We start from the raw sequence: 72,089 nt of genomic DNA on the forward strand, positions 1-72,089 counted from the left end.
GTGAGTTAAGTTGGCAGGCAACCAACAGAGGAAAATTGATGTCTGTTAGTGTCACAGGTGTGATGTGCAAGATCTCTTTTGGAAAGCATCCAAGATGTCACTGTTGTGAAGCCTGGTTTCCCCTTGGGAAAAAATTAAATGTATCCTACACTATTGTCATAACAATCTGTAAAACTACAAGGTCTAAAAGCCACTTGAGAAATAAACACAAATGATAAAAGATTAATTCTTTTGGCATTATTTATAGAAAAACCATATTTTTCTCTAAAGAGAAAACTGAAAATTGTCATTTGTGGGTTCATTAGAAGGCCCTCTCTGTGGAAAGAGTAGCCAAATGATTTGATTTGTGTGGGTGGTCTGACAGCAACATTTGTCACTCATTGGCCTCAGATATGCCACAGCTGATTTTGCTGCCTACTGTAGTGTTACCTTCGTTCTTCATTGCTCCACTTATGTCCCTCTTAAAGATGTGCCAAATTATTGGAGATTTTAAAAACAGCTTCTTATCTCCCATGTTTTGATTGAAGATCTGTAAACTATATATCTGGGAATTCAACCACATTAGGTCAATAAGTAATTTTGGGAGGTGAAATAGCTAGAACTTTATTCTAGAAACAAAGAAATTGAAAAGTACCTTATAACCACCCATTGTTTCTTCAATGAAGTTCCATCTTTGCATATATTCTGAAAGACCTTGTGAACTATTGAAACTAGTACATATGGATTTGTGCCTTGTAAACAAAAGGAACAAGTCAATTCTCTTTACTACCAATGAGCTTTTCTCACAGTGCTTAATTGGATGGATAAATATTTGTGAAACAGAAGTTAAAGAAATGCCAAGGTTTTTTGATGTAGGAGCACTACCAATTTGTATTTTGTTCCCATGTATAGTGTGTATTTTTGAGCATGCAGTGGGTTTGTTTGTTCAGTGTTTGCCCATGAAACCTATTCCTCCAAGAGACTTGCTCTTCCTGTCTATGGATATTCTGGAATATGAATAGCTGTTAACAAAATCTTTTGTCAGTATTGCTGTTGTGGAACACTCCACAGAGTGAATTAGTTTTGTTATTTTTTCCTAGTGGCTAGAACTTCCTCTACTCATTGTAACATCCTGTTCTCAGTTTAACAAGCTGTGATGCAACCAGCAAAATTCTGCATACTCTTTATTTTCGGTCATTTTGTGAAGGCAGTTTACTAATGTTTAGATAAATAATATAAAATAGCACTGCCCTTAAGGAACATTCTTTTCTTGAGTCTCCTTTCAGGGTCTTCACATAACTAGAATTAAGGAAGTCTAAATTATTATATCTAGAGAAAAACCTGGATCCCTAGTTTGGTAGGCATAGTGACTCCCCTGTCCAAATTTTGGGTTTTTGAGACAGGGTTTCTCTGTGTGACCTTGGCTGTGTGGCCTTGGCTGTCCTAGACTCCCTTTGTAGACCAGGCAGGCCTCAAACTCATAGAGATCAACCTACTTCTACCTCCTTGAGTGCTGTGATTACAGGGATGCACCACTGAGTCTAGTGTGACTCAACCTTTTATTCTAACTGAAATAGTAAAATCCCCTTCGGCTCTGAGTTTCTAGATTATTTATTCATTCAACAAATATTTAGTGGGTGATTTGCACTCTTTTGGGCATTTGGGATACAGTTGTTAGCAAAAATTTCCAGGCTTATATGGCATGCTGCTTAGGTTTTGTCTGGGTTTTTGGTTTTTGTTTTGTTTTGTTTTGTTTTTGTCAATCTGACACATCTAGGGTCATATTGGAAGAGGAAACTTCATTTGACAAAATATTTCCATTAGATTTGCCTGTAGACAAGCTTATGGCTCATTTTCTTGGTTAATGATTGATGTGTGTTTGTGTGTGTGTGTGTGTGTGTGTGTGTGTGTGTGTGTGTGTGTGTGTAAGGGGTGTGTTCTAATTCTTAACAGGCAATCCTGATTTGTATAAAAAAAAAGCAAGCTGAAGAAGTCTTCAGGAGGCTGGTGGTAGGCACTCCAGTGAGCAGTATTTCTCCCTGGCCTCCAGGTTCTTGTTTTGACTTATTGCCTTGACTTTCCTACATGGTATAATGTAAACTGTAAGATAAATAACCCCTTTACTTCTCATTATTTTTGACTATGATGTTTATCATAAGAATAGAAAGCACACTGAATAGAAGAGAAATAAGCAAATATAATCATGGGTTAAATGGAATATTTACAGACTATATCACTGGTATGGAAAAACTAAAATAAGGTGGCAAGTATAGGGTAGCTAAGAGTAGTGAGGGTTCTTATAGAAGAATTTAAATTTAGAACATGGCTACTCTGGCAAGAGATAATATCTGTGTGATCCAATTGCAGTATAGACATGGCTTTTATCCCAGGAGAGAGAGGCAAATAATCTCTGAGTTCAGGGCCAGCCTGGTATAGAGCAAGTTTTAGGTAAAGAAAAGTCTGGATCCAGGCATGGTGGTACACCTCTTCAATGCCAGCACTCAGGAGACAGAGGCATCCTCTATCTGAATACTCTTCAGCAGTTCAGTTAAGTCAGTGAATTAAGAGCAATGCAGAGAGGGGGTACAGAGACAGAGACACACACAGAGAGAGACAGAGACACAGAGACAGAGAGGAAGGAGGAAGGAGGAAGGAGGAGAATGATGATGAAGTTTTACCTGGAGAGTTTTACAAAACAAGTTGAAGGGAGAAAAAGGGAGAAAGCTAGACACAGGTAAAGACAGAATGAGCCAGAAAATAAGAAACATCCAGAAGATTAGAACAGATTGCTAGAGTTAGTTTGAAGCCAAGCAGAGGCATTCAGTCAGAAGCTGAGAGAAGCCAGTTGAATCAAGTCTTCTTGGAGAGGTGTTTGAGCCAGAACAGCTGAATTGAACCAGCCATCCAGAGTTCAAAGAGCGATAGAAAGGGTGAGCTTATTCATCAGTAGTCTCAGAGGTTGGAAACATTCTATGTTTAGATGAGATTGTATAGAGGCTAGAAGGTTCCAGGATTAGGTCTAGGTTAGCAGACAAGGCAGTAGGCCTAGGAGATGACAATTAAATCAGGTGAATAAAAGACACATTTACAGGTTCTTAATATAAAATAGTATGATTTATAACTTCTCTTAGTTATTGCTGTGATGAAGCACTATGACCAAATGCAAGTTGGGGAGAAAAGGATTTATTTGGCTTATACTTCCACATTATAGTCCATCACCAAATGTAGTCAGGGCTGGAACTCAAAAAGGGCTGGAACCTGGAGGCAGGATCTGAAGCAGAGGCCAGGGAGAAATGCTGCTTATTGATTTTCTTCCTGTGGCTTGTTAAAGGCTTTCCTATAGAAGCCAGGGCCACTAGCCCAGGGGCGGCACCACTCACATTGAACTGTGCCCTTCCCCATCAATCAATTAAAAATGCCAGCCTGATGGAGCGCACACTTTTAATCCCAGCACTCAGAGGCAGAGGCAGGGAAATCTCTAGAAATTCAAGGCCAGCACTGTCTACATAGTTTGCCACAGGACTACACTGAGAAGCCTTGTCTTGAAAAACAAGAAAAAAAAATGGAAGAGAGAGAAGAAAGAGAATACCTCACAACCAGATCTTTTGGAGGCCTCTTTCAAATTAATTCAAGTTTGTCTGTCAAGTTGACATAAGACTAGCCAGCACACAACTTAAGTCTTATTTAAAATGTGCTTGGTTGTATAACGAAATTATACAATGACAAGATATAACATCTCTTCTTGATTTTACACACAAATACACACACACACACACACACACACACACACACACACACACACACATACACACACACAAACACATTACACAGTTATAACGAGGAGGTGAGAATTTAAAGGAGAGAAAAGTCTGCAATATGAAAAATCTGGAAGAACAAATTCCCAAGTACAAATTATTGGACTTAGAAGCATCTTCAGCCAGCCTCTTGAGCATGTTTTAAGTACAAGGAAGAAAAGCCACTGTGGCCGGAACACTGCAAGGAAGTGAACAAATAGCATCATTTACTAGATAAGTGGTTCCCGAAGTATGGTCAGGTACCTTGGTAATCATAGACATATTAGCTGGCAAGCTGTTATGTTGAGTTTAGGGGATAAGAGAGTATGCTCTCAGACACCCAATTTTAGTAGGTCCTGATAGTTCTCTGATCATGAAAAACAAAAGAGCTTATTGAATGCAATGATTCTCAAAGGATGATCCTTAGGCCAATGACATCAATATCAATCAGGAAACTTGTTGGGAGTGTAAGTTCTCAACCTTACCCCTTACCTACTGAACCAGAAACTGTAGGACTAGGAAAAGTGAGCTGTGTCAGAATAAGTAACCCAGGACATTCTGTTTCTAGAGTATGGATTCCCTAGGCAAGAATAGGGCTGGGCCATGGGTAGTTCAGTTTAGGATAAGAAGCAGTTTCTCTTCACTTCAAAGACTCACTGCTCCACTTCTTCTCTTACACTGCTTTCCTAGTAAAAATGACAAAATTGAATTAATTAATTCTTCTTGCTCACATTAGAAGTAACTGGCATTACTTTTTTGGTTGTATATAAACTAGTTCAGTTAATTCTAAAATTAAGCCTGTGGATCAGGGACCCTCATCCCTCCCATTCGATAGATGAGGAAAAAGAGACACATGTAACAAAGTTGTCTGGAGAAGGATATGAATCCAGGCTGCCTGATTCTGTAGCCGTATCAGTAATTATTTCTCTATGCTGTCTCTCATTATACCTAAGAACACTGGGAGTGATTTGATCTTAGGTAATATTGTGCAAGAAATTCCCTCTGTCCTAGTTTGCTTTCTATTGCTGTGACAAACATCATGGTCAAAAACAACTTGGGGAAGAAAGAGGTTATTTCACCTTACAGCTGAAGGAAAGCCAGGGGAGGAACTCAAGGCAGGAACAGGAGGCAGGAATTGAAGCAAAGGCTATGGAGGAGTGTTGCTTATGGCTTGTACCCCAAGGCTTACTCAGCATGCTTTTTAAGGCAGCCCTGGATAAGCATCCTAGATGGGACACAATCCACAATTGGCTGGGCTGAGTCCTCTCACATCAATTAAAAAAAAAAAAAGCAGGAGCAGCAATAGCAGAAACAATGGCAGCTCCACAGATATGCCTCCAGGCCAATATGAGAGAGGCACTTTTTTTTTTCATTTAAGATTCTCCTCAGATGACCTTACCTTGTGTCAAATTGACAAGAAACTAACCAGCACACCTTCCCTTTGAACTCTGACTTAAATTGATGGAATAATGATCACAGAGGTCATGGAGTGATTCTTCTAGTCCAATGCTCTGAAAAGTGAAACTGCTTGCCTATGACTACATAGCCAATCAAGTGTCAAAAATAAAACCAAGAACACAGCAAAAGCTAAGTAACTTTTCAATCATTTCTATTCAAGTCTCCTAACTTTTCTCTTTGTTTGCTTAGCTTTGTTTCTAACTGTGCCTCTCATGTCATCTGTAATAAAAATTTTACTAGGATATGTATAGAAGTTGATGTTCTGTCTAGTCTTAAAATGCCTGTTCATTTAAGATTAAGGCCTTATCACAAAACCTCAGCAATATGAAAGATAAATTTGTACATTTAGAAATAGAAATCTGAATGTGACCAGCTTTTCTGCCTGAACTTTCTAGTCTACATTCATAAAAGTGTGATATATAATTTAAGTTCTTAATATCCAAAGTGTTTGCTCTATAATAAAATTCTGTATTAATAAAATTTAGTGCCACAGCTTGATTTTTTTTACTGATGTATTAACTATTTGTGTCATTTTTATTACAATGTACAAATAAAATAAATTATTAATTCTGGTTTTAAATCTAGCTCTGACTAGCGTAAGTTTTTTTCATTAGTTATGAAAGGTATGTTTTGGAGACCTATTTGTTCTAATTAAGAGCTAGTTAGATGTTTCAGGTAAATTAGTTTGTTAATTCTCCACCATAGGAGCAGTATTACTGTGATTTGAGGAGTTATTAGAAAGGCTTTTAATATTTCTGGTGACTGACTAGCAAGATTTTGGGTGATAAGATAATAATAATAGTAGGTGATACTCAGGGAGGTATGGAAGATTTTTAACTTTATTTGGCTTTTTTCTTTACCTGTACATGGGTAGGGATTTTTCCAGCAAATGTATAGATACACAGTTTTCTAGTACACTTCCACTGTTTTTCTCTAACACTTTGAATCAGACAATAGGGTGGCTGTCCACCTAGCAGTTTATCTAGAAATCAGGGCTTGTCCTAGAATTCAAGACTTTCTTTATCCAAAATAGAAACATCTTAGGAAAAAAGATGGTCACCTGAGTTCAGGAAAGTAGTTTTGATATAACAATGCAAATCATTTATATACAATAGAGTAAACTCTGGAACTTGAAAAGTGTATTGAATATTCAATGCAATTGCAATCAAAATATCAGGGCCTTTCTTTACAGACATAGGGAAAACAATCCAAAAATTCATTTATGGCCACAAAAGACAAAAAATGGCAGAAGGAATCTTGAGCCAAACATGTCTTCCAGAAATAATACCATACCTGAGTTCAAGATATGCTACAAAACTGTACTAATAAAACAGCACTGTACAGTCACAAAAATAGACACATAGATTCATGGGCTAGAATTGAGCATCCAAATATAAGTCCACACAACTACAGCTACATGATATTTGACAATGCAAAAAAATCTCTTGGAGAAAAGATAGTACCTTCAAAAATACTGCTAAGAAACATCTCTCTCAACATGTAGAAAATTGAAATAGAGCCACATCTCCAACCTTGTGTACATTGCAACTGGGCATATAACCAAATGACTTTACATGTTACTTCAAGCATATCTATGTCCATTACCACTCTACTTTCAATGGCTAGGAAATAGAATCCATCTAGATGTCAGTAATTAATGAATTAATTAATATCAGATATTACTCAACAGAAAAGAAATAATAAACTTTGTAGGTTAATGATTGAACTGGAGAAATATACCTAGTGAGGTCACCCAGGCCCACAAAGTCAAATGGTATATATTCCCTCTTTTACATGAGTGCTAGGTTCAAACTTTGTTTATTTTATTTTTAGCCTGGAGTATATGTTCAAGGCAGCAAATACGTTATGAGTCAATGAGTTGGTGGAAACAATTAGGGTGGGATAGTAGATTATAGTTGAAATGAAAGTAGAAATGGGTAATATTAGGCACCAAAATGCTCAAGCATGATGAGATGGCATTGAAAAATGAGAGGGTAAGGGAAATAGTAACTAAATGGAGTATACATGAAGAACTTTCATGAAAATCTATACTCTTGTAACTGAAGTAAAATTAAAATAAAAGTGGCTAACATGACAAATGATATGAAAGCATAAGGAAGTATCTGAGATATGGTCTACGGATGTTTGCTACTTCCACAATTTTTCCCATGTTACTTGTCTATCAAAAGCTAGTATGGTTAACATTAGAGAAAATTAATTGATCTGCTTTTCATTATGTACTTCTAAATGAAATAGCATGTCTTATTTCCCACTGAGTAGTGTGTGTGAGAGTGAGAGCATGCTTGTCAGATCTAGACTTTCACATATTTGTGCTATTACTAACCGCATTGGCATAATAAAATAATTTCATCCTAAATTGGAAGATTGGGCAGTTACTAAGTATCTGTAACTCATAGAGGTAAATGTGGTCAAACATTATCAGTAGCACTTGAAACAGAATGTCTGCTTTCATTTTCACTACTGTACCTTTTATTTTGATAAGTATTTGTATTAATTCTTTGAGAAATTCATATAATGTGTTTTGATCATACTCACCCAAACTGCTGTCTCATGGATTTACTTACACCTCCCTATGTATTAATTCCATGTCATTTCCCACTCTCTCCCCCAAATTTAGTACTCCTGATATGAAGGTATTCACTGGATCATGGTGTCTTACCCAGAGCTGTACCATTAAGGAAAAAATGACATTTCCTTTCCCAGAAGCCACCAACTGTTCACTGATCATAACACATCAGTTAAGAGTGGGAACTTGTGAATGTTTTCCTTCTCCATGCTAGAGTATTGACTGGCTTGATCGTGTACAAATATTGTTTGGACAACTGCAGTTGCTGTGAGTTTATGAGTGCAGCAGTCCTATCATGTCTAGGAGACACGTTTTACTTTGGTCCTCCCTGACCTCTAACTCTTACAATCAATATTTCTGCTCCATTTTCTGTGATTGTCTCTGAGTTTGGAGATGTAATGTGATACCTACATCCCATTTGTAAGTGAACACTGGATAGTCACTAACTCTTTGCACTTTGACCAGTTGTGAATTTATGTATTAACCACAATTCATTGTACAAAGAAACTTATCTAATGAGGTTTATGAGCTACACTAATCTACCAGTACAGAGATATGAATTTATAGGACACTTTGATACTATGTCCCTCTAGCAAAATATTAGTGGCAGATTTAACCTTGGAGCCCGTGAGCTCCCTAGAAATATGTTCTAGGCCAGATTTGCAGTACTAGAGATGTATTTCCTCCTAGGGAGTAAGTCTTGACAGAAAGTGGTTGGCTACTCCCATAATATCTACACGACCATTGCTCTCATGGGCATATATTACAATGCCATTTATTATTTCAATTGACAGGGTTCACAGTTGGGTAAGAATTTTCATAACTTCTCAATACCCAGCAGCTTGCACAGTACCTTCCAGTACTTCTTTTTTTTCCCCTAAGGCTGCCAGATGTGTCTTTAAGTTGTTTATGTGGGATGTTTCCATTTTATTTCTAAAGGCGCTTAGTTTTATTAATTTTCCTCTTAGCACTGCCTTCATTGTGTCCCACAAATTTGATTATGTTGTTTCTTCATTTTCATTGAATTTCAGGAAGTCCTTAATTTATTTCTTTATTTCTTCCCTGACCCAGGTGTCATTAGTAGAGAGTTGCTTAGTTTCCATGTGTGTGTAGGCTTTTTGTTATTTCTGTTGTTGTTGAAGTCCAGCCTTAGACCATGGTGATCTGATAAGATACAAGGTATTATTTTAATCTCCTTGTATCTGTTAAGGCTTGCTTTGTGACCTACTATGTGATCAATTTTAGAGAACATTCCATGGGATGCTGAGAAGAAGGTATAATCCTTTGCAATTGGGTGAAAATTTCTGTAGATATCTGTTAGGTCCATTTGATTCATGACATTGGTTAATTAAGTTATTTCCCGGCTTAGTTTATGATTCAAAGACCTATCTTTCAGTGAAAGTAGGGTGTTGAAGTCTCCCACTATTAATGTGTGGGGATTGATAAATGGTTTAAGCTTTGTTAATAGTTCTTTTACAAATGTGGGTGCCCTTGTATTAGGAGCATAGATGTTCAAAATTGTGATGTCTTCTTAGTTGACTTTACCTTGGATGAGTATGAAGTATCTTTCCTCATCCCTTTTGATTAATTTTGGTTGAAAGTCTATTTTATTACATATTAGAATGGCTACACCAGCTTGCTTCTTGTGACCATTTGCTTGGAATATTTTCCCCAACCTTTTACTATGAGGTAATGTTTGTCCTTGTGGTTGAGATGTGTTTCTTGAATGCAGAAGAATTTTGGGTCATGTTTATGCATCCATTCAGTTAGTCTGTGTCTTTTTATTGGAGAATTGAGACCATTGATGTTGAGAGATATTAATGACTAGTGACTGTTAAATCCCATCATTTTTGCTATTTGTAACAGTAGAGAGTTTGTGAGGTTGTGATTTTGCGATGGTATAGTTATCTATTTCCTATGTAGTTTTGTTTTAATTTGACCCTTTGGGGTGGAGGTTTCCTTCTAGTATCTTCTGTAAAGCCAGATTTGAGGATAGGTACCATTTGAATTAGTTTTTGTCATTGAATACCTTGTTTTCTCTGTCAATGGTTATTGATAATTTCGCTGGGTATAGTACTCTGGCCTGGCATCTGTGTTCTCTTAGAGTTTGCAGGACCACTGTTCAGGCCCTTCTGGCTTTCATGGTCTCTGCTGAGAAGTCAGGTGTAATTCTGATAGGTTTGCCATCATATGTTACTTGGCCTTTTTCTCTTGCTGCTTTTAATATTTTTCCTTGTCTGTATATTTTGCATTTTTATTATTATGTGGCAGGAAGATTTTCTTCTCGTGTCTATTCTATTTGGTGTTCTGTAGGCCTCTTATATGCTCATATGCATCTCCTTCTTCAGGTTGGGTAAATTTTCTTCTATGATTTTGTTAAAGATATTTCCTGGGCTGTGGAGTCTGGTGTCCTCTCTTTCCTCAATACCTATATATTCCCAAGTTTTATCTTTTCATGGTGTCCTTGATTTCTTGGATGTTCTGTGTCAGGAACTTTTCAGATTTAGCATTTTCTTTGATGGTTGTTTCAAGCTCTACGATTGAGTCTTCAAGTGCAGATATTCATTCCTCCATATCTTGGATTTTGTTAGATAAAATCACCTCTATGATATTTGCTTTCTTTTCTGATGCCTCTCGATCAAGTTTTTCTTCTGTGTGTTCCTTTATCATAGCTTCCATTTTTATCTTCAGAGCTTGAACTGTTTTAATGATTTCCTTCATCTGGTTGTTTGTGTTTTTCTGAAATTCTTCCAGTGCCTATTTATATGACTGTTTAATGTCTTCAGCCCTCTTACTTGCATCTTCCTGCTGTTTTTTACATATTTTATTCATTTCTTCCAGTATCATCTTCCTTACTAAGGACTTGAAGTCATTTTCTTGTATTTCAATTGTTTTTGGGTTCTCTAGGTTGCTTTCATTGGGATTGCTGGGATCTGAAGATTTCAAACTCTTTTAGTTTTTGTTTGCATTCTTTTGCTGTCTGCTTGTCATTTTGGTGTCTCTGATGTTGGGAGGTAGATTCTCATGTCCTTCATTGGTTGAGAGTTAATAGTTGTGAATGATTATAGGTCAGGTGCCCTTTCCTGTGAGGATCAAGGAGTATTTCCCTAGAATAGGCAGGTGATCTGATTTCCACTCCTGGAGATTTTGCTTTACACTTTAGGCTCCAGACTGAGTCAGCGGAAGGAGGTTTCTGTCTGGTCCCTTTCACCTTACTGCTGTAATTCAGATCAGCTGTTTTGGGACCTAGACCAAGGTCAGCACACAAGCGCTCTGGTTGGGTAGGTTGGTCGCAGCTGCCTGTCCTTCCTGTCACTTTGTAGCTAACACCTCAGCTGGATCAGATCTTCTGGGCTGTAGCCTTCTTTTAGCTCTGCCTCTAAACACTGCAGAAGTGTCCAGCCTCTCCCAAGAGTATGGGAGATCCTGCCGGGTCTGTGGGAACTGATCCAGTTAGGACCTGTCTTTTGGAGAGTGCAGGATCAGAAGCGGTGGCCCAGAGGCAAGACCGTTTTAGACCGCTGGCAGGCTCCAAAGTGCCTGCACTTTCTGTGACCCTGTAGCCTGGAATGTTCACACATCCTCGGAGCTGTAGTCGTCTTTAGGTCAGCTATTAGACACCACAGGGTGGCTGACCTCTCCTGAGAGCATGGGAGATCCTGCTGGACCTGTGGTAGCAGTCCAAGCTGGTTTCTAACTGCCTGTTTGCAGGCTCAGTCTATTGCAACCACCTCTAGATTGGACCTAGGATGGCCCCGCGAGCTGCACTCCCACTATAGCTGTTTTTGGTGGGCCCCACCGCCTGTGTTTCTACTCAGCCTGGGGGACCTCTGCAATTTGGCGTGGAGTAGGTGGAAGGATCTTAGGACAGTTTCACCCTGTTCGCTGAGACTCTTCAGGCTAGGGGCTCGGGAGTACCACCTCCCCACACAGCGAGTTTGTGCTTTATAGGCTGGCTGCAGCGCACACGTGGGTTCCATTTGAGTGTCTAGAGAGTGGGTTCAGGACTCCCAGGCTGTTGCTTGTCCTGGGGCCAGGCTCACTAGTGGTCTGCGGAGTTTGGGACACCACTCACCTACAACTCTCAAGATCCAGCAGTCTGTGGCTCCATTCAAGTCCCTGGTCTCCTCGCAGTAGATCAGATATGGTGCATAGTGGTCAATGCCATCTTGGAGCTCCTGTACCTTCCAGTACTATAAAAGGTAACCATCAATGAAGAGGCTTAGTGCTTAGTACTGACTTAATTTGTCCAAGACCTGTGATCAATGTTCATAGTGTCATCAGCCAAGAGGATCTTGCTGTTAAGTTCTGGTGGGCAAATAAGAGCAATGTCAATACATTAGAGTAACTCCAATTAAACTATTTTAGGATATATTTATATCTCCCTCCCCAGTATCCACCTCCACGTACCTTGTACCTTTCTGCCTGGGTTTGATTCTCTATTTATTGTCTGCTTGCCACCAAAATTATTTTAGTTATTTTTGCTTTTGTCAAACTCTTTACATGTGATGTGATAGATTTTATTCATTTTTTTAGACAGAATGTTTCTACATGGTCTTGATTGTCCTGAAACTCACTATTTAGACTAGGATGGCCTTGAACTCACAACATCTGCCTGCTTTTGCCTTGCAAGTGCTGTGATAAATGGCATGCACAGCCATGCCCTGAGAATTTCATCTGCTCATAAAAGACTATTTTCCATTTTATTTATTTATTGATTCATTTAATGTGTGTGTGTGTGTGTGTGTGTGTGTGTGTGTGTGTGTGTGTGTGTTTAGATCAATGATACCTTGTAGGACTCAGTTCCCTCCTTCTACCATGTAGATTCAAGGGCTAAAACTTACCAAAGTCACCAGGTTTTGTGGTAATTATCTTTACCTACTGTGCAATATCACCAGTCTTTTAAAACTAACTTTTATTCTATTCTCCTCTATGTGACCTTTATATAACTTTATATTGTTAAATTCCATTATACTTTTGACTATGTAGTTGAGCTTTTCTCATCACAGTTGTCTGGTACCTGCAAATGTTATCTCCTCTATTTATCTGAAAACATTTGACACTGGGACAATACCTTTAGCATTTTATTGTGTTTCACAGACTCTAGAATATTTTTAAAGTGAACAATTGGTTGCTATGTATCAGTAAACAAATCCCTACATTTTGTCCTTAGATTATCCTACACCTTTTGAGAAATAAACCCATCAGTTGCATGACTTCAATGATAAGTCTAATAAAAGAAAGCTTTGCTGATATTGCACTGTTTTCAGCAGCCATGTATTTCTGGTAGAATATCATTTCTAAGACAACTTTTTCACATTTAGATTTAGAAATGAATACATAGTGTTTTGCATGATTTTTATATTTATTATATAACTACATTTACTAGAGTCAGTCCCTATGGAATTTAGGTGAAGTGTGCTTTTGTTTTTTTTAAAAGACAGGGTCTCCGTATATCCTAGGCTGTCCTGGACTCACTTTGTAGACCAGGCTGGCCTCGAACTCTGCCTCTGCCTCTCAAATGCTGAGATTAAAGACATGCACCACCACGCCCAGCCATGATGGTAGTTTCTTTTTTTAAAAAAAATATGGAATGTTATGGTTTGAATTCATGTGTTCCCTCCAAAATTCTTCTTAAACTTTATTTACCAATGTGGTGATAGAAAATGGAGCATTTAGTTGGTTATTGAGTTACAGGAACTTTGTCTTCAAGAACGGGATACATGTCCATGTATAAATAGGATTCCCCTTTCTTGAGCAATTATTTTCTCCCATGTAAGGGATGCCTTGAAAACAGAAAAGCAGCCTGCACCAGACATTGAATCTGTGGACTTCCTAGTTTCTAAAACTGCAGGGAATACATATTTTACTGACCATAAGTTCCCCAACATGTGGTAGTTTGATATATAGCAATAGTAATGAACTACACTGAGAAGCAAAGTGAGTAGTACAATTGAGTCTATGTTAACTACACCCTATTTCCACAACTGTCAGTCAATTTCTAGTTTTGATTCATCATCTCACTTTGTTTGGAGACCTGAATGTTTTCAAGAAGATTTGGTGTATTTCATCTATGAACAGTGAAGTGTGCATCGCTGACAGTTAAACTGATATAAAATATTTTAATATAAGAGCTAGTTCTCATATAATATTAAAATTCAAGTTGAGTCTTTTCCTACAGTTACAACCTTAGAAACACTGTTTTGCTCCCTTCTACTCAAAACATATAGGGAAACTAAAAAAGCAGATGTTCTTATTAGATACAGGAGATATACTGAGAAACATAAAGGGTCTTTTATTGTCTCTGAAATGGACTTTGAATTATATCAGAAGTCATGCTTTGATTAAAAAACAACCACTGCATTATGATTTTAATATGATAGGTTACTATAATAAGCCAATGGAAATCATATATTTATTTTTAAGTATATTTTCTTCAGCTGTGATATTTTTGGATATCTTAAATGAAATATGGGATGGGCATATTCTGGCTTATGACATAATTTAGCTTATCAATACATTTTAATAAGACTTTTTCTAAGAAATTTCTAATTTAATGGACTTAATTATGAGATAGCATTGTTTCCCAAGTGATTGCAATGATGTTTTCTTCAAAACTGATTCTAAAATGTGCCAGTGTTGTTATGGTACATGTTTAAATAACTACTTACCTTTTTCAATTTAACAAATACTATCCATGTAAATGGTAATCACTGGTTTATAAATGACAATAAGTTATGTTTTTCAAGTTACTGTTTAATAAGACATTAGTTTGACACATGCTTGTAAATCCAAAATCAACAATGATATATAAAACATTATGATAAGTTTTGATATTAAGCATGTATCCAATAAAGTGTTCAATGGAAGTGATATACAGACTTGAACCACACTTGTGTAAGTAATGAAATTTAGAATTCAGGTTGGTTTGAGATTCGTGCATCCTACCAGTGTAGTTGAGGTCTGTATTATTTCATATTTTTTTCTGTAATATTGGCAAAACATGCATAGAAGTAATATTATCGGTAGTTCTATAAATCTAGGAAGGTAACATCAGTTTGAACCAACTAGTATAAAATGTACTTTGCTGACTCTCAGCAAGTTAAGGATCAATGAACTCCCATTTTGGAATCTTCTAGGATGAAACAAATTCAAATAAAAAACTTCCCTGTAGGCATTTAAAACTGAACTCTAAGTCTGTCTCTCAGTGATATTTGTTCTTGGATTTTTCTTCACATTCATAACAGCTGTCTCTGTATATTTTGACTTTTCTGATATTGTGCTCAATAAACTGTGTGAGCTTACAACTTTATTTTATGTCATTTACTTATACCCAAACCTACATACACATTTACATAATTAACTTCAGGTTTTTACTTTCTCTTTATTATATGAATTTGACTAAATCAGATTTATGAGTCCATTTACAAAGGCTTTATCTGAAAAATTCCTTTGAAACAACAGTTTTATTATAATATTCTAGAATTTCCAGACCATAGCTATTTCTGGCTAATGTTCCCAATAAACTTTTTCCACTAAAATTGGTTATAGGTTGCTAATGTATTTTTCCCTACATGGGAAATAGAAAATAAGAGTATTAACTTTAATTTAGAAGGAAAATGATTTAGTCTTGTGCCCTGATATCTAATCTTTAATCATGGGTATTTTGAGTTTTCAAGAAACAAACAATATCCCTAGGGATGTAGGATTTTCCCCCATATTTTTCAGGCCTTTGGCTACAGTTCTCTTTTGAAATGTTACAAAGAACCTACTGTTGTGAATAATGTTTCCAATGAAAATTTAAATCACCAAAGCATATTCAAGATTAAAGCAAAGGAAAACTACTCAATCTCAGTCTACCAGAGAGTTGGATTTTATGGTTTCATGAGAATAATTATAAGAACCAACCATGAAGCTATATAAGCTACACAGCAGTGTTGAGAAAATGCTTTCTGATGTATCTTTTTTTTTAATTAGGATTTTTTAAAATTAATTTATTCTTGTTACATCTCAATGGTTATCTCATCCCCTGTATCCTCCCATTCTTCCCTCCCTCCCATTTTCCCCTCCCCCCCCCCATGACTGTGACTGAGGAGGATTTCCTACCCCTGTATACGCTCATAGGGTATCAAGTCTCTTCTTGGTAACCTGATGTATCTTTTGATCTATAAGCTTTAAGTCACATTTCTGTTTTATTCATAGATATTTGATATATTTAATAAAGAGACCAGAAAGTAGTCATTTTAATCAATTAATCATTATCATGTATATGAGTGTTTTGCCTATGTATATGTAAGTTAAAGTGTATTCCTGGTGGCCTAGCAGGCCAGAGAGGATGTCTGTCTCTTATAACTGTAGTTAACACATGGTGGCAATCTGTCTGATGTATGTACTGGGAATCCCACCCGGATCCTGTATAAGAGCAGCAAGTGCCATGAAGAAGTAAGCCATCTCTTCATCCCTAAGCATAACTTTTTTTTTGGTATTACAAACACTTCTTGGAAGGATTTTTCTTTTAAATAAACCCATAGAAATTTGCCTATGTATCATAAGTGTGAAAATATACAATAATAAGGAAATGGGCCACCAATTTCTGAGAACAATGAAAGTTTCTTTATAGAATCCTGTGATATTGTTCACACAGCATTGTGTTGGCCATTTCCTGAGTGTACTAGAAACAAAGATAGAGAGCATTTTTGAACAAACAACCATGGAATACACTGTAGATTTGGAACAAATGCTAGTAAAATAATCTCGCCCCCTCTCTCTTAGAGTAAGTTTTAATATGGAAATCCAATAGCATATGTGAGTCAATTGGTTTCATTCAACCTTTATTTCATTATTAGGGAAAAGTGAGAAATATCTGTTGTAAAATCAATGTAGCACACGCACAAATGTTAGGAAATGGAGTTCACTATCAGTGATGATGTGAACAATGAAAAGTAAAATGTAAAAGTTAGTGATATGATCCTAGAAATTATCATTAACACATAGCTGTGATTTATTCTTTTTTCCTGCTTTTTTGTGTGTTTTCCTGCATTTTAAAAATATATTTTATTAATTTATTCATATTACATATCAATTGTTATCCCATCCCTTGTATCCTCCCATTCCTCCCTCCTTCCCATTTTCCCCTTACTCCCTTCCCCTATGACTGTGACCGAGGGGGACCTATTCCACCTATATATGCTCATAGGGTATCAAGTCTCTTTTTCAGTAGCCTTCTATCCTTCCTCTGAGAGGTACTAGTACTCCCCATCCAGGGGACCTGGTCAAATATGGGGTACCAGAGTTTGTGTAAAAGGCAGACCCCAGTCTCCACTCAACTGTAGAGAATGTCCTGTCCATTGGGTAGATCTGGGTAGGGGTTCGAAGTTTACTGCATGTATTGTCCTTGGCTGGTGCCATAGTTCGTGCAGGACCCCTGGGCCCAGATCTGCCCGTCATGATGTTCTTCTTGTAGGTTTCTAGGACCCTCTGGATCCTTCCATTTCCCTATTCTCCCATGCTTCTCTCATCTAGAGTCCCAGTAGGATGTCCTCCCCTCTAACCCACTTTCCTGGTAAGTAAAGTCTTTCAAGGACATATCCCTTGGACTAGTATCTCGATATATGTGAGTATATACCATTTGTCCCTTTATACTTCTGAGTGAACTCACTCATTATGATCATTTCTAGTTCAATATATTGGTCCACAAATATTGGGAATTCCTTGTTTTTAATATCTAAATAGTATTCCATGGTGTAAATGTACCACAATTTCCTTTTCCATTCTTCTACTGAGGGACACTTAGGCTGTTTCTAGGTTCTGGCTATTATGAACAAGGGTGCTATGAACATGGTTGAGCAAATGTTCTTGTTGTGTGCTGGAGCATCTTCTGAATATATTCCAAGGAGTGGAATAGCTGGGTCTTGAGGAAGCCCTATCCCTCCACCCATTTTCTGATATAGAGCCAGATAGATTTCCAAAGTGTCTGTACTAGTTTGTATTCCTACCAGCAATGAAGGAGTGTTCCTCTTTCTCTACATCCTTGCCAGCATGTGGTGTCGCTTGAATTTTTTATCTTTGCCATCCTGATAGGTGTAAGATGGAATCTCAGAATTGTTTTGATTTGCATTTCCCTGATGACTAAGGAGGTTGAGCATTTCTTTAAGTGTTTCTCAGCCATTCCATATTCCTCTGTTGAGAATTTTCTGTTTAGTTCTTAGCCCCATTTCTCAATTGGGTTATTTGGTTTGGTGGTGTTTAATTTCTTAAGTTCTTTATATATTTTGGATATTAGACTTTTGTCAGATGTAGGGTTGGTGAAGATCTTTTCCCAGTCTGTAGGCTGTCGCTTCATTTTGTTGACAGTGTCTCCTGCCTTACAGAAGCTTCTCAGCCTCATGAGGTCCCATTTATTAATTGTTGACCTTAAGGCCTGGGCTGTTGGTGTTCTATTCAGGAGGTTGTCTTCTGTGCCAGTGGGTTCCAGGCTCTTCCCTACTTTTTCCTCTAACTGATTTAATATCTCTGGTTTTATTTTGAAATCTTTAATCCACTTGGACTTGATTTTTGTACATGGTGACAAATATGGGTCTAATTGCATTTTTCTACATGTAGACATCCAGTTATACCAGCATCATTTGTTGAAGAAGCTATCGTTTTTCCATTGAATAGATTTTGCTTCTTTGCCAAAAATCAAGTGACCAAGTGTGTGTGGATTCACATTGGGGTCTTCAATTCGATTCCATTGATCCACCAGCCTATTACTGTTCCAGGACCATGCTGTTTTAATTACTGTTGCTCTATAGTACAACTTGAGATTGGGTATGGAGAGTCCTCCAGAGGATCTTTTATTGTATAGGATTGTTTTTGCTATTATGGGCTTTTTGTTTCTCCACATGGAGTTGAGAATTGATCTTTCAATGTCTTTAAAATATTTTTTAGGTATTTTGATAGCGATTGCATTGAATCTGTAGATTGCTATTGGTAACATGGCCATTTTTACTATGTTAATTCTCCCAATCCACGAACAAGGGAGATCCCTCCATCTTCTGATGTCATCTTCAATCTCTTTCTTCAGACATTTAAAGATTTTTCCAACAAGTCCTTCACTTGCTTGGTTAGAGTTACTCCTAGATATTTTATATCGCTTGTGGCTATCGGATTGGTATAGTTTTCCTAATTTATTCCTCTGCATGTTTGTCATTTATATATGACAGTTATTAAGTTTTTGAGTTAATTTTGTATCCAGCCAATTTGCTGAAGGTCCACCAGAGAAATCCTAAGCTGATAAGATGCTTCTTTGAGAAAGAGTATGTCAATGCATTCTATAACTATTAACAACTAAAAACAGGATATTTAGATGCTATCTATTTTTGAACATTCAAGAGCCTATTGGTAGGAATACAGTAACTGCATCTCTGAGAGGGCTCTTAGATGAAAATATTATAGAATTCTTTGTCTCTGAGGAGTTTGTAGTTTGTTGAGGTACAAATGATTTTTTCAAAAATAATGTAAATTTGTGCTAACCTGGTCAGGCAAAGAACTGTATCTTGACTGGATCCAGAGATTGAAAATTTAATCTAAATACTCTTTTTTTTTCTTCCAATTTAACCTTTCCCCACATAATAAAAACAAACATAGGTCTTAGTTACTTTTCTATTGCCATGATACAACACCATGATTGAAGAAATTTATAGAAGCAAGAGTGTGTTGGGGTCTTAGAGTTTCAGAGAGTGAGACTATGACCATAGTTGCAGGGAACTGGTCAACAGGCAGGCAAGCATGGTGCTAGAACAATGACTGAGAGTTTTATTTGATCCAGGAGCACTAGACAGAGAGAGATAACTGAAATGACATGGCATGTTGAAAGCTCAAAGCCCATGCCCAAGGACTTGCCTCCTCCAATAAGGCGACATGCTCTAATCCTTCTAAAGTAGTCCCATTCAATGGTGACTAAACATTCAATTACATCAACCTATGGAAGCCATTCTCATTTAAACAGCCAGAGTAGGTGTTCTAGTTTGCTTGCTTTTCTGTTGTTATGATAGAACACCATGGTCAAAAGCAGCTTCAGAGGTTTAGCTTACAAGTTATAGGCCATCATAAGAGGAACTCAAGGCAGGAGTCTGGAGACAAGAACTGAAGAAAAGACTATGAAGAAATGTGTTTACTTGGCTTGCTTTCTATGGCTTGCTCAGCCTGCTTACTGCGTATACCACCCAGGACCACCCACCAAGAGGTGGTAGTGCCCATTGTGGGCTGAGCCCTCTTACATAAATAATTAAACAAACAAAAATACCTCACATGCTTGCCTACACACCAATCTGGTGAAGGCATTTTCTCACATGAGGTTCCATCTTCCCAGATATACTCTAGCATGTGTCAGGTTGAAAACCAAAAACTAAGCCAGGCATAGTGGCACAGTTGGGAGGCAGAGGCAATCAGATCTCTGTGTGTTCCAGGCCAACCTGGTGTACAGATCAAGTTCCAGGACAACCAGGGTGGTTGGTTACACAGAGAAATCCTGTTTCGAAGAATCAAACTAAAACCAAATCAAAGAAACTAATCAACAAAGTAGGTATTATTAGGAATGTATGTGGGGGGTCAGGAAAATGGCCATATGATCCAAATTATTTATGTGAAGTCAAACCTTTTACAGAAGGTAAAGCCACCTAGAATTGGGCAAGCAAGTCTATTTCTAACATAAGGTTAGAATAGCCTGGTAGTGTTCAGAGCTTGGTTTTGAATTCTCACTGAGTGGCTATTACAGAGCAGTGCAGTTTTTAGATGGAATGAAACTTGAATACATACTTTGATTATAGACAATGTTGACTTGGGAGGGATTTTTGTTCATTGGCATTTATAATTTTCTTTTAAAATTGAATTTCTTTTGTCTTATTTACCAATTTGAAAAGATAATGTATTTGTAAGAAAGTCAGTCCATCCACAGTCATTTAGTGATGTAGTGCCAGCCTCATGTCCTCACCAGCTACCAAATGGCATTCATTTCCACTGTTGCTGTGAGTTGCATACCCTTTATAAAAGGCCACCATCACACCCTGCCTCTCTTTTCCCTTCTCAGAGGAGGTGTTTTGCCACCTCAAGCCTGTTCCAACTTTTGGGTGAGGTGTTTGATTTGCAGCATTCCTTGGCCCCGACCCTCCAAGGTGCTCTTAGTGAAACACTAACAATATTTTGTTAGGGATTTCCATAGTATCAGCAAATTAAAATGTTGAAAACCAAGTGTAAAACCTGTAATCTCAGTACCATTGAGGTTGAGACAGGAGGGTTGCTGTGAATTTGTAGTAAGGCTAAGCTACACAGAAAGTTCTAGGCCAGGCATAGCCAGACCCTGCTTCAAGAAAACAAAAGAAAGGGAAAGAGAGGGTGAGAGATAAAAATGGAACCAAGAAAATCATTTTAGAAAAGAGTTTTTCTGGAATAATTTTCCCATACTCAAAATTGAAAGTCTACATAGAATGACTGAAATTCCTTTTGTCTACATTCCAAAAATGTAAAGCCTATTTGAGTGATATGTGTCATATAGTGTTCATCAGAGACTTGTTACAGAGGTGGAAATAATATTCTTTGAGAGAGATGAAAGGCCTTGAAAATGGTTTTCCTGAGAAAAAGTCTATTAGAGGTCTTAAGTCTGTTTTACCTAACAGGAAGTTCAATAGAGGATATTGTGGCAACATGTTTGCTCATGTATGGCTTTGATAATATCCTATGTTAAATTATGACATTTTGTTTTGTTTCTTATTTGCATAATACTTCTAAATACATTAATAATGTATTTTTTTGTTTATCTAGAATAGACTTTCTGACTACTGCTAGCACTGAAAGTGAATGTACCTCTCATCTCTACGGCCTTCTAGGAGCTCTGCCAAGCCTGATCCGTATGGCGGACATTTCTTATTCAAACCACAGTAACAGGCATAGGAATGATACATAAACACGAAGTGCACCAATGAAGTTGGTCTTCAATTTTTTTCCTTATATTTTTAGGAACAATAAAAATTGTCATAAATTTTTGGTTTTATCAAAATAGCTAAAACTAAGTAAGATTCAAAATTGCTTCAGTTTTGATGGACTAAAATGACATATTCTCATTGATAATATTTATTGTCAACTATATGTAGCAGACATTTCTTTTCAATTTTTCCATTAAAACAATTCACAGAATTGCTTAAATTTCAGAGTAAGATCAGATCCTTGCAGGTTTTTCAATTTAAAAATAGACAATATAATTTAAATTTCACAATGGATTGTAGAACATTGCACACTTACACACACAAGTGTGTGTGTGTGTGTGTGTGTGTGTGTGTATACTCATAAGTTCACACAATGAAATCTGCACCACCTTTGGTTAGCTTGCCAGTGAAATAAAAAATGAGTAAAACCTCTTATTTGGGACACCTCAGTCATTTGTGTGACCTGATTAATCTTTTTCTTATTCAGTACTCATTTAAATAATTTCTCATACTAATTTTAGGTTCCTAAATTGCCTACACTTTGTGTGCAGAAACTGATTATGATTGTAATATCCATGAAGTAATACAGAATGAAGAAACTTCAACTTCAGTCCTAGAGTTAGTAGGCAAGAATTAATTTGAAGTCTGCTTAACTGAATGTAGACTCAGTGTTCTATAATCAAGGAATACTTGAAGCACAGTCATAGATATTTGTCAAGTTATAATTCTATGTGAATAGTGAAAGAAGCAACTAGCGACCACTTCAGAGACTGAAATAACCTAAAAGACAGAAAAAAAGCATAAATCCATTTTGCATATATATATATATATATTCATATTGTGAGATCTCATTGGAAGCAGAGATTATTGAACAGATCATTGAAGAGTATAAAAATAGATTCCTGAAGCAAAAATTATGCAAAACAATCCAGACAGCAGTGGTTTCTTGGTGTGTTGAATCAAAACAACAAATATATATTCAAGTGGCTAGAATCCATAATTATGTTTTGAATTAATTATACTGTCTTAATATTACATCTTGCTCCATGAAATTCAGTCTTTTAGAGTGTTTTTTTAAATAATGAATTATAATTCCAGTATTTCAGAGAGCTCCTGAAACTGAGAAAAATGGTTCACTATGATGATAGTGACAAAAACTGTAACTTAGCTTTGCAGTTCAACCTTTGGTTGACCTAAGGAAGCTGCCCTTTTTCCATGTAAGAACTTATTATTAAGACATTTTCTTTTTCTAGAAGAAAATGTGGGTTGATTTTTTTCTTTAGAAATTGTGGGTTCATTTTAAAAAATGTATAAACATATATATACATATATATACATTTATTGTAATACAAAGGAATAATTTATATTTCATTTGAAATAACCAGTGGATTGGTTGACAAGTTATCCCCATTGATTGAATTACATCATAAATAAATAAGATAATGTAATAAGTAAATTAAAGAGATCCCAGAAATTATTTTTATTTAACTTTTATTGATTTTTTGTGAATTTTACATCATGCACTTCAACCTCACTCTTCTCCCTGTCTCTTTGTACCGACCCTACCGCCTTGCAACCTTCCCCCTCCCCAAAAAAGAAAAAAAAATTGCTGTGAAATCTGTAGTGTGTCACAGTATTTTGTTCTCATTTCTTTACTTACAAATGCTCATTGCAATGAGTCATTAGTCTGGTTCAAGGCTCTGGCTTTTGCTACTCTATCAGTACTGGATCATCACTGAGACTTCTCTCAGAAATCCTGTTGCTGCCCTGTGTCATGGAGTTACTTCAGCTTTGGATCTGCAGGACCTGCCCCTCATATGCTCCAGCAGTTCATAGATGGAATATAAGTTGGGGTGGGCTAACCCACAGCCCTGGATCAGGAGTTGAGGGGTAGCTGAGCTGGTTAGTGCTCCCACTATCCTGCAGCCACAACATGAGGTCCAGCTCTACAACACCGCTCCATTCTGCTTACCCAGTGCCACAGCTAGCAAGAGACTTAGTCAGCTCTCTTGTTCTCATGCCCTGGGAGCCAGCTCACTTATGGCTCATGCCAGCAGGGTCAAATTTACTGTACTGTCCAGGAGAGGGTACAGGGCCCACTGTGTTGTAGCAGTATGGGGCAGGAACAGCTCCCCTTCTCTCATGACCTCAGGACAAGCACTTCTACCTTCCACAAAGGGCCAGGGAGTAAGGGGTAATCTCTCTCTGCCTATGCCACCACAAGGAAGACAAGTAGCAGAGCCAGCTCTCCAGTGCTCAAAACCTAGGACTGGCTTTGAAGAAACACCATGACCATGATAACGCTTATAAAAAGGAAAACATTTAACTAAGGCTAGCTTAATGTTTAAGAGGTTTAGTTCACTATCGTCATGACAGGAAGCATCACCACATGCAGCCAGACATGATGCTGGAGAAGTTTTTGAGAGTTCTACATCTTGATCCACAGGCAGCAGAAGGAGATTGCATATCACACTGGGTATAGCTTAAGCATAGGAAACCTCAAAGCCTGCTCCTTCAATGACACACTTCCTCCAAGATACCACATATCTCAATAGTGCCACTTCCTATGCCAAACATTCCAACACATGCATATATGGAGCCATTCCTGTCTAAACCATCACATGCACACACCTCCCTCCATCTATTGCCAGCTCAAGTGTACTTCCTGGGAAGGGTTCAGTAGCCGGGGCACTCTATGGAGTATTGCAGCTGGGAAATGGGCTCTCCTTCTCTCATGCTTTCATGGTCAGCTCTACCACAGTGCCCAAGTAAGGGGAGGGACCAGCTATGCACAGCCCTCAGACATTAACATGGGCCAAGTTAAAGTTCCCAGTAGGGATGTCCACCTAATCTTTGGTGGTAACATACCCCTTCTGTTGCAAGGCCAAGGACCTAGACATGGCCCTTGGAGGCAGTTCAGGCCATGACCTCACCATGGTCTTAGATGTCATCACAGGCTACTCATATGAAGCTGTTGTTCACTACCCTCAAGTCCCTAGTTCGGCCTCTCATCATTTTGTACACACCTTACTCCTATACTGCTTCTCTTTTTCTTCCATCTCTCCATCACTTGCTTTCTCATCTTTGTGGCAATTGGGGCCTCTGGGTGTCTGGGACCATCTCAGGAACGCTATGCCCATCCCATGATGTGTGACAACAGCCCAGGTTCAACTCCAGTGTGCTCTACCCAATTGGGCCCCATGGTGCTAAGCTAGTGGTCCAATTTTTTGTTTGTTTTAATTTGATTTTGAGGCCAAATCTCACTCTATCTGGCCTGGAATTCACCTTGTAGAAAAGGTTGGCATTGAAATTTAATCAAATCCTCTTCTTTCTGCCCCTCACATCTCAGAGTTGATATTATAGGTGTGTGCCAGCATGTTTTGATAGGAAGGGAGGACTTTTCCGCTAAAACCACATTGGAAAACAAGTATTTTCTCAAACAAAGGGAATGCATTTTACCTTGGAAATAATTTTAAGGTGATTGCATAAACAAAGTAAAAGAATTTGGGTATTAAAATAGGCTTTGTGAACACCAGGGCTATAGGCCTAGAATGTAACTGCTGTGGTACTTTTTCATAAGAGGAAGAGTATTGAGATTTGTTATTTGTATTGTTCAACTTTAAATTTTCATTTCATTTGATGTGTTACTATCTGTGCCCTTTATCTCTGTCTTCAACAAAATGACAATGCCAATGGTGACAAGCAATATGATTGTTTAGACTGAATGTTTGTGTCCCTATCTTTCCTAGTTCATACACTGATATCTAATTACAAAGATTTTTTTTTTTGTATTAGGGTGTGGGGTCCTGACGAGGTGATTAGGCCATGGAGGCTCTACCCTTGTAAAGAAAATTAATTCCATTTATATTTAATTTTTTAATTTATTCACTTTAAATACCAAATGTAGCTCCCAGTGTCATATGCTCCCAGTCCCATCCTCCCCCCTTCTACCCCCGACTATGACCCTTCCCTAGTCCTCAAAGAAGGGGAGCCCTTCTCCCCTATTAACTGACTCCAGTCTACCAAGTCTCATCAGGACCGCCTGCATCTTCTTCCTCTGTTGTCTGGTAAGGCACCCACCCAGAAGAAGTGATCAAAAAGCAGGCAACAGATCCATGGCAGAGATAGCCCCTGCTCCCCCTACTAGGGAATCCACATGGAGACAGAGCTGCTTATCAGCTACATCTGAGCAAGGGGCCTAAGTCCTCTGGTTGCATGGTCCTTGCTTGGTGAATCAGTCTCTACAGCCCCCCTTGAGCCTTATTTGTTGGCTCTGTTGGTCTTCTTGTGGAGCTCCTGTCTCCTTTGGCTTCTTCTATTCTCCCATTCTTCCATAAGACTCCCTGCCTTCTGCCCAAAGTTTGGCTGTGAGATTTAGCTTCTTGTTGAATAATCTGCTTGGTGGGGTCTCTCAGAGGCTCTCTATGGTAAGCTCCAGTCCTGTTCCCTCACTTCAACAGCTTCCAGTGTCTATTCTATTTGCCCTTCTGAATGAGAATTAAGGTTCCTTCCTAAGGTCCTCCTTGTTACTTTGCTTCTTTAGGTCTATGTATTGTAATATGGTTATCCTGTATTTTATGGCTAATATCTGCTTATAAGTGAGTATATACCATGTGTGTCCTTCTGGGTCTGGGTTACCTCACTCAGGATGATCTTTTCCAGCTCCATGCATTTGCCAGCAAATTTCATGATGGCTTTAGGGAAAAAACACTCTTTACAATGTTCACAAAAATATAAAGTATCTTGGTGTAACTCTAATCAAGCTAGTGAAAGACTTGTATGAAAAAATACTTCAAGTCTCTAAAGAAAGAAATTGAAAAAGATATCATGATGTGGAAAGATCCTCCATGTTCATAGATCTGTAGGATTAATATAGTAAAAATGGTCCAAAGCAATCTATAGATTCAATGTAATTTTCATCACAATACCAACACAATCCTTCACAGACTTTGAAAGAACAATTCTTAACTTCACATGAAAAACAAACAAACAAACAAGCAGAATAGCTAAGACAATCCTCTACAATAAATGATATACTGGAGGTATCTCCAGGCCTGATCTCAAGTTGTACTATAGTGCAGCAGTAACACTGGTACTGACATAGAATCAGACTGTTGGATCAATGGAATTGAATCAAAGACCTAGAAAGAAACCTATACACCTATGGGCTCTTGACTTTTGATAAAAGCCAAAACCATACAATGGAAAAAAGCCAGTATCTTCAACTAATGGTGCTGGTTTAACTGGATGTCTGCATATAGAAAAATGTAAATAGATCCATATTTATCATACTGCATAACACTCAATTTCAAGTGGATCAAGGATCTTAACACAAATCCAGTAACACTAAATTTACTAAAAGACAAAGTGAGAAAGAGCCTTGAATTCACTGGCACAGGAGACAACTTCCTGAAACAGAACACCAACATCTCAGGCTCCAGGATCAACACTTAATGAATGGGACCTCATGAAACTGAAAAGCTTCTATAAGGCAAAGGACACTGTCAAAAGAACAAAATGACAGCCTACAGATTGGGAAAATAACTTCACCAACACTACATCCAACAGAGGGTTAATATCCATTATATAAAAAGAACTCAAGAAACTAAACCCAACAAACCAAATATATGTATCTTCTTAAATATAAACTTCATTCAGTCTGTGAGTCTGGTATTCAGAATTTCAGAAAACGTATTTGGTTTCACTGTATTCATGAAATGAAGATTACTCAGTCTTGAAGTCAATATAGGTACACATGTGATACTGGCAAGTTTAGTAACTGGTATATTTGCTTTGAATGTAATATTTACTTATTTAATATAGAAAGGAAAGGTACTTTGCAAAAATTCTTGAGAACTATGTGATTTTGTTCCTGTTTCATGCATATCTTTTGGGATTTTTTAAAATGTAAGTTATGTGAAATAGTTATATCTTAATTGGTAGAAATTATAATTTTTAATAATTCTATAGCTGTCACACAGCTATTCATTAAAGGAATTTTGAGTTTGAGGCTTGTGAGATGACTCAGCAGTTAAGAGCATGTGCTATTGTACTTGGAGAAGATTAATGTTCAGGTCTCAGCACACATATAGGTCACTGACAACCACCTAAAACTCCAATTCTAAGGTATCTAACACCATCTTGTGGCTTTAAGGACACAACATTCATGTGGTACATATGCATAGACTCAGGCATACCCCCCACAGATAAAATGAAAAATAAAATAATAAACCTTTAAATGTTTTAAGAGGATTTTTTAGAACCTAGTTTGTTTAAAAAATCTATTTACAATCAAAATGTAATTGTGTCTTTGGAATATGCTACCCTATGTTTTATTGTCAAATATGATATTCTTTGAGTCCTATTTAATTTTCCAGCTATAGAATATGTTGATTAAGTATTAAAGATTATTATTGTTATTATCACTACTATCATTGTCATCATTAATTGTGTTTAAAGGAAACCTTGGGAGGTAGAGGCCTGCTGGCAAGGATTAGCTACTCTGGAATATACAATGGATGAATTTTGCTCTCAGCAGTAGGCTGCATTATAATTAATAGAAATTGCCCATGTGGGGTTTAAAAGACACTCTGATAATTAAGTTCATCAGAAAGACATGGAAAGTTTTGGAGCTTTCTATAAACCACTACTCTGTGGAACTTCTTCAATTGACTACTGTGTTTAAGTCAGGGACATAACAGGGTTTTTAATTTACTTATTTCATTTTATTACATTCTCAGCCAAAACTATTAAATTATTAAATGATTTTTGTGTGAGCAGTATAAACAAACATTCACTAAGAGTTTCTCATATTCTAAGCATTAAGTTTTACTTTCTCACTGTTGCTAACAGTCATCAAAATGTTAAAAAAATGTCTCATGTCTATTATCCAAATAAATATGGTCTGCCTTGTAGAATGTCTATCTGACATATTGTGCCTGATAAACATAGATAATTATTATATGTCCATTAAACTCCATGAAGGAGAGAAAAACCTGTTTTTTAGGATCCCAAGTGCGGGATTGGAATGGTCTAGTGAGGTGAGGTGAATCCACTAAAAGACTGACCACCTCTTGCGGGAGCTTGATTGTTGCCAGCTGAAAAGATCCCCTGACCAGACTCTGGGAGGAGATATATAAATGAGCCCAGAACTGGAGACAGGGGCTTTTAGAGACTTGGGATAGTTTTGGCTGTTCATTGCTGCACTTTGAGACACTCCTAGAGAGAACTGCTCGAGGGAAGGCTTCGGGGCTCCAGCTCCTTCTGAGGTTCTGGGTTCTGGTTACTCTAGGTTCCAGCAGAAGAAATCCTGCAGATTGTGCCAAGAGAATTGTTCCTTGGAACTGATATCCTTACGGTTTTGTTATTGTGTCCATTAATCCTCATTTCCTATTGTTTTGGTTAGTTGGGTTATAAGTGACGTACGCTCTGTCACTAAGTTGTTAATAAAATATATTGGTTAAGAAAATTGAGCCTACAACTCCAAATGAGTATCACTATCTGTTTATGTTTCAGAAAATCTTTTTGACTTACATGTCCCAAATACATGTCATTTATGTAAATACATGTGGGAAATATTAGAGACTGGGATTTGTTCAAAGCCCATTTCCAAAGATTAGGCCTTCCTATTTGCACTACTATAAAAATTTTATATGAATATTATTAGAAACAGGACAATGGACAAATTGAACACAGTAATACCATTCCATACAGAGATACTAAAAAGATTTCTTAGACAATCAGGGGAAATAACTCAGGATGAAAATCACAATACATATCTAAATCAATGTTTTTCAGATGGTAATGGCCAAAAGATACCTGGAGGATATTATTTATTTCATATATGCATTTCATATACGTGTATGCATTTTAAATTATACTTATTTGTTTGTATGTGTGTCACACCATATGTGGAAATCTACTCTGTGGGTTCAGGGATCTAATGTAGGTCCTTAGGAACCTTTACTCACTGAACTATCTCATTAGTCCATGGGATTTTATTATAAGAAGAACTCCAAATACACTTTGGAATACTTGGCTCTGTGAAACCTAAGTCAGCTTTGCTACTAATTCTGATGTGTAGGTTGCACTTATGGAAGCCCTCAGTTTGTCCCACTGTGAACCCTACTTTGTTAACTTCCACTTTCTTGGTTTGATAGCAAGTGCTTTTCTTGCTTAGAACTTGGAAATTTCAAGAGCCAAGTATGTTAGATGCATAACCATTATATTTTCAAATAGATTATTCTCCTTCATTCCAAGGAAACTGTGGGGTTTGATGGATTTCAATCTGGTTATTACATTTATTTTATAATGTAGAACTCAAATTCATTTTCCCACATTTATGTCAGGAAGGATGTTTGTATGTGTCTCTTCTCTACCCAAATAGTCTTCATATCAGTTTGTTCAATTGGCTTGGACCATTTTTGACTCAGAATAGGTCAATGGGCTTGATTCTTTTTAGTAGCCACAATTTCACAATTTATATTGCATTAAAGATGGTTTTCTTGATTATATAAAAAGGCAACTTAACTTTTTACATCTATTTATTTGTGTGTGGAGGGAAAGAAAGGGGGTCATGTGCCATGGTGCATCTGTATGATTATCAGAATATATTTTTCAGGAGTCAGTTCTATTTGTCCATATTGTGGATCTCAGAGATTGAACACTTGTGGTCAAGCATGGTGACAGGTGTGCTTACCTGCTATCTTGCCAGCATAAAAGGTAACTTTTGTACCACCCAAAATATAAATAAAACAGAATTTGTAATGCAACAATCAAAGCTGTCTCAAAGAGGCAGGTCTCAAATTGTAGGTTTAGTTTCCAGCTTTAGATCACAAGAGTCTATTATGTTAAATTCTTTTGTACCTGCTGTCAAGAAAAGGTTGGATCTTTAAAAAAGGAATTAAAATAAGGAATCTCATTTCATTTGTTGTATGAAAAAGAGAATAGACCAAAGCTTACTTGTCTGAAGTGATTTCATTAGTAAAAACGATTTTATTTTTAAAACCAAAAAGACCATTTTGAATGTTGCTGTTATCCACTGTTCCTTCTTTTATGTCCTTTCTAGGATATTTACTAAATACCTGTTACAGAGGGGAAAAATACTGTCTATGGTTGCCAACAGATCATATGATTAGATTAACTTGGCAATGCACTGTTTTGATTCCCGGTGCAATATGTCTTGCTTGAGTTACCGCTGAAGTAAGAGCATGCCTTGCAGTGGTTCATTGTCCTTTTGCTTCCTCTACTTGGCTCAGACATCTCAGTGAGTCTCTTATTTTTTCCAATCTTTTGATTTAGCCAGGATCACCTACCGTCAGCTTCATTAGAATATGGCTGTTGTGAGTATTCTAACAAAGACATGGCTCTTCTCTTGTTTTCAAGTTTTACAGTTTGTTGTTTTATAGATTTCCCCCTCCACAGCTAAGAAGGTCTACAACAAATACAAAAGCAATCCAAATGGCTGGTTTTCCTAGAGGGGCTCATTGTCTAATTTTTTCATTAAGAATGTGACTTGGGTTTCTCTGCCCCTTCTTCAACCTTCTTTTCCTTGTTTATATAAAAACTTAGGCAGCTTTTTGTGTTAATAGGCTGGGTCAAGGATGGCATTCTGCCCGTGGGAAGTGTTTATTCTGGAGAAAACAGGAAGCTCTCTTTTGGTCTAAGCCATTTAGAATATGGCATAAATTCCATAGAATATTCCATCTTGGTGGAAAAATGAAAGATGTCTTAAATCTTAAAGCCTGTCTAGACAAAATTTTATGTTTAAGAATCAAATACAAATGGCCACTGCAACTTCTTAACTACCCACTAAATATACACTAGGCTACTGATATTTTGATAGTCATCTTTCTTTCCAAGAAAAATTATAAAATTTCTTCTGATTTTCCTTATAATTATTCTTGTAGCATTCATTTTTCAAGTCTTCCATAGCAACTTAAGATAATAAAGATGGGCAAAGTAAATATGTACATTCACCTTGTGAAGCTATTAGTGTCTATGTGAAGAATATGGGGGTATGGAGGGAGTAGGAGTCAAGTGGATCCCTGATTCTGTTTGGTCTACTTGATCCTTGCTTTGTACTTATATCTTCCATCAGATATCACAACCAGAGATCTAAGCATAGGGATACACATTTCAAAATCTGGGAAGCTGAAGCCGGAGAATTTCCATGAGTTCTAAGCCAGCCAGGGGTACATAGTGACTTCCAGACCAAACCAGGAAATAAGGATGCAATATAAGACACTAAACAATATCTCAAAAAAAAGAATATAAAAAAGGAAGGTAGGGGAAAGAGAAATAAGGAAAATATGCCTTGGCAAATGTTCTCTGATCTTTTTTTTTCCCTGAGTATGGTCAGCAGCCTAGAGATGCTACCTACCGTAATCCTAGCTAGTGTAAGTCTCTACTGAACGCAGTTGTTCAGTTTTTATTCTTCACTTATTGTTTACATAGAATATACTAATTGAGCAGCATGCTAACTGTGAAGGAGTAATAATGTGGGCAGTAGTGATGACAACCTTAACCTTGAGTTGGGAAAAAAAATAACATACTCAAGTCAAATTAGAGCAATTAAGAACTGGCTATGGTATATAATCTTGGAATCCCATCACTCAAAGTAAGCAGAAGTAGAGGAATTTGGCTATGCTTTAAACTGAGAAGGCATAGTAATCTAGAGTCTGTTGTGTATAGTTACTAGACATTGAAGAAATTACCTAAAGTTGCCTCAATATCGTCATCTATAAAAAGAAGATATAATGCTATTGAGTATCTATGTGTCATCCAAGCATATGTTGGAAACTTATTCCATAATCATATTGTTGATCTGTTAGGTCTTTAAGAAGTGATTGTATTGGCCTCATTAATGGATTAATGCTGAAGGAGTGAGTCAGTTATCTCAGGTATTGTCAGTGTGGACTCTTGATAAAATGGTGAGTATAACCTCCTTCCTTTGCTCTCGTGTGTGCATGCTCTTGCCCCATTGGATGATGAAGCAGAAACACTCTTCCTAGTTGCCTGGACTTCAACTTTGGACTTTGCAGTCTCCCGAGCTACAAAAACTTTTTTGCTTTTAAATTAGTATTTTGTTACAGAAATGTAACATAAACATTGACCATTTAGTATTTTTGGGATGATTAAGTTGAAATTTGATGTATAGCAAGCCTATACCTACATGATGATAAAGTTATTATTCTTAATTTTGCAATGTCAATAACAGGCATGAATTGGACATGTGAGACAGTTTATGAATGGGGAGACTGTTGTGACTGAGTCAGTTAAAATTAGAGCCTTACATATAAAGACTTCTCTTATCAGAAAACAATGGTGAATTCAAAGTCTCATGGATGCCCATGGTCCTGAGAATAAGTGACTCTTACAGGCTCAGCTCTAAAAAAGATATTTACTCCACATATCTAAAGCTCAAGGACCATCACAGGAGGAGCAGAAAAAATATGAGAGCTAGAAGATAAGAACAAAAGCTGAAGCTAGAGAGATGGCTCAGAGATTAAGAGCTTTGGGTATCTTTCTCAGAGGTCCTGAGTTTAATTCCCAGCAACCATATGGTGATTCCTAACCATCTATAATGAGATCTGGTGTCTTCTTCTGTCCTGCAAGTATACATGCAGGTGGAATACTATATAAATAATAACTACATCTTGGAAAAAAAGAATAAAAGCTGGTAAACACTGTCTTCTGAGCATTATATAACACAGCAACCATGAACTCACTGCAGCCATGGTTCCAGCTCTGAGCCTGCCGAAGGAAAGGCCTGTCAACAGTTATATATGGATAGAGGAAGGGCACATGGAACCCCCAATGACCACTGCTATGATTTGTGCTGTTAAAAGGAGAGTCATTGATTACAGATGTTTACGTAGTTGATGAGCTCAGAAGATTCCAGTGAATAGTTTCAAATTCATGGTCAGATGAATTTGACCTGGTTAATCTTGGCAGGTCACAAAAAAAAATGAATGAATGAATGAATGAATGGATGGGAAAGATTTTGTAGCGAGGCAGAGGTTGATGGGATTCACATCTGAATTTTAAAGAGAGGACAGGAGAGTGAATCTGTGAGTGTGAGAGTAATCTGAATTCATAATGCATTATATACATGTATGAAATTGTCAAAGAAGAAGTTTAATTAATAAAAAAATTAGAGCCAGGAATAGAGCACTAGGGAGAAAAAGCTCTATGTTAATAAACTTAATGAATACCAAATATTTAAGCAGGCATGCCTAATGGCTTGTATTCAAATGACTAATAAATTTTCGCATTACTAAGTGTTGCAAGTCAAAGCCTACTTTCCTAGTTAGACTCAGAATAAAATTGCTAATATTCTATTTTTATTCCTGTAATTTCTGGCTAATTAATTACTTTTCTGTATTATCATTTCTTATCATATAAACCCATGGTTCATTTTAAGCATGCCATTGAAACGTGGTCAAAATATATCAACCTGTGCTTTAAATGAAATGATTGCACATGAGATGCACCCCCTTTCAACTCTGCACCATAACTAAAGTCTTCTTTTGCTATATTTGAACTTAAGGTTATTCTCTTGCATTCATGAATAAAAATAAAAGCAGATCTGCCATTTTTTGCTGCATGCATTGGGTGAACCTTGTTACCCTAGCAGTGGGAATGAACTGGGGACTCTATTGGTAATTTTCTTTCAACACTAGGTTACTTACCAGCTAAGTCATTATCCTTGGAATATCAAAAGGCGGTTTTCAGTTACTCATTACTATTTTCTCCTTTTGATCATTCATGATAGACTTAGGGAGACTGGCCTTAAAAAGACTGGTCTAATGTTTATGAAGCTTCATATATGGTTACCTGGGTAACATGATATTAGCCATGAGGGTTAAGGTCTATTAATATTAAATATTGTACAAGTACACTGGCAATTATAGATTTTTAAAAATTATTTTCCCTTACAGATGAGTGATGAGAAGATCAAATTTAAAATATGCAAATAATCAGAAAAGACAGGATATCCTTGTTAGCTCAATGTTGGAATCACAATTTTTCCCTCAGATTTTTGGAAATTGATTTAGAAAGTGGAATAAGAGGTTTTGTAAACTAAGCTTGTAAAATATCCAAAATGCATTCATTATGAATCAGTCATGATTCAATAACAATTATTAGACAATTAAACATTTTCCAAAACTCACATAACTAATCAACTGAAATATTGGACATGAGTGAGACTTTAAACAAATAGCAATATATGCCTCTTTAATGTGATTTATAACCTAAATTCATAATTCCTGTTAGTCTTCCATAAACACAAGAGTATCCTCAAAAGCCACATTGAAACTCACAGTTCATGTACCTTAGTCACCACTAGCTGCTTAATTGAGCCTTTTGCTTTCCTGGCTATTTTTATTTCTAATGTGTCTACCTCTACAGGGAAATTTGGCAACAGAGGGCTTGTTCTGTGTTCATTTTTCTCAGAAAAGACTCACAGGAAGCAGATGGTCAACACTTTTGCTCTGTGCCTTGGTGCCACTTTACATAGGAGGCAGAAATATTGAACACAAAAGCCAATATTGGCCTTTTTCCTTTTTTCTCTTATGTTTGCTTCTTTCTACATTGGTCTAACCCATGCCACTCAAGGCTGCCATGAGGGCACTAAATAGTAAACATAAATGACCAATTCTTCACTTTCTGGGATAGTCAGGATGTAACTAAACTGTTAGCAACTATTTTTCTCATTTTAAATAGATAATTAGCTCCAAACACCACTCTCTTAATATTTGCAAAGTATATTCCTCTTGCATTCAAATCTACTCTCAAATCTATCCAATTAAGGTGAAGTGAAAATAGAATTACCACATCCTATTTCTAGAATGATTTTAAATGTCTCTAAAATAGAACCATACTGTAAAATATATTTGTGGTTTAGTTGTGGAGAGTTTTCAAAACATGTTTTTTAAATATCACTGGTCAGAAATTCAAATTAGAAATTTTGTATAATGCCTTGATAATTCTTCCCAGTAGCCCTATAAAAATGGTGGTAAATTCATTTTGTAGATGTGGTAACAAAGTCAAAATTATTAAGCTCTTCATTTATATCACAAACTTATATATGGTCAACTGAGGATCTGAATTTGGGGCTCTCTAATTTGAAAGCCTATTGTTTTCTCACTTTGAGATCTTAAAGCTACTCCTTACATCACATCATATAAACACCACACTACACCAGTGTGTAAGGTTCACAAGACTGGAGACCTTATCTGGATTGTTCAGTACTGTAACTCCAGGGCCCAGGGAAGAAAGTTTCTGGCGTATTAGAAGAAGTTGATAAATATTATCAACAGGAAGTAATCAGTTTTGTTGATTCCAAATTATATGACTATAAAAGCAAACCAAACAAAAAATAGTTTTTCTATGAGGTACTAAAATATCAGTGAATTTTTTTTTAGGAGTGGTGAGTCATATGGAGAGATGATTGAAGATTAGTTACAATACTAGTGTGAAACAAAGCATAGATTACCAAAAGAGTGCAGGCATACACCTCAGGGTTGTGCATAAATCAACACAATTGGAAGGAAAGGATATAACATTATAACTTGTAGTCATCTTATTTGTGATTTACATATCCTTTACTTATTATATATTGGATTTTATTTAAGATAGGGTCTCACTGTGTAACCACGGCTAACTGTGAATAAGAGTCTCCTCTTGCAACTGAGAGCTGGGATTACAGTCATGTTACATCTATCTGGCTTCATTTTTTGTGTTTTATTACCTCTATTGTAATACATATGATATAGTAGGTAATAACCTATATAGTATTATAATACACATGGTAAATATGGTACATATATGCTATGAGTGTATAGTAATTTTGTAGATGTATTTTTTCATTTAATCACTTTATAACCTGATCCCAGGCCCCTTCCTTCTTTCCTCTCACTTCCACCCTCACTGCCATTCTACCCTCTCCTCAGAGAAGTACCCCAAGGGTACTAACCCACTCTGACACTTCAAATTGCAGCAAGACCAAGCACATCCTCTTCCACTGAGGCCTGACAAGTTAGCCCATCAAGGAGAAAGGAATCCAAAGTCAGAGACAGCCCCTGTTCCCATTGTTAGGGGACCTACATGAATAACAGGCTGCACATCTGCTACATATGTGTAGTGGGGTCTCAGTCCAGCCTATGCGTGCTCTTCGGTTGGTGGTTCAGTCTCTGTGAGTTTCCATGGACCCAAGTTTGTTGACTCTCTAGGTCTTCTTGTGGTGTCTTTGACCCCTTAGGTTCCCTCTGTCCTTCCTCCCACTCTTTCACAGAACTCTCCCAGCCCAGGTTACTGTTTGGCCATGGTTCTATGCATTGATGTCCATCAGCTGCTGGATGAAGCCTCTCAGAAGACAGTTATGCTAGGCTCCTGTCTGTAAGCATAACAGAGTATCAATAATAGTGAACAGAGTTGGCTCTCTTTCATGGTGTGGGTCTCAGGTTGGGCCAGTCATTGTTTTGCCATTCCCTCTAACTTTCCTCTATCTTAATTCCTACATTTCTTATAGGCAAGACAAATTTGGGGTCTAAAGTTGTATGGGTGATTTGGTGTTCCCCTCCTTCCACTAGAAGTCTCATCTGGCGTCAGGCTTCATATTTGTTGTTGCCAAGATTCTCAGCTAGGGTCACTCCCATAGATCCCCCAGGGAGCCTCCCTTGTCCCAGAGATGCGCCCCCCCACCACTGATTTTGTTTTTCTCTACAGGTCCTCCCCCCACTTGCTCTCCCAATACCCGATCCCCTTTACCCTCTCATGGGTAGTAATTTTTTACTGGGACTTGTATTACACAAAGTCTTCCATACCGGTGGAAAAATTACAGCAGCCATTTATAATTTACTGTTTTACCTGCTAATAGATACATACAAAACAACGCAGTGACAGTATTACTGCTGGTGGTGCTGGAAACTGGCATATATACGGGAGGATTTCTGACCAAGTTAAGGGGACTACTAGATAATGAATAGATACAATGAAAATTTTTAGACAGAGAACACTTAGGAAGATACACAGAGTATATATAAAAATTATAAGATGTATCTGATATAAACTAGAGTGGAGAATGACAATGTATTATTGCTGTGATATATATATATATATATTACATAGAAACATACACTGAGATTATTCTTCATTTGATGAAAATCTGGCCAAAGGACAGAATCAGAAAAGTTTGAGCTCAATCAGTAGACTTTGTGTAAAGCCATCCTGAGATCCTGAGACAGATTATGGTGATCATTGCATGGTGTGAAGAAAAAGATCCTTTTAAAGGATATCCCAGAAGAAAGTGTGCTTTTTCCTCTTTCAATTTGATGGAGATGAGAAGTCAAGTCAAATCTAGATTTTTAAGCTTGAAGGAAGTCATCTTAATACTGACACAAATGCGCCATTAGAAGCAGAGGATAACAGTAAGATAACATTGAGATACACTATGTTAAAGAAACGGAATCCAGATGTAAAGGAATAGTTGGAACCAGAGGTGAAACAGGCTTCCAGAAGAAAGTGTGGCCCAGACTAAAGGTGTGTCTTCCCACCTCAAGATCCAGATCAAAATCCTGTGTCTTCCAGCCTCAAGATCTGGATCATAGGTGTTTCCTTCATTTCTGAATTGTAGTTCATTGCAGTTATAGTTAAATTTAAAACCAACAATAGCCATCACAGGGAGAAAAACAGAAAGGTGGATAGAAGAAATAGCAAGGGTCTTTTCAGACTAGGTGAAACCTGAGGGAATTTAGATTTGTGTATGCAATAAGAGAAATTAAAGCTGTGGGGAGACAAGAGAAAGAAAACATCTTGAAAAAAAACTTCTGGAGAACACTTGAAAGACTAAGACATTATTTAATGGCCAAGAACCTAGAGTATATTAGGGAAAACAGAACCATGAAGTTACGAGACTTGCTAGGTTAAGGAAAGGTACCTTGAGAGAGAATGCTCCGCCCCACCACCAGAGACTCATATATTTGAATGCTTGGTCCTTAATTGGTGGAACTGTTTTGGGAAGGATTTGAATGTGTGGGCTTGTCAGAGAAGGTATGTCACTACAAGGGTGGGCCATGATGTTTCAAAATGCCAAAAGAGGCCCTGTCTTACCCTTTCTGTGCTTCCAACTTGTGGATCAGTAGGTAAGATCTCAGCTACTGCTCCAATGCCATGCTATCCTTTCTGCTGCCATGCTCCCTGCCATGGTGGTCAACTGGAGAAGGCAAGGCCCCAATTAAATTCTTTTTCTTGTAAATTGCCTTGGCCATGCTGTCTACTCACAGAAATAAAAAAGAAACTAAGTCAGACACTTAAAACAATGGTGTCACGGATCCACACCAACCTATTATCTGTTATCTGTTGTGTGCCTCAAGGATGGAGGATACCTCTGGAGATACAGCTTGCCTGATCCCTTGCTGTAGACTCAGCTGACTGGACTTCCTATTGTTCTTACCATTCTCTTCCTGTTCCTGATTTGTTTCTGCCCAGAACTTGCTTTGACCTTTCACCTTGCAGCTGAACACTGTAGCTTTACTCTCAAGTGTCCAGCAGCTCAAGCAGAAGCTCCCCTCCAGGCACTGGTCTGGTTCATGATCTTATCAATGCCGACTCTCAACCTACTCCTGAAACCTCTTGAACTCTGCTGAAGCCTCTAGAACTGGTATCCATTCCATTCTGTAACCTCTATACATACATATAGATATATAGATACTTTTACAGAGTTGTATTTTTATGTCATATTTTATGAGGAATGAAGGAAAGACATTTCTGAGAATAGGATCGTATTATCAGCTATACTTAGTTGTTTAAAATACTCTGATTTATAACTTGTGTGATTATCAACATATATGCACACAAAGGCATATATGAAGTTTCCCTCTCAATCTGTTCTTCTCTAAAATTTTCTATTCATAGAAAATCATTTAAACTCTGTGACATAGCCTAAAACAACTGGGTCTTCAACACTCTTTGTGGCTGAAGGTGACCCTAAAGTCCTGCTTCTACACTGTACCCTAGAGCACTAGGATAATAGACAGTTGACACCACACCCAATATACATGGGGCAAAGATCAAATCTGGAGCTTCATTCATACCAGATAATCCCTCTTCCAGCTGATCTATATGCCCACCCTCAAGACTTTTTTGTGAATTATAACCAAGTATTCTTACAAAAAAAAACCCCAGATTTTTGATAGTTTGTACATTTTGCAGTGGAAAGGGTGCTAAGGATGAAGACTTGTCCTTTGAATTAATACTAATAACTAAGATTGGAATTTTGAAAACTGCATTTGCCTTTGCCAGGCTACCAAGATAGCCAGATTATATTACACATTTCTGTCACTGAAATTTCTGTACCTTCCTAATTTAAACTCTTTGAGTAAATTCCACAATTTTGGAAACACAGACACCTATTTGTTTCTGGCAAAGCCACAGAACAGATGGCCTTAACCATACTCTATGACCAAGCTAATCTCCAGCATATTAGTATGAAAATGTAAAGGAAGATCTTCATTCCTCCAAGCCTACAAAAAAGGGTAAAAGACTGGATATGGTTTAAAAAAAAAACTTTGAAGTGGCAGAACAGCTAAGGAATCTGTGGAAGTTGACATCAATGTTCAATCAATGCAAATCTACTACATAGGCTCAGTAATGGAAGACTCTCCCGTATAGTATCTAATAGTACCTTGTAACAGGGTAAGCTCTCCATAGCGTTCGACTATATGTTTGATATAATCACTATGCTCAAACAACTTACAACTGGGGGTATTCAAGCAACATTTGCTGTGTCTGGTGACTTAAAAGGATAATACTGTCAATGAGTGTTGCAGATTTTTAAAAGCAAATATAACAAATTGGGAGGGTTCAGGGAGGAGTTAGGTCTTTTTCTGGATTTTAAGGTACTCATAGGATTTAAAAGCAAACATTGCATTAAACTAAAATGGGCTTATGATGAACTGAAAATGCCTGACAACTGTAAACACTCTGTTAATAAATGAACATAACTGTAATGAACACACCAGTAATATTTTAAAATTTTATTTAATTAATTTATTCAGATTACATCTCAATTGTTTTCCCCTCACTTGTATCCTGCTGCTCCTCCCTCTCTTCCGATTTCATCCTATTCCTCTCCCCTAGGTCTGTGACCGAGGGGGACCTTCTCTGCCACTATATATACCAGGAATCTTTTCTCAGGAGGCTGACACAGGAGAACATCAAGTTCCAGGCCAGCCTAAGTACAAAGTGAGACTGAAGCCAGTTTATGATGTCTAGTATGACTGTACATTAAAAGAAAAGAAAAGAAGGCAAGAAAGAGGGATGGAACGAAGGAAGGAAAGAAGGAAGGAAGGAAGGAAAGAAGGAAGGAAGGACAGGTGGAAGGATGGAAGGAAGGAAGGAAAGGTGAATCAATGGATGGAGGATGAAAATGAGAAGGAGTATCTAGCATACATCTGAAAATTGGGATTTTAACAGTCATTAAGTTGATAGTGAACACGTAACTAATTATTTGGCAAAATTTGGAATGAAAAATGAGGTAATTACTTATGAAAACATTTTTAGATGAACTTTTCTAAAGATGCAACTATGTAACTCCACTGCTCAAAAATACTCAGTAGTTCTATTGTGCCTGTATTTTTAGTTTAACATTGAAGGCAATCCATATTATGGTTCACTCCAAACACCTTCATGTTGATTTTCAACTACATCTAGGTACATACTGTGCACTTTTCCATGGCTCAGGTCAGAAACTCTTTAGCATACTGTATACATTTTAACCTATGTTTCACGACTCATAATATTCCTTCTACCTGTATCAAAGTCTTTCCCTGCTTTTAAAATTATTTTATTCTTTTGAGAATTTCATACATAAGTATTGTATTTATATAATTGTCACCTTCCATCTTCCCTATCTAACTATCTCTTTGTTTCGCTAGCTCTCTCTGAAATTCATGATCTCTTCTTCTTTAATCATTAACATTACAAATACCTATCACAAATACCACTACCTTTTCAACAAAGTCTCTCATATTTTATTTTTTAATTATTAATAATTTTTATTTTATGTGGATGGGTGTTTTGCCTGAATATATATGTATATCTGTTTACCATGTATGTACTTTGTATCTGTGGAGGCCATGTGGGTGCTGGGAATTGAACTCAGGTCCTTTGGAAGATCATCTAATGCTTTAATCATTGAACTGATTTTCCAGCCCCTAAAAAGGCTTTCTTGTTCCTCTTCTCCAAAGTAGGCTTTTTTCCTTCTATTATTTTCCATGATACTTGAGACATTGTATGCAAATTTATATAGAAAGTGATACTTCCCACCCTCATCTTTTAACCTCAACTGAATTTCAAATTCCTTGGTTATAGGATCTGAAAACAGCTATGTCATCCTATCCCATTCAGCATTTAACATCAGCAAGCCTTGAGATAGACTGATGCTGAATTTGATGGAGGTAAGGCATTAATGCAGCATAGGAGGTAGCAATACAAGTGATGTCAGTGATTACCAAAATATGTTGTTCACCTGATGCCATATCTGGGTTTGTGTGTCCCGGAAGAGGGACTTGGGACTTGGACCGAAAAATATTATAGTAGCAAGTACAAAAACATCATTTACAAAGAAAGAATACATTTCCAAGAGAGGAAGTAGGCTGGAGCGGAGAGAACATTTAGTAGTTCAATGGCATTTGTACATAATGGATTGGGGGCTTTTGTGGGTCATTAGTCTAGCACTTGGCTTTTTGAGTCTTTTGCATAATGTGGATTTCTGGTTCCTGCTCTATGGGTTACCAGTTGGAAGCTTGAAAATGGGTATTGTGGAGTAAGGGCTATAGAAGTTCGGATTATGGTGGTAGCAGGTTGTCCAGTTTTCCCTCATGCTAATGGGTATGGGTTTTGGTATGCCAATTTTGAAACCTTTATATAAGGATCTTCAGCCCTCTACTCACTTCTACCCCAGCCTCAAAATGTCTAGCTAATAGAAGACTAGTCCAACCTTTGTCTTGAAGGTCTTACACTGACCCCTTTAGTCTTGTACACATACTACTTATTTCCTTTATCTATCTATATATATATATGCAATGTAAATAATTTTATTATATGTGGCGCCCGTGCCACCGAGGTACCAAGTCGAGGGACTGTGGATTTAACTCATGCGCGCACACACACACACACACACACACACACACACACACACACACACACACAATAACACAGTGGGTCCTTAGTGCTAAGAGAGCAGCAGCCACAGCAGCCGCAGCAACAGCCATGGCAGCGGTTTATTCCTCCTCCAGAGTTCCAAAGAGCCTTATAGGCAGCAAAACAGGAATCCTCCTTCCAGGTGAAATCCCTCAAGAGGTAATCGCACACAGGAGGAAAAGTCTCGAGGAAGGGAGGGGCGCATTCTCAGTGCAGTAAACTCGACTAGCTAACCAAGATAAACACAGACATGGAAGCTGCTAAAAACAGGGCATGAAACAGCAAGACAGGCAGGCAGCCCAGTTGGGCCTGGTTCCTACAATTATTTTAATTAGATTTTGTGATAATTTTTGACTTATCAGTATATAAAGCATATATGTATAATTTTTCCAAAATCAGAGGGATGTAGCCTTATGTAGTGGAAAGGTTTGAAGTCAAACAGATATGAGTTTGAATCTTTGTCCTCAACACATAGAAGCTATGTGTACATTTCTCTTGCTCACTTCATATCTATTCACTCTTGACAATTGCTGGCTGATTTTCCCTTTAGGGACTCGTTTTTTCTGTTATTAATTACTGAGGCTTAAGGTAGGAATAACAACATGTGTCCTTAGTTTCAAGGGAAGGCATAGTGACCTAGGCCAGAGCAGTCAACATTTCTGTGGCTTGAATCTCTAATATTTCTATGATAGAAAGTAGTTATCAAATTCTATGCTGACTTTATGGTCTTTGGACATGAAGCTCTTGGGAGGTAATTAGAGTTAGAAGTGAGTGGGGCTCCAAGATGAGATTAGTGGTTTTATTAAAAACAGAGAGAACTAAGCAAACATACTTTCTTCCTCTTGCTCATCTTATAATACAGCAACAAGTTCCTCGCCAGAGTCTGTCTCTTTGATACTGATTTTCCAGTTTCTAGATCCACAGATTATAAATTTCTCTTGTTTATAAATTACCCAGAATTCAGTATTATGTCTCAGAAGAAAGCAGATTTGGACAACATGTTCTATCAATCTTTCTACTGCTAGAATTAAGCCATTCTGAGAGTACAGAAAACACAGAGCTGACTGACATGAACACTGATGATATATCTCAGTGTCTCTTTTCTCTCTATCTCCACCCAACCATGCTTTTAGTCTTAGGATCTAATGCAGAAATTATGTATTGACTTAATTTGAGATGGGCTCAATTTTCCTGTAATCAAATACAACTAAATAGATATACTACATGGCAAGTGATGGCTTATAGATGGTAGAGGATGGCCCTGCTAAGTGGATCATACAGGACTTATGTCCTATCTGCTATCCTCCCTACACTGCTGAGCTCCTAGCATGTAGCAGTCCCAAGGACATGTGGGATAAAAAGATAACTTTCCTAAATTACAGATTTATTCCCATCTAGTACTTAAACTAATCTGCTAAACAGCCCCCTTACCTTTCAGCTTAGAGATCCCCACTCTCTAAGTTCAGAGAATCGTATATATTGTCTGCTTATGTAATGTATTTCCTTTGTTGGTGCTGTTGGATCTCCATCATGATATAACTTCCTCTATTTTGAATAACCAGTGTTATTTAGGGCCCCACTTGCCTGAAATACATCTATAGTGAACTAGCATTCTATCTACCTAACAAGTACTGTCTCTGTAGCTAGGTTCTGTAAAGGGCTATGGCTCCTCTTCTCCTTATCACCAAGGGTCATTGGAAGGTTCTCATACATATGAAATAGCTGAGAGAACATTTAATGACTACCAATGTTTGAATAAAATGGAAAAGGGGAATGGAAAGATGGCTCAGTTGTTATGAGACTTCATAAAGACCAAAGTTTGGATCTCAGTATCCACATTAGGCAGCTCACAACTGCTTGAAATTCCAGTTCCAAAGAACCTGATGTTGTCTTTTGGCCTCAGCAAGCATCTGCACATACATGTGTCACACACACACACACACAAATAAAAATAGATCTTTGTTTAAAGGAAGTGATATTGGTGTCTTTCGGGAAAAAGAATGCTGTATACTGTGATTTTATTTTCTTTAGAAAACAAAGAATCCCTATTCAAGCAACATGTATAAGCACGGGGGAACGCATAAGTCCATGCCCAAACCATTATACCTAAATATCTCACTACAGGACTTTTCTCTGATCACTAAAAACCACAGTTATTTTCCCTTTCTTTTCTTTTTCTAAGAACATGGATACCTACTTATTATTCTATGTCAAATATGCAAGAGTTAGCATTTACCTTTAAGGTTGGTTCTTAAAAGCTTGTGCACACACATAAAAAGTGAAATAAAGGTTTGCTGCTGCCTCATATACTGCTCATATTCATCTTTTCATATCGAGCACACGTTATAAATATGTTTTTAGAGCAAAGAATTTAAGAAATGGCAAATTTCAACCCCAGAACACTGCAATAGTCATTCAGAGCAGATATATTTTAAAACCAGTTCAGATGCTTGTCTCTGATACCTTTTTCCTCCCACTTCTTTTTTTATATACCATATTATATTTGATGAACTAGACACTTAAATGATAATTTGTATTACTTGAGAAATTTATTGCAATTGCCAAAATAGCCTAATTCCTATCCCTGAAATCTTCCAAACCTAGAATCATTTGCATTATGCATAGTTGACTCAGTTATAAAAGATTTGTACATGAGTGTGGCTGTTCTGGTATGGGATGAGTAGAGAACCTGTTAATATATTCAAATTTATGCCAACCCGAGGAGATGAACTATAGTCTTACTCTTGGCCTTAGAAACTACCTTGAAGTTTTCAAATGTATGGTTTCATGTTTAATTCTCACCTGTTTTCTAGTAAGGATCTGACATTAGGATGTAAATGGTACTTGCAAGATTCTATTTTAAGGCCAAGAGATGAGCTAGCATAGCAGAATAATATTTAGAAAGAAAGCAGAGGGAGTTTAAACAATTGTTTCTTTTTGGCTGAAAGACTGTCTTGCTCTTAATTTTCTCCATCTATTTACATTGGCTAGAAATGCTAAGAAATGCAGTACTCATAGGAGTAAAATTATTCCGTATGCCACAGTCTTCTATGCAAATTTTCTTATAAGAGAAACCTACCATTCATGGGTCTTTGAATATGATTTCATATATTCAGTAGAAATCCTGATATATGTGCGTTAATTTTTTTTCATGACACCTGTGCAGTATAATCCAGCCTCCTAAAATGTCCTTAAGATGCTTTTCCCAAGACCTCTACTGTTTCTGTGAGAAAAGCAATTAGATTAACTCAATGTTCATAAGAATATATCTTTTAATATACACAATTTGATGAAATCTAGCAAAGCCAAATTCTTTCCAAATGAATCTTGTAATGAGCATAAGGGCTCTGACCACATTCTTTATTACTAGAAGTATAGCAAATGGCTGAAAATGAGAGTATCTATTGGTGGCATCTGTTCTTTTTAACCTAGGCAAGGGGCTGAAATATTTTTCCATATGGGCATGTGGTTTATAGCTTTGTAGGTAGTTTCAATAAACAAAGCTGCTAGTACTGCATGCAATCCTTTTTTTTTTAATTTCTTGTCTAACAACCTTAGGTTTGTATTTTCCTAAAGAGGCATATTTATTTTAATGATGAGTGTCTTTGGGTTTCTATTGCTGTGAAGAGACATCATAAGTATGGCAACTCTTATAAAGGAAAACACTTAATTTGGGCTGGGTTACAGTTCAAAAGCATAGCCCATTATTATCATGGAGGAAACATGGCCGCACACAGGAAGACATGGTAATGAAAAATTAGCAGAGATTTCTACATCTGGATTAGCAGGCAGGAAGAAGAAAGAGAGACAATGGGCATGGCTTGAGTATTTGAAATCTCAAGCTCATTCTCAGTGACACAGTTCCTCCAACAAGGCCACACATACAGCATCAAGGTCAGACTTCCTAATTCCTCTCAAGTAGTACCACTCCTTTGAGCCTATGGGGTCCATTTTCATTCAAACCATGACAGCTAGAATCAGCTAAGTCAACTGATTTTCCAATCATTGATGATTAGATGATGGTACATGCAATTTTAAAAATATATATTGTGTGTGTGTGTGTGTTTGTGTGTGTGTGTGTGTGTGTGTGTGTGTGTGTGTGTGTGTGTGTGTGTTGTAGTAAATGCTTGCTATGGTCCAGAACATGTGTTCTGGTCAAAAGACAAATTTTGTAAGTTGAGCGTTTCCTTTATCATGTGGGTCCTAAGGATCACATTCAGGACCTCAGGCTTGGTGGCTAGTACCTTAACCACTGCACTGTCTTGTCTTTCTAGCAAAAAAAAATGTTATTAACAGTATCAGAACAGTATTTATTGTTACACTATGCTAAAGTGGGCTGCAAAGATAGTCACATATGTTCCTTGCCCTTTGGTTGTTATTTATAGTACTCCCCTCAGTTTCTGTACCTTCCACCTCAATTAGGGTGATCATCATATTTTAACAGAATTTTTTATTTTGAACATTTAAAAATGAACAACAAGAGAAGGAATGACTTGTTCAATAGCAAATAGCCAATTACAAGCAGCATAAATGTCAATGTAAGTTTGCTTGTTGAGTTTAATCTTATCTCACTGCAATGGAAACAGGCCAAAACACTTAGGTTCCTTCATGAACACGCATAGACACAATAATGATGAATAAATGAAGAATGAGTTGTGCTTGGAGTGTTGTAAGTACTCCATTAATCTCAAAGATGTCACAGACAAACTTCATTCTAAGAGAATCTTAGAGTTTTTTCCTCTACTCACTATCTCAGGAAATAGCAATCAAGAAAGAAAACAACAAAGAGCTAAAGTGCTGACACCTCATTATCTGGCTGCCTGTTTCACCATATATAATCCATCCTTTTTATTCATGCTCCTGCCATGATGAGATGGCAGTTAGGGGGGACCTTGCTAGAGCTACAGAGCCAGCAGCATCCTTCTTGGACTTTTGAACATCAACACTGTGAGATAAACATAGCTCTTTCAAAAAATATTAAATATAATGTAACATAATGGAGTATAGAAAGAAAGCTACCACTCAGTCCAGGTGAATGAAAAAAAAAAATGAACAGAATTATTGAAAATTAGAATCTAGGAGAGACCTTAAAGAGATAGAACTTAGACTCTTGAGATGAGCCCTGGCTTGCTGTTGTGTTTTTTGAACATGATAAGGATGATTCTGGGAATAAAAAAGCAGAATATTAGTACCAAACTCTCAGCTCTTGCTACCCTTCTCTCCATGTCCTTTCTCACACTGTCCTCAAGTGTGTGTGTGTGTGTGTGTGTGTGTGTGTGTGTGTGTGAGAGAGAGAGAGAGAGAGAGAGAGAGAGAGAGAGAGAGAGAGAGAGAGAGAGAGAGAGAGAGAGAGAGAGAGAGAGAGATGGGTCATAGAAATGTACAGGTGTCATACCACCGTCTTTCTTTAACTTGGTGTTTTTCTCCAGTGGCCCCTAGGAGCAGTGCTAATGGAGCTAGTCACAAAGGAGCCAGGAAAAATGGTTGGCATATCACCAGCTGGTATCATGAAGGTAGCAAAACAAACATCACAAATTATAACCTAGATTCTAGGTCCTAGAAGTTGAATCTAGGAAATACAAACTAGTACAGAGGATCATTGGGAAAGGACAGAGTGTCCTTCTAAACAATTTCCTCCTCACATGAAGGTTTCTGGGAATTTCCCTGGAGCTTAGTATTATTTCTGTGGGAGACAATATCATAATATTTTATCTTTTAAAATATTTTTCCTGATCTTTAAAGCAAATCCTTTATGTTTTCTGGCTTGGTAGATTCCTGGCTTCCACTTCTACCAGTCTAATGAGATTTCTCTCAGCTTACTTAGTAACTCTCTGTGTGCCAAACCCAGTGGCCTCTTTTCCAAGTTTGTTCTAATTACCTTTGGCATGTGTACTATCAGAAAAAATGTCCTTGTACCTTAAGGCTCTTTGCAAAGCACATTTCTTTTCGCATTTCTGTCTGCCTACAGCCATTTTTATCCTCCACTTTCTATCTCTTCTCTCCATTTGGCAGTGGTTGGTGTGGTGCCTCTTGCACTTTGGGACTAGATATTTCTCTGCTTGATTTTCTTGAGCGATTTCATCCTGTACTTTTAGCTACAACCTATATGTCACTGACTTTTAATCTATAATTAATAACTCATATGAACTTCTTGAAACCCAATTGTATATGTCTTTCTGCTGAACAGCTCTAATTGAATGACCAATTGACATCTCAAGTTTGAAAGGTGCAAAACACAGTTCATTATCTACTCCCAGTGAAACCTGCTTTTCATCTTTCAGTCTCTTTTCTTTATTATTAACACCATTGCCTATTAAATCATCCAAACTGAAGATGTAGAGTCATTTTTGCCTAATTTCTCTCACTTCTTCAGTTTTTGAATCCAATTAGTCACCAACTCTTGTGAATTATGGTGTCATTTAAATAGCACTGGAATTCGTTTCAGATTTTCAGTCCTGTAGGCACTGCTTAGATATGGTTCTCCCATGTATCTGGCTTTGACACTCTCCCTCACTCTTTTTTTGGGAGCCAGGGTCTATCTAGTCCAGGCTGGACTGTAGCTGGAGGTCCTCATTCCTCCTCCTCCTCCTCTTCCTCCTCCACCTGAGCACTGGAATTACAGGCTTGTGCTACCCTTTGGTTGTTGTTACAATACACTTCTTTCTCTTAGGCTTGTCCACTCCTTGTGAGTAGCTTTCCTTGGCAGGTGCTCCATGACTTTGTCATGTCCAATGTCTTTGGCTCTTTAAGGAAATCCATGCTTTGACTTCACAGCTTCACACAATGGCCTTTGCAGGCCTCCATGCAGAGGCGCTCCTGACACATACTTGGTCTCAGCAGGATTCCTTAGCCATGGAGGGGATATCATAACTCCTTTTTTTTTGCCTTGACTCTAAAAGCTAGAACCATGTGGCTGAAGCTGGCAAGTTCTGCTGCTTGCTGGGTCAAGAACATAGCCCTTTCACTCCATTACATCTTCACCAGATTCCTTCTTTGTTTGGTTTCTTTTCTTTTTTCTTTCTTTCTTTCTTTTTTTTGGGGTGGGTGTGGTTTCGAGACAGGGTTAGCCTTCACTGTCCTGGTCTCTCTTTGTAGACCAGGCTGTTGTTTGGTTTCTTTTACTTCATAAGTTTGGCTATCCTGAAACTTGCTCTGTAGATCAGGCTGGCCTTGAAATCAGAGTCTCCTCACTCTTCCTCTGGATTAAAGATGGCTGGGATTAAAGATGGGCATCCAAGTGTGTGGCGGTAGCCTTCCAAGGCTGCATGCCAATTTCTGCAGGAAGCCGGGATCTTTCTGTTGTTTTCCTGGGTGACTCGAGGCCATACCCAAAGTGCTACACACAGTCTGGACCCTTCTCACCTGTGGGTCACCAGTACCGGTGTTTTGTGGTTCTCAGATTGGTCCTTAGGTCGTTGAATAAGTTGCTGCTGTCCTGTTGATCAAACAAGGTGTATGTTCAGTACCACTTCCTGTCTACTCAGATAATTTTATTTCTTCTCAAGTCTCTGATGGGGTGAAGACCAGAGAGCATAGTTTTACAATTAAGCTTATTTGTTTTGGGGTTAAGATATATTTAAGTCTAGATAGATGTTTTAAGTTGATAAAGATGAGATATGAGAGATATTGGTTTACTTTCAGAATTTTAGACACATCAAGATAGGAAATGTGTTTTCTTCAAGGCTGCCAAATACAAACAGCCAATACACTATGAATGTAACATTTATATAAATCCTGATTGTTTCATGGTTCTTCTTGCTGTAGGTAATTTACTGTATATATGTGTAATAATATAAATGTATATGTAAAAAGAAAAATATATAAAAATAAAATTCTGAATGTAAATTTTAAAAAGTGTGCATTATCACACCTGATTCTGAGCTTTTCTTTAATTCCTTTTCACAAGTTGGAGGTTTGACTGAGTGGGATCATTCCCTAAAGTCACCAATCCCTTTGTTCCAACCATTTCTTTAATCTGTTTATCTCCTTGAATATAGGACTTAGCTCCATTCCATTTCCTCCTCCCCCATTTCTTCTCAATTTGTACATTTTCTATTTTTTATTGTTCAGCTTGCTCCTTTTCATTATAGATCTGTGTAAAAGTAAACATTAATGACTACATGACAGAGTCTATATGAGACTGTTTTGACATTTCTTCTGCCAATGGAATAAATCCAAAATTTTTTACTGTAGACTCAGACCAAGTTTTCAAAGAAGAGCACGAAGCACCCACATTCTTTACCAAAATATCACAATAGTCTCTCAGCCACATACTAACATCCTTCTCTGACACCTCTTAATCTGGGCCCCCAAAGTTTAAATCACCTTCAGCACCACTGTCTTTTATGCTCCTCCTTGGATGACACATTAAGTCCCACTTAAAGCATCCAACTCCTTTTCTAATCCAAAGTCCCAAAGTTCATATTTCTCTAAACAAAAGCATGGTCGAGCTTGTCATAGCAAAACCTTAGTCCCTGGTACCAAATTCAGTCTTAGAGTTTCTATTTCTGTGAAAAGACGCCATCATCATGGCACTTCTGTAAAGAAAAATGTTTAATTAGAGCTGTCTTACAGTATCAGAGATTTAGCCCATTTTTATCATGACAGTAAATAATGCAGTGTGCAGGCAGACATAGTGCTAGAGGAGGAGTTGAGAGTTCTCCAACTGAAATGCACTGGCTTGACTTGAGCTTATAAGATCTCAGTGCCAGTTTCTAGTGACACACTTTGTCCAACAAGGCTACACCTAGTCCAATAAGGCCACAACTCTTAATAGTGCCATTTCCTATAGACCAATCATTCATTCACATACATGACTTGATGAGGCCCATTCCTATTCAAATAACCACATGGACCAAACAGGTTATATTTAGGAATGAATATGCATATACAAATACATATATCCCTGCAATAATAAGTAGTGAAAAAGAGGCTGTGAACTTAAATGAGAATGGGGAGTGGAATTTGAGGGGCTTTGGAGGGCAGAAAGGCCCTCCAAATCTCATTAAATTATAGTTTCAAAAACACCTTATGTGTGCAGTGTCACACTTATGTGAAATATATGTGCCATTCCCTTATGACTGAGAACTGCTCTTAGGAACCAAGGGAGTACCCTGTCCTTTCAGTTTTTGAATTCAGTGTTACATATTCCTTTTAATTTTTCCTTTCCCTCATACTTTAGTGTTTTGCAATTACACACATCCAGAAGCTTTTAATGATGGACTCATTTTTCCAAATCCAGTACATGCATCATGCTATGCTTCATAAATGCAGCTCTCCAAGTTACACTGAAGCACACTGCAGAGATATTTGTATTAGGTTATTTCTTCTGATACCTGTTCTATGTATAAATAGCAGTTTTTTCAATTCTAGCATAGTCACTGCAAGTCCCTTGGCATGTCATATAGTTGTACAAAGCATGAAAAGTGTATGCTCATGTGTGCTGGGGATCAAGCCCATGGATGACAGCATGCTAAGTAAGTACTCTTAGCACTATATGCCATGACACTTTCTTTTTTTTTTTTAGTTTTCTTTTTTTAATTAATTTATTCTTGTTACATCTCAATGGTTATACCATCCCTTGTATCCTCCCATTCTTCCCTCCCTCCCATTTTCCCCTTATTCCCCTCCCCTATGACTATTCCTGAGGGAGATTTCCTCCCCCTGTTTTCATCCCACAAATTATGTTCTAAAGAAAAATTAAGGCTTTATACGGTCTTATTTGTATTTCAAATTTTCAGTTGCTTTTGCAGTTGTAAATTCTCTGATTCTCTGATTAAAATCTAACTTTTTGCTAAAGGGAAAGAATCATTTCCTCTTCTCAAAGGAGAAACTGAGGCACCTGGAAATGGAGTAGAGTGTACAATGTCTTTGATTACTTTCAATTGCTTCTCTAGAAGGTGAGACTATGGCAGTATAACTTTCCATAATTTCACTTCTTGATAGGATTCGTAAAATAATATGAATTTTAAACTTTTATATTCTCACTAAAGCATATTCCTTGCAGCAAATTTTGAGCCTTGATTACTTTTTGTTTGTGGAAAGTTGCTTTTTATTCTTTAAGTGAAAACTCTTTCTTTTTTATGTACGTGAGTAGATTTGACATGTGCAAACTGTGGATATTTTTTTCAAATGCTATTCCGAAGGCTCTGAGGAATTTTCCTTATTTTTAAGGAAAAAATAAAAATAAGTTATAATGATATTTGTTGAAATGAAATAAACAACCTGTAAAGCAAACACACAGACTGCTTTTTTCAAGTGAAGGAGCACTGTCAAATATATGCCATCCTTGCCACCACCCACAGGAAACCATGAAGATGTCACTGCCTTCAAGTGTCTGTGTGGTCCAAACTCATCATAGCTCAAATGTGAGCTTACTCTGAGTGCAGTTTCCATCCAAGTAGGCCTATGAACAAATGAGTAATAGGCAGAACACCTGGGAAAATATCCTATAGAAAAGAGATAAACAGTGAAAAAAATAACATGTGCCCACATCCTCCTACTTAAGCCTGCATCCACATTCAATAATCATGGAAAAGCAAGAAATGCTGGAAAATTGTTGTTCTTCCTTTCCATGTAACTCTCAGAGCTCCAAGAGTGGAAGCTGAAAATTTCCTTTGCAGCTGGTAGATAAAAGGGTGCAGTGATTGTGTTCTGTGATTTTATTTGGTAGTATTTAATAGTTCAGGTAGACTCATACTGATGAAAATTGGAGCAACTAGCTTGTATTTCTCTATTCTAAAAGATACACCATTTCTTCAATCTTTCTCGGGAAATAGTATAACTTCTGTGTCATTGCCATTAGATAGTTTGCTGCAGCAATAAAATGTACATGTTAGAGCCATGTACATTTTTTGGACATTAGTGAGGTATACAGGTGTATATTAATGTCGATATTCCCCTTTGGCAGATTTCAGAAGCCAGAGAGCTCTTTTCATTTTTAAACATCTCATAAATGCCCTGTTGTTGACAAAGCTCCTTTTAGCCCTTTTCCTGTAAGTCTAGAGATTTATGGTGACAATCTCATTTTGAGGACAAAGGGAAAAAATTCTTACCAACTAGAGCCTCTTTTGATCTTTCTAAACTTACAGACAAAAATTATTGATTTTCTCCATATAGAACAACTGATAAAATTGGAATTTTTTTTCCTCTGGTGGTGTCCTATAAAATATAGTGTTTTTTAAACATATTAACATTAAGTCTTGCCTATGGGAAAACAAGCAAAGGGAAAGCTAGGAGCCTTCCAGCTCTGCAGTGCCTTAGTATGTTAGTGTGAAGAGGCTGTAAGATGAAAGAGCTGTCTTTCTATGTTATGGTTAATGGGCTGTCTGCCAAGGAATCAGAATTCCCTTTCTTAGAAGTCTTTCATTGGTGTTTCATGGCTCACAGGATAAGAACAAGTAGGAGTTAGCTTATGCATATATGCATATATTATTACTCTATATATTTTTTCCACTTTCTTATTTTCCTTTGTCTCCTCTGTTACTCTCTACTACCATTCTTATTGTTTGGTTTACTCCATGCCACCTCCAGCAGTGTTCACATGGGAATGGCTGGCTCATAGATTTAAATTAACAGTGCTAGGTGAATAAGCAAGTAGATTCTCTGTCATGAAGTCTCCACTCCAAGTAATAATATTTTCAGTGCTTATCCATAGATTTTTTTGTAACGTATCTCAACTTCTTTGGCCTGTCCAAATCTATCAGACTAGAAATCCCTGAAAACCAGCCTATTCTGTGAGATTTACGATTCTTGTAGTTTTTAGTCAAGTATAGACTACATCTATCTTCTGGCAGATAAGCATTTTCAATTCCACTGTTGTCTGAAACAAGGTAGTGTATTTTTCAACAGACAATATAGTATATAGGAAAGGGCATTGCCCTGTGAGCCAGAGACATGGTTTAAATAGTTAACTCCACTAACAACTAGTAATTTGATCATAGTAACCTTGGATCAGTTGCTTATTGTCTGAGGTCTAAGTTTTCATGTGTTAGAAGAAATTTCTATATTTATATGTGTTATTTTAGGCATATAGTCAACAAATAATTTACAATCTCAGCATGTTTTCTTCTCTACAGACTAAATGTGTATCATTAAAATAAATGCACATTATATATAATATTATATATAGGACAAGAAGTATTATAGTTTTAAGCAAAAAATATGTGCCTATGTTTGTATGTATCCAAAAATATGCGTACAATATAGTGTCTTTAAAATAATATTGTCTTCCTATTATATAAAAAATACATGCTCTAGTTATAATTTCTTATTATTTTCAAAACACACTATGATAGTTTATATTTGTCATTGGTTTTTGGGTGACAGTCTCTACTAAATGGTTTTCTACTTCTGCTTCAATAATCTTGGCTGAGTCTTCAGGAAGAATTTGAATAGGCTTTATACTTCAAGATGGCAGAAAGATTGTAAGAGCCAGAAGACTAGAGATTTTTCTCTGAGAATCCATTGCTTAGTAATATCATGAAGTCTCACCAACATAATTGCACAAACATGAGCAGAACTATAATGAAACTGATAGACATGTGAAGGTGGACAATGAAATGCTGATGAAACCTTAATTTTATATAAACATCTTCCAGCAACTGAGAGCAGGAGAAATAGTCTTCAGCAAGGAAGAAAGAGCACACCAACTGGTTATCCAATACCCAATACAAATCCTGAAAACATATGTCTAAGTAGTATTATAGAGACTGAACAGGTAGTATTTACATATTTAAGTGTGTGTGTGTCTGTATACAACAACAATTAATGAGAAAAAGGGCCATGAATTTGAAAGAAGGAAGGGAAGAGGGAAGTGATTATAAATAATCTCAAAAATTAGAATAAAAAAAGTCAAGCCTTTTTTCTCTCTGCTATTCTAAAGCATCTCTTTCCAAATGTCTTCTTTACTTAGCTTCTACTTGAGATTAACTGGACTTCCTCATCAGATGGTTAGGGCTTCAAAAAGCACAAAACTAGAAGGTTAGACACCATTTTATTTCTAGTTCAATCCATTTGTCCACAAATTTTGGGAATTCCTTGTTTTTAATAGCTGAGTAGTATTCCATAGTGTAAATGTACCACAGTTTCTTTATCCATTCTTCTACTGAGGGACACTTAGGCTGTTTCCAGGTTCTGGCTATTATGCATAAGGCTGCTATGAACATGGTTGAACAAGTTGTCTTGTGTGCAGGGGCATCTTCTGGGTATATTCCAAGGAGTGGAATAGCTGGGTCTTGAGGAAGCCCTATTCCCATTTTTCTGAGATAGCACCAGATAGATTTCCAAAGTGGCTGTACTAGTTTGCATTCCCACCAGCAATGAAGGAGTGTTCCTCACTCTCCACATCCTCGCCAGCATGTGGTGTCACTTGAATTTTTGATCTTAGCCATTCTGATGGGTGTAAGATGGAATCTCAGAGTTGTTTTGATTTGCATTTCCCTGATGACTAAAGAGGTTGAGCATTTCTTTAAGTGTTTCTCAGCCATTTGATATTCCTCTGTTGAGAATTCTCTGTTTAGTTCCAAGCCCCATTTCTCAATTGCGTTATTTGGTTTGGTGGTATTTAATTTCTTGAGTTCTTGATAAATTTTGGATATTAGACTTTTGTCAGATGTAGGGTTGGTGAAGATCTTTTGCCAGTCTGTAGGCTGTCGCTTTGTTCTATTGACAGTGTCTCCTGCCTTACAGAAGCTTCTCAGCCTCATGAGGTACCATTTATTAATTGTTGACATTAAGGCCTGGGCTGTTGAGGTTCTGTTCAGGATCTGTGCCATTTATACCTTAGACATTGGATCTCACAGTGTCACTTCTGGCTCTTTCTTCAGTTAAAAAGAATCAGTGAGACAGTTAGCACTCACATAGATTGCTTACTGATCCTTGCTTTGGGATATAAACTAAACTAATTTGTACTCAATTGAGAGAGACAGAATAAGAGAGAGAGAGAGAGAGAGAGAGAGAGAGAGAGAGAGAGAGAGAGAGAGAGAGAGAGAGAGAATACAGGGTATTTTACATAAGAAAATAAGGCAAAGAACATTAAGATTTTATGGCTTATTATGTATTAACATGTATTTTATAGTACTATTTTCTTTCAAAAGTGGTATGTATGTATGCATGTACACAAGCATGTTTGAGTACACATGCCAAAAAAATCTGCCGAGATAAATAGCAAAATATTTTAAATAGTTACATTTGTGTTATGTAATCACAAAATATTAATTATAATTTATTCAGTTCTTGTTAACACTTTGTGTATACACATACTGTGTTAAAAATATTGAATCAGTTTAAATTCCACAATCCAATGTTAACAATTACTGATATTTAGTAAACTTATTCCTAGGCATAAATTTGCTTAAAACAGATTTACTCACTTAATTGAATTCTATAATATACTCATGCTACTATTCATTTAATAATCTTTCTAGGGCTATTTCTTTATAGTAGTTTTAACAATAAGGTAAACAGTTAATTTATGTTGATATATCAATTATGATTTATTTCTTTTTTATATTTCTCTTTTTACATATATATTTATATTATTACACATAAATAAAATAAACTATGTACAGCAAGAAGAACCATGAAACAATCTGGAATTATATTAATGTTACATTGATAGTGTTTTGGCTATTTATATTTGGCCATCTTGAAGAAAACATCTTTCATATGTTGGTGAGTCTAAAATTCTGAATAAAAGTCAATATCTCATCTCTATCAACTTAAAACATCTATCTAGATCTAAAAACATCTTAACTCCTAAACAACTAAGCTTAATTGTAAAACTAAACTATCTGGTCTTCAACCCCATCAGAGACTAGAGAGGGAATAAAATGTTATTATCTGAGTAAACCGAAAATGCAAGTTAGCAGCTTCCAAAATGAAAAAAAAAAAAAAAGATCATTTCTGTCCGAACAGTCGCCCAATAATCCCTACAACATTGGAGCATTACCTTCAGCCTTCTGACCCGGTGTATCTGACAGACATATTTGTAAGGCTGGAAGTATTGAGGACTTGGCAGAGTTTGGCTGTCAAGTCTACCTGCATCCAAGATTGCCCATTTTTAGGCAGACTTCTGTCTGGCCAAAACAAGGGCATTTTGCCCAGTGGCTTGTTTGCCTCATTTGAAGCCATCTCCATAAGGAGGTTCTTTGATGCTGATCATCTTTTTGAGATAGGCTGGGTGTCACCAGGAGTTAACCTGTCTTGTTGTCAAAAAATCTTTAAAATAATAAAAACATCTTTAAATGCCATATCCTTTAGGTTTCTGAGGTTTTTGAAGGCCTTATCTAACTATTTTACCTTATCTCTCTATAGAATCATATCTATCTTTTAAACCTAGGATGTATATTCTTGTGATAAAAATAGACTAGTAATTGACATGACCATGATTTGATCAACCAACAATTAGCTGGTATCACTTAATTATCACCAAAATTCTACAATAACACTTTCAAGATATTGGAAGTAAACTTTGTATTATAACTGAGTTGTATGGGTACAATAACTTATGTTAGAGTAGAAATATATATAATGTGTATGAAGAATAATCTTAAATTTGAATTCTATACCATTCCATCAAAATTAATCCTTTAGCATCAATATACAAAATTTTGTACTAAAAATTAAAAATAACTTTATTTGTGAGTAACAATTAAGGCCTTAAATTGAGGAGTAGATTCAACAATCTACTTTTTTTCCTATCATCCCTATATATTTCTATATCCCCTTCTTTCTTTTCAACCCCATCTCCATATCTATGAAAGAAAGAAAAAAGAAAAGAGAGACTTCCCTGAGACCAACATTGTTTTCTCTCTGAATAAGACCAATAATAACCTACAAGCAACTCCCAATGAAAATAAGCATCTGTAGCCCAAGAGAGCAACAAAAATCCTTCCAAATTCCCCTTAGGGGAAATAGGGCGTTGTTCTCTTAAGGTTTCTTTCAGCTGTTATAGGGTTAATTATACCCTTGTAGGGGCACAAATAAAATTGGGGGAAATTGTTAAACAAACTAGAAATAGCATCTGTGGTCCAGTATCTTTCTTTTAGTATGATCTTTCTTTCAATTTTGTTTTTGTTTGGCTCTGTGCTGATATGTGCTTACAAACCAACTATCTGAACTTGTTTATTTTGTTTCATGATTCCCCTGGTGGTGGTTAGTATGCCATTGGCGGGATAATGTTAAGCATAATTTCCTTCCATGATTCCCATGGTATAACTCCTCTCACTGATATGGTTCCTGGTGGATAATCTTGGTTGTCAACACTATTTGGTCTGGAGTTACCCAAGAGACTGGCTTCTGACAGGTCTGTGAGGGCATTTCCCAGGAAGGTGTACTGAAGAGGGCAAAATCATTAAGCAGGAATGTTCAGATATACAGAGGTCTGAGGAAAGATCTTGCTGCCTTTCACTTCCTACTGGTGAGTTTACCACCCTTCACTTATATCAGAAGCCAATTTCTTAGCCTTCTAACATGGACTGAAGGCTAGTGACTTTTCATGGGTCTTCCAGCTCTTCCTGGCCAGATATGACTACTGAAGTAGTCTTAAATAATATTTAAATTGTACATAAAGAATTTCAACTATACATATAGAATTACTTTGTTTATTTTGGGACAGGGCCTCACTATGTAGCCATGGCTGGCCTAGAACTCAGAATGTTAAGCACAATGGTTTTTAACTCATAGAAATCCGTCCCCCTCTACATTCTGAATGCTAGGATTAAAGGTTTATGCAATTATTCCTAGACATAGAATATATTTAAATAATCAGGATAGCATGAATAAATTATAACATATGACAAAATAAGAATTGATGAGTCTGGTATTTAATAGGTTGATTTCAATATAATTTATTTCATTTTTATATCACCAAATTAGTAACAATGCAGCATTTAATAACAGTTTTATGAATAATTATACATTGTATCAGTGTTTGCCAGATGTCCATGACCATTATCCTGGTTATAGACTTAACCTCCTATCAACTGCAGTTCACTTGGACAAGTACTATTTATTTCACCTGTAGGACAGTTAGAGCCCTTGTAAGTTGCCATGCGAGATAGATCCTACAAATTTCTGCAATCTTCCTTAAGGTAAACATTTATGGGTTTACAAGAATGACATTTTGACCCAGTGCTTTTGGTTGTTAGCACTTCTATCTAGCTAACAGTGCTAATGAGGCTCTTGGCCTCTTTATATTATATAAATTCATTTAATACATATAAATATTATATACATATATGTTATATAATATATAATGAATATATTTATATACCTTCATTTCTTCTCTTATGTTGTGTACCATTGAAGTATTTACTAAATCAAATAGTGTGAGAGCCAGAAAAGTACTCATTGAATAACTCACTTAATACAATTTTTCTCAAACTATGTTCCAGGCTCTGCTTCCCTTGCTTTTTTGATATGTACATCTTAGGGAATTGTTGTAATGTGAACAGAATTCCTGCTAGAGATGATCTTTCCCTTCCTATTTCTGTGAACTCCTCTCAAAATTGTTTCTGGACAGTTTAAATCTGACAATATTAATAGATGTATACAAGTAAAGAATCTCATAGTGTAGTTACTAGAAGCTGCAATCTTATTAGAAAGGTAAACAAGGCTTCAGGTGTTATTTGTGAAACTTTAAAATTCCCTCTGAGACTCAAGGTGTCCAAATCACTCAAAGCAATCTATGAGGTTAGTGACTGTTCTTTTGTTTTAAGTAATTGTTGCTGGAAATGCCATTTCCTTCCTGCTCTCTGGAAAATGGCTTTGTCCTTAACTTCCTTAAAGCAGGCTTTTGAAATGTTAGTACTTTTAGAACAATACTCTTTGCATCTCTACTAGCCACTTTCATGAGTTATTTCTTCCTCTTCTTCTTCTTCTTCTTCTTCTTCTTCTTCTTCTTCTTCTTCTTTTTCCTCCTCCTCATACCTCTCCTCCTTTTTCTCTTTCCTCCTTTTCTTCCTCTCTCCCTCTCTCCCTCCCTGCATTTCCCTTTCTCTCTCTGTCTATCTGTCTGTGTCTCTCTGTCTCTCTGTCTCTCTCTCTGTCTCTCTCTGTCTCTCTCTCTGTCTGTCTCTGTCTGTCTGTCTGTCTGTCTGTCTGTCTGTCTCTCTCTCTCTCTCTCTCTCTCTCTCTCTCTCTCTCTCTCTCTCATCTAATATTTTTAGGTTAGAGAAGTACTTTTGAATTTAGTGAAGCAGAACTTTGAAGGTCATTAATATGTTGTAGAAATGCTGATTTTAATAAGGATTCTTCACTGTTTGCCTTTATCAGTGTTATTTTTAAAACTTACTTCATTCTTGAAATCAATCAGTATCTTCCATAAGCTCAGTAAACCCAAATGTTTTATACTTTGATTTTCCCACATGCAACTGCTAATGCCAGACACATGCTGTTGTTTCTATCTGTTAAACTTTCTCCTATCAGTCATTGGAATTTGTGTGTGTGTGTGTACGTGTGTGTGTGTGTGTTTGTGTGTCTGTGTACATCCAAGTGCATGCAATCACTCATGTACATGGGTGTAGATATATGTGTATATGTTAGTTCCAAATATGAGAGGCGAGAGAGTACTGACTCAAATCATCATGGCCAAATTAATTAAATCAGGCAAGTAATTAAAACATATTTTTATTCCTGTATATGGGCTACATCCCCATAAGGCAGGCTTTGAGAGGTCAGCATTGGATCAGAAGAAGACAAGGTTTTTTATGGAGTTCAGGAGTAGAGGTTGTCCAAATGGGGGCTTGGTGTGGAAATAGGTGTGGTTAACCTAAGCCTAACAAGTTAATCTTAATAAACTGCTGAAATAAGGACACTGTTGCGAGGTAGGCATAACAGGGTAGTCATTGTAGGCTTTGAAATTTTACAAGCCTACTTTATTTGGGGTCTTTTAATGCTTATAGCTCCCTTCAAACCTACCTACCCTAGATAGAAGAAAAAAGAGGTTAATTGGAAGAAGAGACGTAGAACTTTTTGCACTCAGATCCTTGGAGGAAGTCCACTCTTTGTCGTGAGGATTCCAGCAGACCCATTAAACAGCAAACCAGAAACTCAGCAAAAGTGACTGCAACTGCAGCATCTGGAACCCAGAACCTTGAAGTGTTCTCTCAAAGTGGACCAATGAGTGGCCAAAGAGTAAGAAGTGATGCCAAATCTAAAAAGTCATGTCTCTGATTTGGTGTATATATCTTCTCAGAGTCTGTACTAGGATGTTTATTAGCTGGTAAAGACCATGTTCCCCTAAAAGGCAGTTCCTCTTTTAGTGGACAAACACCATGCGTCCTCTCCCAAGACTGTTTTCAGGGGACAAACACCACACATCCTCACACAAATCTGTTTCACATCCCACATGTCACATCAAAACAAAAACATGCATACATCCCCTATATATCCCCCTTTCTATTAGATATGTCATTGTTTCTATTATTAATATGTTATATATATAAGAAGAATGACTATGAGATTATCAGATAAAAGTTACACTTGTATCTGACAATCTTGGAGAAAGTATTCTACTATCTATCCTATACTAGTGAGTCCTATCCTGGTGTCCAAATTTTTCTAAATAACTTTCTTATCATAAGTAATAGTTATCAACCTAAAAACGTGTTTTTAGATCTCATCCACTGGCAGGTGGTCCTGAGTTGTAGACATAAGGAGGCTGAGTAAACCATGAGAAACAAGCCAGTAATCAACATTCCTTCATGGCCTTTACCAGCAGATTTCCTGTCCTGACTTCTCCCACTGATGGATTGTGAGATGGAAGTATAAGGCAATTAAATTCTTTCCTTCACAAGTTTCTTTTGGTCATGGTTTCTTATCATAGCAATAAAAACTAAGTCATGGGGTGACATTTACCAGTACCTCATACCCATGCTACTACATGCTGATCTGTCACTTACAATTAGGGCTTTTTCTGCTGTTGGAGAACATTTAACAACATCAACACTAGACAATGAGACACTGAGACAGTGAGAAAAAACAAAGGTTACTTTATAACTCAAGAACCTCTAGTCATGACCTTCTGTGTCAAATAAATTGAATTGCTTGCCAGTTAAATCTTTAGCCTCATTTGCTCTCTTATAGACACATTGCAATAAGATACTTAATGATAGAGTTGCCTCCACTTTCCCATAATATCAAGTCTTAAGGGAACCTCCGTTCCTTTAGATTTTTCATCAATTCAAAAGCCATGAATAGGTCTTTCCAAATATTCTGTCTCTGAGATGCATGATTACCTGGATGTATCTTATCTCTCACTGCAACAAGCAACAGATCCAGCTTATTTGACTACAGGTACATACTTGTTGAACAGAACTAATATCAGATTTGTGTAATAAGATCTATTTTGCTATTTTGCAGCTTCCATGTTGCTCAGAATATCTCGTAAGTAGTCAGTCCAGAGAACTCTTTCTCCTTGGGTCAGAGCTGTATGAGATAGAATCTCTAGCTTCTTAATGGACTTTCAGTCCTAGTTTAAATTTCTGGGCATGAGTAGCTAATTTTCTACACTTGAGTCTCTCTAGACAGAAAGGACTCTCAGAGAGAGGGTGGGTTTAATGCAAATAATACATTGTTAGGAAATTCGGCTTCCAGTTTTATCTCTTGTGAGCAAATGTGCTTATATCTGTGGTCAAATTGTTTGATTCCTGTAGGCCTTTAAGTTTTAGATGTAAAATGAGAGAGTTGGATAATAAAGGTTTCTGGGTTTATTTCTAACTCCAATACGGTGGTTCTAATCCAGTCTTTGAGAATCACACAGGGAATATCATCTGCTCTTTTTATCTGGATTTCCATATACTTTTTGAAGATTTTTGTGATGTGAATCATATCAAATACTTAACTTTTAAAAGATACCCAAAGTACATAAAGGTAAAGTTTGTAATTTTCTTCACAAATATTTGCAAACAGATGGCTAACATAATTGTTTCTGGTGTAAAACCAGACAATGTTAAAATATAATAAGAAGCAGATAAATCTGCTGAAACTCTCTTAGCTCTTTCTCTAGAGGATCAGTGCTAATAAGTCAAATTAGTCATTTTTATATAGGAGATATAAAAAGGCATATGGTTTCATGTTGTACCAGCTGTCATAAAATTTGGGAGAAAAGTGTTGCTTACAAAGCTTCTTGGGGGAATGTTTCATGGAATCATTTTAACCTTTATAGCTTAGAAAACCAGTTGGCTTCCTTTTTTCATAAATGATTTTTTTGGCCTGAATTCTCTGTAATAATAAAGGTTCAAAAGGAAAGAATACCATATATCTAGGAGAAAAATAACTGGCATACTGTCTAGAGGAGTACCTGTTATAGATAGCTTTTTAATGGAAGTAGATGTTTTTCATATAAATCTAAAATCTGTAATAATGAAATGTATTACAATTTTGTTTTCAAATGAAAGGAGAAATTCTACAAAACTGCCATCTATTGTTTAACCCTAATGCATACTATGGATTATGATAAATGCAAATTTTAAATTCATGTGTTAAATATCCTCACTTATATGCAAGATGCTTTCAGGTTTTTAGCTACCTTGTCTTTTCATGTTGAGATGTGGTTGAATAGTTAAAAGCTTTTTTCATATCTGAAATTTATTCTTCTGATGGATTTTCTCTATTCTTTTGTACTCTCTTCTACTTCTTTAAAATAATTTTGTTTATTCACTTTGATTGTCCACTTAATTAGATTAGGTAAAACCTGGGTCATTAATGAAACACATCTCTGGATGTGTCTGTGGGGGCTCTGAATATGGGTGGCACTATCCTGTAGACTGCAACATTAGCCTGAATGGAGGCTTCCTCAGGAAGCTTATGGGAACACATGTAGAGACCCACATCCGAACATTAGGCTGAGCTCAGGGAACCATACAGAAGAAGTGGGGAAAGATTCTAGGATCCAAAGAGGGTTCAGGGACACCAGGAGGATATGGTCCACAGATAACCTAAACAGGGCTTATAGGGACTCACGAAGACTAAAGTGGCAACCACAGAGCAGACATGTGTCTGTGCTATATTCTCTGCATATGGACTCCTAACAGTAAGAGAAGGGTTGTCTCTGACTCCCTTTTCTACTCTTGGGACCCTTTACATCCTATTGACTTGCCTCATCCAGCCTTGACAGGAGGGTTTGTGCCTAGTCTTATTGCATTTCGTATGCCATTTTCAGTTGATATCCCTGCAAGGCCTATGCTTTTCTGAAGGGAAAAAGAGGATCTGGGTGAGAGGAAATAAGGGAGTGAGAATCTGGAAGGAGAGGACAAAAAGGAAGATGTTGTCAATCTATCCTGTGAGAGAAGAATAAGTAAAAGAAAGGAAGGTAAGAAGGAAGGAAGGAAGAGGGAAAGGGAAAGCTGGATGGGATTTAGCATTCTCTTTCTCTTTGCTTTCTGACATATTAAGGAATAATCAAGCAACCTGCTGACACCACAGACAGGAGCTAGAGTCATTGCCATGTCTTAGCTGTTATGATGGATTCTGTCCCATGAACTGGGAAGCAAAACACCTCTCTTTTAACTTGCTTATGGCAGGTATTTTAAGTAATGAAAAAGACACTGTTACACAAAGCCACAATGACTACTCAGAGAGGGAGAATTACATTTTCATAAGGGATGAGTAACCTGGGCTATTGAATGTACTTATACTTACATACATTTTTGAGGCTGACCACTTGATATTAGATATCTAAACAGTGTGCTCATCCTTGGCAGAAAATTAATTATACATATGTACATATATGACACTAAAAAAGGATAAAAATGTTTTGTTTATTTTTCTTTATATATATATATATATATATATATATATATATATATATATATACATTCATACATACACTTGCCTATTTGTCTTCATATATGTGAAGTGTGTGCATGACTGGTGCTTACAGAAGCCAGAAATTGTGGGGTTACTTGGAACTGAAGCTAGTTATAGTCACAAGATCCCTTGTGGATGCTGGTTACCAAACCCAGGTCCTCTGCAAGAGCAGAAATTACTCTGAACTTATAAGGCATCTTTTCAGCCTTTAATTTTGTTTTAAAAAGTAATTAGTGAATTTACCTTTAGACTATGGATATTTTCTTTTACATTATATTAAAACAAAGTAGACAAATAAAAAAGAAAGCAGTTTCAAGAAGAAATCTACTTTCAGACAATTACATATTTCTTTATGAGAACCTGTGACTTCACTCCAAGGAAGAAATGTATACAAAAAACTCATAAGCTATGTGGTGGTGCCTTTAATCCCACCACTCTGGAGGCAGAGGCAGGTGGATCCCTGAGTCTGAGCTAGCCAGGTCTGCAGAGTGATTTCCAGGACAGCCAGGTCTATACAGAAAAACACTCTCTTGAAAACATTGAAAAAAATTAAAGAGACTAGATTAATGAGTATGTTTTGGGAAATAAGAAGAAGGTAATAGAGTTCTCAGAAGCTAAGAGAAATTGAGTAATTCTATATGAATGATGTTTATAGGAATACATAATATTTGGAAGGTATTAATTAGAAAATCAATTGAGTTTGATTGCCTGATTTGCTATCTTAGCATGCGTGTTGTCATAGTAACTTGAATATATTTGTTCCTTGAAGTGATTTTTGATTATGCAACTGTAGAAATTTGCAGAAATTTTATTATATAACACATAGATGTGCTATGTCCTCTAGTTTCTTGAAAATAAGATTATATTTCACTTATTAACTTTTCAATATATGAAGAAGTACATTATATTACATTCTGCAAAGTATAATATCTATCTATATATATATATGTCAGATAATACATTTGTTAAATAGTTAATAGTTGGCCTTACCATCTTGTCAACAAATTAAAGTAACTGATCTTGATTTTCAAGAATGGAGATTTCTTGTGAATACCAAAATACTTGTGATTACTCCCCTTATATTGTTGTCTGCAAGAAAAGAGCTAATCATTGTAGTGTTTCTTTTGCAACTGCAATGCATGTATATTTATTTGGAAACCATGAAAAAAAGGCTAAGTGGCAGGACACACTTCATGTAAGTGTGGATCTGGGTTCAATCCTTAGCACCTCTGCTACTTCTTTTAATGTCAATGTGATACAACCTAGAGTCATTTGAAAGATGGAACTTCAATGGAGAAAATGCCTCCACCAGGTTGGCTTGTGAGCAAGCCTCAACTACATTTTTTTTTTAAATTGATGATTGATGTGAGAGGGTGCAGCTTACTAGGAGCAGTGATAACCAGGTGGCAGGTGGATGCTATAAGAAAGCAATCTAAAGAAGTCATGGGGAGCATTCTAGTAAGTAACATTTCTCCATGGTATCTGCCTCAGTTCTCATCTTTCAGGTTCCCTTCCATGACTTCTCTTCATGACGGACTATAAGCTGTAAGCTGAAATAAACCATTTTGTTTTGGTCATGATATTTCATCACAGCAATAGAAACACTAACTGAGACAGTACCACACAAAAGGAAAGTAAAATGCCTATACAACAACAGCAAAGAGAAAATTAAACACACGAAGGAGGAAGGAAGTTGGGAATCTACATGGTAATAAGATACAGTTAAGTACGGGTATCTATGGAAGCAACAGATGGAAATGATAGAGTGACTTTTTATCGAAGGACACAACAAACATGAATTAAAAAGGATAATGTAATCCTTTACTTTATAGAGTGCATGTGCACTAATAATTAAAGGAGCTTTTTTATAAAGTTATCATGAAGCCAGTAAAATTGACTCAGATATAAATAAAAATATAGACATGATTAAAATTAGTAGCACAAATTATTTAGTTACCCAGTTATAGGCAGACACACAGGCTTTTTGTTTTTTAAATGAATTCCTTAGGCATTCATGATACTCAAGTTAGGAAGCCCTATTATACACAATGGATGCCATTAGAAGAAGGCTTGAGTGTATTTGCTGATTTAATTACTAAAGTGATTTTCAGTCCTCTCTTATCCAAATCTGACCCAACGGTTTTAGGTGTTTTATTATCAAAATGGGCCACCTTCGTTTTGGTTCTCCTTTGACGTATGTTTTGGGAGATGGAGATGGAATGGCTGGTCTAGATACCAAGATGGAGGTAGACATGGCAAAGGTTAGGACATTTATTGCCCTAAAGAAAAGTGTTGTAAAGGAGCAGGGTTGGATAACCTAGTAAAATTTTACAGAGAATAAATTGAGTTAATATATTTAGAAAAGCACAAACAAGTACAGGAGGAACATGCACAAATAGAAACCTAAAATGCTCCAATGTATGTAAGTTTTTGAGCACCAAGATGATTCAAGAAAAAAATTGAACATTTTGAACTTTCATTTATGCACAAAACTGTTAAGAATATTGTATAATATTACCTCCTAAGTGTGGCTATAACATATACATGAAGGATAAATGAATTGTGTGTGGTTGAGTATGATCCTCATGGCAGCCCACATATATATGCATATACTCCAAAATTAAAACAAAAACTGATCTCTGAAGCATTTCTGGTACCAAGTCTTTCAAATAAAGGAGATAGAATCTCTATAAAATTCAAAGGTAGCATCAATGTCTGGATTGTTGAGCCAAATATTCAAGAGTTGACTTTGGAAAATTACTCAGTAATAATAGGAGACTCATGATACTGCTTTCTTTATATGCTTTTGAGATTGGTGCAGACTTGACTGTTTATACTCAATGATAGAGGACTGATTAGCTTACCATGCAAAGTTTTTCATTTGGTCTTCCAAAATATACTTCTCAGCTCTAGTTAGAAACTGGGAAGTTATTATCAACTTAAAACATTTTACACCTAAAATTTACATTCAGCACTTTAGACACACCAAGATATGAAAGATGTTTTCTTCAATGCTGTCAAATACAAACAACCAAAACACTAAGAATGTAACATTTATATAATTCCTGATTATGTCATGGTTCTTCTTGCTATAGGTAATCTATTGTATATATGTGTAATAATATAAATTTATATGTAAAAAATGTTTAATTAATAAAAAAGAAAACTGAGGCAGGAGGACATCCTTCAGTTCTAGCACAGCCTGGGCTACAGGATGAAACTCATTAATAAAATAAATTAAGCTGTACAAAAAGAAAGAAAGAAAAAAAGAAAGAAACTGGGAAGCTACTTTATCGCCCTGCTCCTCTTTTTTTTTTTTTTTTTTATAACTGAAAGCCACAGCATTGATGTGGTTACATCCTACTAAGCAGGATAATGGGTGTTTGAACTATAAAATCCATCTCCTGATCATCCTTAATTATCAAAGCTAAATTTTGATGTAGCTTTCTGACACAAATTAAACAGTTTACCTTTTCTTAAAGTCTTCCTTATGGGATTTCCTTCCCACAGAGAAACGATCTGTTTTCTGTCTACAGGCTGTTCAAGCAACTGTATCCAGCTGTTATGTGGATAAGTGAAGCCAGGCATAGGCATATTTAATGTAAATGAATGATCATTCCTGTGATCCTTCTCTCTTGTTATATAAACTGAAGAAGGCTTAGATGAGCTCCATAGGGCTGCAGGAAGACTTATGAGCCTTTCTATACTGCAGTGTTTACACACTATGCCAAGGGTTGAACACAAAACCTCTCAAATTCCAAGGAGTAAACTCAAAGAAGTGAAATGAGACTTCAGACTCAGGCCTGTGTTAAAAGAAGCTAAACAGATTAGTTTACTTCTTAAGTTCTTGTAGTATTTCTCCTTAATTTGAAAAGTGAAGGCTACAAGTAGTACACTATGATAGGCAGATTTGGGCACAAGGGTCCCGCTCAAACTAAGGCAACAGCCAAGGACAATACAGGCGGTAAGCCTTAAACCCCTACCCAGATCTAGACAATGGACAGAACACTCTCCCCAGTAGAGTGGAGAGTGGGATATTACTTTCTCACATACTCTGGTGCCTCACCTTTGACCATGTCCCCTGGAGGGGGAGACCTGGTGGCACTCAGAGGAAGGACAGCAGGTTACCAAGAAGAGACTTGATACCCTATGAACATATACAGGGGGAGGTAATCCCCCTCAGGAACAGTCATAGGAGAGGGGAATAAGGAGAAAATGGGAGGGAGGGAAGAATGGGAGGATACAAGGGATGGGATAACCATTGAGATGTAACAAGAATAAATTAATAAAGGAGAAGAAAAAAAAAAAGAAAAGTGACTTTCCTAAATTGGATAGAGTATTTTTCTTTCCAAAACTTACTTATGGTATTAGTCTTTTTATTATCAGAACAAAGTGAAGCTGGTAACATAAACCAAAAAGGTTTAATTATTCCTGATTTCTATGCATCCGAAAACTCACAACTGATGACCAGTTTCTTGATGTCAGAGTCTTTAAGTAAAATAGCATAACATAGTAAGATAAAGGGAGAATATATGTGCATCTACTTTGGTCACTCTCTATATCACATTATGAAGCCATCATTATGCAATTACATGGGCTCCAATTACATTAATTACTCTGAATCATTATTTGAAGGTTCTGAATCTATATATCATAGACTAATTATTCACCCTTATGTTATCTCACAGATGTAAAACTTATAGGATGCAACTAAACTATATCCATACCATAGTTCCTTCACCACTTGGAAGGCTTCTAGGCATGTGTAGCAGAATAGCTTTCTAGTAAAAATATTTTCATATAGATATGAGGCATTTTAAAGATTCTAAAATTGAAAATGTAACTTTGGTTAGCAGTGCATGCATATTATTTTTAAATAATTTATTCATAATACACCTTAATTGTTATCCCCTTACTTGTACCTTCCTGTTCTCTCCTCCCTCCCTCTTTCACCCTATTCCCCTCCCCTAGGTCTGTGACAGAAGGGGACCTCCTCCCACACAGTATGATCACAGCCTATCCTGTTAGCCTGTGACCATTTCCTCTGAATGCCATAGGGCCTCTCCATGATATTATTTTTGACTGTTGAAAAGTGAATGTGTTTTAGAATTAGTAGAACATAAACAGGTCTGAGAGGTGGAAAAGTATAGCAATAAAACATGTTAAAACCAAGATGCTTAGATTTCTACCATTTTGGTAAATTTCAGGTATTGGACATTATGAGAGTGGTCAGAATATACAGGGCATCCTTTGATTACCTTGGCCACCATGGTATGTTATCAGTGTTAACAGGAACCCAAATTAAATTTCAAAGTAAGTAATAGCAGTGAGTTTCCACTCAATTCACTTTCAAATTCAAATAAATTCATTTCCTTATACAAGTGTAACACATTATTTTCATTCTAGAATATTCTTTTTTCACTTCATTCTCACTCACTGATAGCATTTTCCAACACAAAGAAAATACCATGTTTATATTAAAACACACTATTTAAAGTCTCATTTATATCACTCTTACCAAGGCCTGGAGGGGGGTTTTTCTTGTGAGAATTTACAAATGTCACAGTCCTCTTTATGTCCCTCTATTCACATTTCAAGGGCAAAATTCCTCTTAAGTAAGAGTTTAACTTGTGAGGTAGTATGTTTCAGTTGTCTGAATTAATGTCAATGTGCCATAGTATGCCAAGACATCTGTTTGGAACATGAGTCACCCTCTCATTCAGATAATTTATACTGGTAGACATAGCTTCCACTTTCCCAAGGAGGTCATACTTGCCTGCAGGCAATCCTACCAGTTGAAAATATACTTTCATTATGCCTGTCTCCACATTGCTTCCTTAGCATTTTGCAGGGTAGAAGAATGATCAAGTACAACTAGCTCAAGGTTAATGAACTTCCTTGAGAAACTACTATGTCTTCTGGTCCATTGTCTGCCTTCTAAGATTTCCTAGCAACTCACTTATGCTGGAAGTGTACTGTCATCATTGTATGGCATTGTAACTGCACTTCTACTGTTGGATAATTTATTGTTTCAGATTTCAAGATTTATGTATTAGAAAGATTGTTTCTAAAATGCAAATAACCTAAGGATGTGGCTCAAAATGTCCTTATGTCATCTGATAATTTAGTTCATTTGAGTTTGACATCTTGCAACTAGGCACATGTCTCTGTATTGTAAGCCCTGAAGCATATATCTTAGAGAAGAACTTTTAGGGAAAATAATATTAACTACTGGAAATGTAAGTAAAAGGGTTTGGGAGGAACCTGATAAATTATAGGTCCTAAAACTTT

Source organism: Acomys minous (assembly GCF_964271855.1).
Source record: "Acomys minous genome assembly, chromosome: 7".
NCBI classification, from domain to species: Eukaryota; Metazoa; Chordata; class Mammalia; order Rodentia; family Muridae; genus Acomys; species Acomys minous.